The sequence below is a fragment of the Alosa sapidissima genome, chromosome 14 (assembly GCF_018492685.1).
Source record: "Alosa sapidissima isolate fAloSap1 chromosome 14, fAloSap1.pri, whole genome shotgun sequence".
NCBI lineage: Eukaryota > Metazoa > Chordata > Actinopteri > Clupeiformes > Clupeidae > Alosa > Alosa sapidissima.
The window spans coordinates 28,104,029-28,176,117 of record NC_055970.1 but is presented as its reverse complement, the minus strand read 5'-3'; the positions used below and the strand labels follow the sequence as shown (position 1 = coordinate 28,176,117).

Here is a 72,089-nt window from a genome sequence, read left to right as displayed (position 1 = left end):
CATGTTACAAAAGGTCAGTTTACAAATTCTGAAGCTAACACTATCGTGTGTCTGTCGGCTCATCAGCTCCATAACTGAATATTGTTTTTCTTGAAGAGACTGCAAGACATACAATTTACAATGAACAAGTGTTTAAATCCCTGTGCCCTGTGCAAAACACCTACTGTCTTTAATAAGTTGATGCGGTATTTGCTTTTGTCACAAGCAATAAATGGCCACTGAACATTTTAATGCTTTCGATGTCCATAATCTCTACAAACTTAGAGTGTGAGTAGCCTGGTGAAAGTAGGCTTGCCAATTATTACAAGTTAATTAATTAATTAATTACAAGTTGCAGGGAAACACAACACTAGGCCCCTGGTGTAGAAGGGAGGTACTGGTGTCGTATTAACATGGACATTAACATGTGTTTGTTGACAGCTTATGAGGAAAACTATTCACCATTCTTTCTGTCCCCAGTTATTGTGGATTAATAGCACAGTTTTGGTTTGTCACACTAAAAGTACAAGTTTGCCAGTGTCTGGCTGTTATGGTGGTGAAGGATTATATCTATGTTTTTGCTTGTAAACAGTTAAGATAACATACTGTACATGTAAAATATTTCCACAAAAGACTGACCATGTAAAATATTTCCACAAAAGACTGACCTGATAATACGAGTTCCTACATTCTCAGTACAGACAGAAACCAAATGAAATACTAGAAGTGTCAAAGATAGTCTTGTTCTATGTATTCATAGCCTACTCATATCATCATGTGCACAGAATGTGTATTAGACAGGGGTGGGGACCTGTCCATGTGAACAGATACAGTAGCATGTCCATGCCAAGGTGATTCAGTGTCCAGAAGATCTACTCTTGCTCAGTCTGAAGGTGTCTAAGTGCAGTCATGGTTTTAGACAGGAGCACACTTGATCCTTCAAGGGTCAGCTCCTCTGGCTCAGTCACACAGGGACACTGTAAAACACTTTCCCTCTCCTCTAAAACACACACCAGGGGATTCCAGCCATGGGAGCACATGCAATCTTCTAAACCTCTCTTGCAATCATCAGACCCCCTATCAGTGCTCCCATTTCTCAGCAGGAGCTCCAGCCAACGGAAGGCACCTGGAGGAGAAAAAAGAATGAACAGCAGCTTTGATGGGGACTCCCTTACATTCAAAGTATCAAACTGGAGAGGACGTCCTGAAATTCTTAATACAGTAATTGATCAAGCTGATAAGAGAAAGGTTTTATTGACAGGAAATGCCATGCCTTATGTCATTCGAATACTCTAACACCAAGATTTACGCGTAACAACCATAGCAACACTAGTCTGATGCACTGATATTGAGCTGTTTGTAACAAATCATTGAACATATTAGCAGGACCATCAGCTGCCACTGATTACTTTGTGGCACATGATATTTACTTTCAGAGGTAGTCACTGCTACTACAAAGCAATAGAGAGGATGCTAACAGGATCAGACTATATCTAGTCTTAAAGTTGCACAAACCACAAACAGCTTTTACAGCACAAAATTCATCAATTAGCAGCTAGTTAGCTAGTTTTCAGTGACAGCTATGCTGTCGTTGGTGTTTGTAAGGCAGGTCTATTGGGTTTTAGCCTAATTGGTTAGCTAGCTAGTTTTATATGCACATAAATACCTCTTAATATTCTTTCTTTTGGAATGCTGGAATGACTGAGTCATTCACTGAATTGCTAAGCTGTGATTCTATGCCTATAAATGTCTTAAGACATTACAAGGGCTTTGTTCACTATTTTCTTATCCCATGCACTATAGAGTGCCTTTCAGGTCATCTGTCACTGCAGTGTTGTTGAAACTTGCATGCCAAGAGAATTCACGGTGGGCCGTCATCTGCAGCAACTGAAGCTCTGGGAATCCTAAGCGCTGCTAGGTGTGGGCGGCTCTGTTCTCAGCTTTCCAGCTGGATGGACACCTCTGCTCTCTGATGCAAAGGGCTGTGGTCAGTGCACAAGCCCACACCTGTCCGTCTTCCTTTAACTCAAAACTGTGTAGCACTGTAGTGCTGACACCACTCTTCAGTTCAGACTAGAAATCAGCAGCAGAAAAGTAGGGTCTTCTGTCGAATAGAGAAAATGTGTCAAATTCTGCTGTGACTTGTAGTGTGATTGGCAATTTGAAAGAATCCCATGATGCATTTGAAATGTTTTCAAAGCATATAGCTACTTCTACTTTTACAATGCTGACATCAATTAAGTGGTTGCCCTGTAGCCAAATCAGTCTGATGAATTGCCGCAATCCAAATGAAACATACAGACTTGAGTTATATCAGAGATGAGTTTAACCTCATCATCTGAATGACACAGGAAAGCTAGTTTATAATAGCCTAGCAAATGCCTATTTCAGTGGTATAGAAGCTACATGGAACACGCACCATTTTGCTTATTGATTTGAATCATAAGCCTGAGGAACTAAAGCATATCAAAACCAGTTAGTACTGTAAGGTGTATTTACTGACCCAAATGATATAAGTATAAGTATAAGTATATATACTTTTTTGATTCCGTGAGGGAAATTTGGTCTCTGCATTTAACCCAATCGGGGAATTAGTGAAACACAAACAGCACACAGTGAACACACAGTGAGGTGAAGCACACACTAATCCCGGCGCAGTGAGCTGCCTGCTTCAACGGCGGCGCTCGGGGAGCAGTGAGGGGTTAGGTGCCTTGCTCAAGGGCACTTCAGCCGCAGCCCACTGGTCGGGGCTCGAACCGGCAACCCTCCAGTTACAAGTCCAGAGTGCTAACCAGTGGGCCACGGGCTGCCCCCGATATGAATCAAAGACAGCCTACTGTCTGAATGTGAGTTTTTAGAAACACTGCCTTCATCTCACCTCATTTGAATAAATTTGTAGTGGTTAGCTACCCCTACAAGATAGCATCCATCAATAATTTTTATCACATTAAAATAAATAAATGTGGTCAAAGAAACTAAAACAGGTAGGTATGACAATTTAGTGGCATTTTGTGAAATCATTAGCTTTTATATGGCATGGTTTGCTTTGAACTATGCCATGTAATGACACCTAAAAATCTGTCATTCACCTACATAATATAGAGCATTAAACATGTCAAATATCTCTTTGTATGCACGATCCAAGGAGTGAATCTTCTTTTGATCATCTGAGTGTATGTCCGGCAGATGATGGGGGATTAGGGGGTTGTGGGGCTCTGGTCATCCTGTCACTATTGTCCACCTTCATTTAGGGCAGTGACGATAAGGTGAAGGTGACGCTGGCAGCCTGGTATTACGCTCCTATTAGAGAGCAAGTGGCTCTTTCAGGAGGATGGGTTTGCGGTCGTCCTTCTCTGGTTCTCCTCTTTCTGTGCAGCCTCGTGGTCTTCCTCCATCACACCCCTCAGAAGGAGGACATTCACTAACCTCCCCTGAGCTACTAGCGTAAGGTCACTGCAGAGGTCAATGCCATTCAAAGCCAGGAGCAACGACCTCCCAGCCCCCTCTCAGTAAAAGCATGGGGCCACACTCCTGCCTTCCATCTGAATTGGGAAGGGGGTGGCGGGGGGCGCTGCATCCAGGAGATAACAGCTCCCCGTCACCCCCTCAGCAGCCTCGCTCGCTGACCCCTGCCCCTCTCCCCCAGGCTGCCGATGGCCAGCTCTGGCGAGGTGGTCAGCTGCGGCGCTCCGCCCTCCAGCCAGCCGCGCACACAGGGGGAGAGCAAAGACCTCCGCTGAACCCATTCTGCAGATAACCTTTTCCAGCTGCCAAATCGGAATGATTTTCAATCAGGCCCCTACACAAGCCGAAAATCCCATGTCCCGGATATATCGCCCCACACCCCCACCACCGATAGACAGGCACTGTTTGCCCAGCTCCCTCTTCGATAATTTCTCTTTTTTTACGTCCGCCCAGTTATTTTGACATTTGCACATCCCTAGTTATGGCCACCTTTAGCTTTGTCCATCTTGCTCTGCCTCTATCTCTGTGTTCACTGAGAGGTAGACTAGTGTCATCGGTGGCCATGTTTAAGGGTCATGTTTACCCTTTAAAGCCAGAATGTGCATAGACAAAGTAGAGCCACCAGTGCTGATAATCTACTCAAGTCAATTTACATGCATAGTGAGGGTGTCAGTCTGTTTAAATATTCTTCACTCCTTGATTTCCTTTGTGTGTGTGTGGATGTGTGTGTGTGCATAGTCTCCTCCATCAACCATCCATCATGTTATTGACTTGGTTTGGAAGACATCCTGCTGCTCTATCACATGCGTGCGCACACACACACACACACACACACACCAAAAACAATTGAACTCTGGTCCCCATTGTGTTGCAAATCATAAGAAATGTTAAAAACATCATACGTTTGAATGTGGCTTTGTCCAATAATAATGACCATTCCATAAAACCAGTGAAGACTCTCTCTCCCACTGTCTCCTGTCACTAACTTGCTGTCCTATCAAATTAAAGGTATAAAAGCCCCCCAAAATATATTTTTTCAAACAAAGCAGTGAAGACAGGTTGCATTAGGGGTATGGATGTGTGTGTGGATATAATGGTAAAGGGTTAGTGGACGCTGAGGTTCCAGGGGTCAGGAACATGGAAACGTGGCCACAGCACATGGGTTCATCCATCAAGGTCAAGGACTCTGTGTGTATTTGCCTCCTGGCCAAGGCAGGGTCAGCTGGGTGTGAGGGAGCACAATCAGCAATCATCCATCCCATTCTCACAGACAAAACCTCGAAAAGCCTCCGCCACAAGACATCTGCAAATCTGAGGAGCTAATTAGCAGAAATTGAAAGGCAGCTGATAGTTTGCCCCATGTTCAGGAGGGGATGTAAGCGAATCTATTTAGAGCATCTGACTCTTTTTGCATGTGTGTGTCAGTTTGCAGGAGGTGGTGTCAAGGAAAGGCAAATGTGTGACCAATTCCACTCATTAGCCTGAAAATCCAATAATAGCAAAAGAAAATGAAGCCAAAATTGCAGCGAGAGAAACTGTAATTTCAAACAAATTGGTCTCTAATTTCTTTTTAAAACAATTTTATGTGCAGTTTTATTTTGATATTTACATATTCATACACATACAGCATATGCTGTCTGAAATGCAGTATTCAATGATCTTGCTAATTGTACATTATGCAGAACTTGTGAATCAACAAGAGTTTATAATGATTTCATGCATAACTTGCTCACTTACCATCAGCAACCACTCGCTTATTCAACTGTTTTCCACCCCTCTGTCCTGATACACAGGTTTCACTGAGTTGTGCAAGTTGTGCTGTTCTAAAGTGTGCAGAAGACACCCCGTATCAGTATTAGATTGATGTCAGTTTTAACTGTGTTCTTGAGCACCCTAAACCATTATCTAACATATAGCACAGGGCAATCGAGTTTACTGGAACTCAATCATCGTTCCTCACAGTCATGACCGCACCCTAATCTAATGAAGGGCTCTCACTGCAGAGCCAGATTGTGCTTTTGGGGGGTTTGGGGGCTCTGATGGAGTCTCAATTCAGGTACTTGGCCTTTCAAGCACAGACAGTCAGACGAGGCAAGGCGACTGGGGTGCATTTGTGGTTGCTTTACGTGGTATCTGACTTTGGCACAGAGCTCCAATAAAGTCTCTATTTTTTGTGATAGTTTTCCTGTACATCGAAGATGTGACGTACAGCATTTCAATTAGCCAAACAGGTACGGCTCTCATAAAGTTTTTTTATAAACAAGATTGATGCGTGGGACATGAAATCGCCAGCTCACATGAGCGGAGGACCTCCCGACCTGCAGTAATTTATAGGCAGGGACAGTGTGTGGAGACTGTCAGGAAAATATATTTGCACGTTCCATTGTGTTAATGCAGGACAAAACCGCTGCAAGCTGACAGTGAGCAATTCCATTAGAGAGATTGTGAGAGAGGAGATGAACTGTGTATTGACAGTGCAACCTGCCTTAATGAATTGCTTTGCTCAGGCATCAGTCTTCCCTCGTCTACTGATGTTTTTGCTAACTTAGATTCTTTTCAGCCTCATTATAAACACCCAAGCTTTATGGGAAAAGCAACAACTGGAGACTGTATGAGCAATCACTATAAGATACTTCAAGGTTCAAGGCTTCCAAATTTTCTAACAGTCTTTGTTCAAGCAATGACAATAATATATTGTGGCACATTTAACCTATAAAGTGTTAACTTGTTGTGAGGGCATTGAGTGATTGATTGATGTCTGAGTGAGGAGACCCATGTTTGTTTACACTCACCACCCCTATACTGTATGTTATACACTACAGAAGATGGGCAGATGATCGCAGTGGAATTCTGAGTACAATGCCTGACCTTTGGAGAGGCAATGTCACAGAGCCTGTTGTGTGGGAAACCCCTGCAGTTCCAGCCAGAGCAGAGTGCTCTCTGTGGGGAGAGAACCTGGCTCTGTAGGACGCCGCCAAAAGGCCACACTGTATTGATGGAGCGGAGAGAGGTGCAGCTATTTGGCTTGCTTCGTACAGTGTGCAGAAAAAGCCATGGCACATTCAATTCAATCTTTTTTTTCTTCTCTCTATCTCACATGCCTCAACAGTGGTGTACACAAACTCAAAGTGGAGCAAGAGGTCACAGATGACCTCCTCACAACCAGAGCTTTGTCTGTGAGGGTCCTCTGAAGCTGTTGAATAAGGTGGTTTGCCCGCGCAGCTCTGGGGGAGGAGGGGGACCGGTGGCTGTGTGTCAGGTCAGAGACCCCTCTGTGATGCTCCCGCTGCAGAGGCCTCTGAAAGATGAGCACCCGGAAGCCCTCCATTGTGCCACGTCTGTTTGATCTTGCCATTTGCTCTTGTTTAAAAGTACATTGATTCGGTGCACATGGACCCTTTTGAAACGGTGGCGGTATTGACCCCGCTCCTCTCAGCTGGCCGCGGTAGCCTGGTGGCTGGCCACTCTCCCCACTGGGGCACGGCGAGGGTTCTTTTATGTCCCCCAGTGGTGGGCTCGACCTTTGCCATGACTTGCGCAAGTCCTCTGTGCACCACTCCAGCAATCTATAAGTCTGCAGAAAGACCACTACACCCTTTTGTCTGACTGTACTCCATTCACACCTCACAAAAGGCACAAAGGTTTTTTTTGTTTTGTTGTTTTTCTCCATTTTCAACCAAAACTAATTGATTTCTAGAACCCAGGTTATTTTAGCATGTCATTAGCCAGGTCTAGCAGAGCTGCATCTACTCCTCGCGTTTGTGCTCGGCCATATGGAGAATCTTATTGATGCAATCGATACACGCGAGCATTCTCCTCCACGGTCAAGGTTGCTGGTATCAGCTGTCAAGTAGCGAAGGTACTCATTAGCAGTACACCACCATACACTCCGGATGTCTCCCACTAGGAGTGACGTGGAGTGAGTCCGCTCATCGATGATCATCCAGGGTAGAGTCCTCCAATGGTTTGGCATCATTTCTATCGATTGCCATACACAGTTTATAATCTTCACGACGGAGCATCAGGGGGTGGGAAAGACCTCCTAGAGCTGCACTCGGCAACTAAGTAGAGGTCTGGCAGGGGGTTTTAATTGCTGGCCCTAAAACACTCCAGATTGTATCACCAGGACAGAGCCTCCTGGAATGGTGGTGCAGACAGCGCAGGAGTGGATTAATGGAAACGGATAAGGGCTGAAGGTGAACAATGTGCCTGTCATGGAAAAACAGCCCCAGACTGCGGCACCTCTCTGCTTCCCTCTCCTGTCTCACTCTGTCCCTGGCAGACAGGATCCCCGCTCATCTCGGCCTATCGGCCTGGGATTGTGTCGCACCAATCTTTTGATCTGCCAGGCACATATCATTGCAGTCCTTGAACTGAATTGATCTTTGTTAATTACCTTTGAGGAGAAAAGCAGCAGAATTATGAGAGGCTTGTCAGGAGAGCTGCCTCGTATTTCATGGGCAATGACCTTAGCAGCCACCATGGCAGTGCAGGGAGGACAAGTCATGTGTCATGTGTGTCATATATCAGGCTGGAGAGGTTATTCACATGCATTTGATTGTCTGTTTGGATCTGACCCCTTCTGCTTGTAGGTCCAGTTAATATCTCTTAGTTCTACTCCCGACCCTTGCTGACCATCCTGGTTAAGGCTTGAGCAAAGAGCACCAGCCATGCTTTGTCTTTTTCAGTGACAATGGAGATATTAGTGGGATTACTGTTCATGACTGTACTTAAAGCATACTGTTTATGACTATACTTAAAGCATACTGTTCATGACTGTACTTAAAGCATAGTGTTCATGGCTGTACTTAAAGCTTATCCCCATTTGTACCGCATGCTTTCAGGTGAGCAGCCTTAGTCTAAAAAGTCTAAAATCAGGGTATTTTTTAACTTGTTGTATTAATGATTACGATGTACCATGATTACTGGTCATGCAAAGGCCACCAACTACAGAATTTTTACCCGGGACACCGAACCACCGGGGCACATGAAATTTGGTGTGTATGTAGCCCCACTAGACTTTTACGGAAATATTTTGTTTCGTCCCCGGGGGCCACTCCAGCCCCCCCCCCCCATGCTGGGCCCCCCAAACCGCAAAAAAAGCAGTTTTTCCTAAATAACTACCTGAACCGTGGCACTGAGGATGAAGAATCTTTTATGGTATGTTGGTCTCAAGGGCCCACATCAATCTGGCCCATAATCACTCATTTGTGATTTGCACCCCCAAATGAAAATGCAATATTATTCTACTTTAATCGCCCCTATCTTCAGTTAAGATGTTCAGAACTGCACCAAATTGTATGTGTATGATTGACCTGGCATTCTCTGGGGGTATGCCAAGTTTCGTAGAATTTCATCCATGGGGGGGTCTAAAAAAAATTAGGTTATGTGTACATTTAGTGACTGTACACTCATTGGCCTGTAGATGGCAGTGCACACATATACACATGCACACACACACAGGCACCCACTAGGTATTAGAACGGCCGATACATATTCAGTAGGATTAAAAGAAAGCCAAAATAAATATTCATCATCATCATCATGGCTGCATTTCCAGTATTGGCGATAAGTAGTCGTTTGTCCACTAGATGGCGCGTCGTTGCAGTGAGACGTAATTTTGTTGGAAGTTAAAAGTGGGTTGGAAAAACAATGGACGCTTCATACAAGAAGTGTAGTTTACCGCAGAGAACGTCTAATAAGGATAGGATGATGTTCACATGAAATGTAATTTCCATTTCTTCTTGAAGCCGAAATAAATCTGAGGATGTTTATCGGACATGCTTGGTTTTTACTGCAGGTACGTTAATCTTATAATATCCAATTTGATTGATTGCATTTGTAGAAACTATAAATGCGGTTATACCAAGCAAATTGATAGCAGCACTGTAATTGTATCTTTCGACTGTCATTTGTTGCACGTGCTACAAAAATCATTCTGTGCAATGGAAGATTTACCAACGTTACACCGGTCTGATACAGTTTTGCCTATACATGCGTGAGACTGAGACGCCTGTTTATTTTGTTTTAAGTGCGTGCAGGATGTGAGAGGGGAATCGATGTGCTTTGATTCCAGCTTGGTAGTTGTAGTCTGTAAAATTAAAAAGCACGTGTGTGTGAAGTATCCAATGACACCTTCATTTCATTATGGCTGCTTTAGCAACACACCTTAAGCTACTGTGTAGTGGGTCCCATTTAGAAGTGGCTACTTCGTTCGCGCTTTCCTTGACTCATGGAGCTGCGTGAATTTTTATTACAACTTTTCGCCACAATATGGCAGTTTAAGTCCGCTTGATACTGTGCGTAAGCCATTGGTTTCCAAAGGAGATTTTATTTGTGTCGCCAGCATAGCCTATTGACAATTTATGTTGTAAATAGGCCTACCTTATAAGCCTACCTGTAGCTTAGGGAAGCTAACAGCTTTCTATTAGTATCTAGTTTGTTAGTTACAGTTTTGTCATAACTCCCTGATGCATTTTTGCATTTAGAATAGCCAGAGCGTGGATATCTCAATCGGAAAATTAAACAATATCGGGTGCCTATGGACTAGGCTGGGTGAACCCAGCCTGAGCTGCCCGCTATTTATTTTTTGATTTCTTAAAAGATTCAGCTTGGTCTGGTGAAAGCCAGACTAGCCATGGACCTCAGTTACACAATGCAAGGGAACATGAATCAGCCTATATTTGCACGAACAATAACGGACAACAGCTCTTCAACTTTGGCCCGTTAAAATGTGTATGAACAGTCTAGCGACGCATTTCATCAATCCAGTTGCAATGGATGAACTGTGATGAACTGCCCTACTTGTGATTGTTTAGAGATTTTCTACAATCTATTCACCTTTTCAGCACCAGTAGGCAACTTTATGTGCAGCCGCACACACACACTCAGGCATGCCAAACAAGCATACACAAAAGTTTCAAGAGTGGGGGATGGAGTAAAATATGGAGACAAATTGAAGTGTGATTTATTTTTGCGGAACGGATGTACATGTACAGGACTGAGCAGCGGTCGTATTTTGTACCGCTATGCGGTACATCTAGTTTATCATATTGACTATGCTGTATGGTAATAGTGTGAAATAGTGTGTATTTCTGTGCAAATATGCACTCTTAAAACGAATGTGTTGAAAACAACACAACTTTCGTTGTTTTAACACATCTCTGTGTCCAGATAGGGACAACACATTCATTTTAAAAGTGGTTGTATATTTTAGGAAGCCAGTGTTAATCTAGAAACAGTAATCCACTTTTGTCTTTTGAATATAACAGTAACATCTTAGAGATCTTGCAAACAGTGGACTATGAATGTAATCTCCAATTCATATTATATCTAAGGAGAATAATTCCTACTGAAAAAAAAAAACACAGGTGTAAAACAGACTTTAGGCCAGGGCGTTAATTTGCTAACCATTTGACATCAGCCACTGTGACCAGGGACCTGGGTATTTAAATGAAAGGACCTGGACATGGGTGTTTGTTCAGCAAGCATTTCAGCATCAGAGTCTGCAATTTGATAATTATTATTGATTTGCTCACTGGCTGTCAATCAGGAGGTGGCTGGAGAGACTTCTCTGATGGACAGAAAGAGGATTGGACAGTCACCATCCAACAAGGAAGCCTCATCTGGAGAATGAACTCAGATGAGATAGTGCAGGTGGATAAGGGTAATTGATGATTGTTTCAACGAAGGGATGTGAAAAGAGGAGAGGGGGAGGGGAGATGGAGGAGAAGACGAGGCAATGGGATGGGAGGGGAACAGGGGGAGGGGGAGAAGAAAGGATCACAGAAAAAATGAGGGAGGAAAATATTCCTCCAGAGGAATGTCATCCTTTGGGTCTTGCAAGGTTATATGTTTTATGTCAGGGATCAACTCCAAAGTCTAGAAAAACAAATATTCAGGACCTTTACATTAAAATGTCACTATGCCTCTTGCATTGATTTCCTTGTGAAAAGTGAGAAGACCCAGCCTTTGATAATTTAACCTGTTTATTACACAGTTCTAATACATACTCAGAAAAGAGAACTGCAATTGAGGTATTACTCTTTTAGTGTCATAAATCTACGACTATGGTTTCAATACATGACAGTTATCCTCATGAATGGAACTCATGCAATATAGAGAAACACAAGGGGTAATGATTTACCAGACATTGTGAAGTTGTAGCTACAGGAGGTTTTGAGATATGGTACCTAGAATTGATTGTCTTCAACCATATATTGACTTCCCTTAATTTAATTTAACTGACTTGACTTGACATTAAGCTCTTTTTAATTTTAATGTCCTGAGTTCACAATCATACAACATTGTCAAATAACAATCAACAACAGCAGACTACAAAAGAACATGGATGCAAAAGTCAACACTGTACAACAGCAATAGTCTATTGGTCTACTGACACAAAGTGGTCTAATTTTAATACCTCTTGTAATCTGTTCCATTTGTTGGGTGCAAAAATTTGGAAGCTAATTTCTCAAACTCAGACTTGATCTGAGGAGTTTCAAGGAATATACATATTTGTGAGTGTGACAAATATATTTAATTTTTAAAAGAAAAGTCCTATCATGGAAAGATTGACATCCCGCATTCTGGTAGAGTTTACAATGATGACTTTCAAAACCACCCCCATAATAAAACATAGAGATCATTTATCTATAATAAAACAGAGAACTGTAGTAAACTATCTAGTGATTTCAGTGTGGGAGAGGCTGCATACAGCACATACACAATATCACCATTCTCTGGGGCTGACAGTATTGTTGACATTGAACAATGGTCATTCTGTTTTCTAGAGAGAAGCAAGACCTGATCCTGTATAGTGCACCCACTTTAATTTCCACCTTCATTAGCTCAAGCATATGTGTTTTATATGATAGTTTGTCATCAGATAGTCATCTAAATATCCAGATATTTGTAATGAGTAATGTTGCCCATACACCAAAAGATTTTGAGAAGATTGGAATCTGACACCTTCTTACATCCAAAGACAAGTCACAGACACAGACTAGTCACAGACTATGATTTTGCAAAGACTAGGAATCTTCCAGGGTCATTGTTTACAAGACTGCAACAAGAGTCTGCAACAAGCAGCCTGCGCTCCCGCATCACCAGACTCACCAACAGCTTCATACATCAGGCTGTTAGGATGCTGAACTCTCTACCCCCTCTCCCCCCTCCACCCTCAGCTACATAACATCCTGGACTTTGGACCCACAATGGCTGCCTTGCACTACTCCACTTGTACACTTGCACACTTTGCACACTTTGCAACTTGTTGTTGTTGTCCTGTTGTCCTGAAAACACAACACTTCTGCTGCTCTTACATAACTTGCACCACTATGCCACTTGCTTACTTAGATCAAACAGAACTACCTCAGCCATTTATTGGCCTGACTTTGCACTATTATATTGACTGTCTATGCACAATTTCAACCCAATTATGCTGCTCTTATTTCTTCATTGTATGTGCCTTCTTATTTACTCATTTATTGTTTACTTGAATGTTAAGTTTGTCTGTGGACTTAATTGGTAAAATATGTCTTGTCTTCACCGTGGGATAGTGAGAAACGTAATTTCGATCTCTTTGTATGTCTGGGCATGTGAAGAAATGGACAATAAAGCAGACTTTGACTTTGACTTTGGCTTTGAAGAGTCCTTTAAATAATTTCCAATTGTGCTCCAGGAACTCAACAAGGATAAACAGTCCATAGCCTATTCATTTCAAAGTCATATTTCTGCCCTTCTCAACCTAGCAAATATCATACATCTTTTAGTCTTTGATTCATTTAGAACCCATTTGGATTTCTGAACACAGTTAAGCGCACATTTAAGATTTGACACTGCTAGCTCTACAGATAATACATAAGGCTAAAGAATTGTATTATCTACTGAAGCACAGATATCATTAATGAACAATGTAAACAATAATGGGCTCAAAACTGAGCCTAGTGGAACACCACTTTTTAGTCTTAATGCCTCTGAGGTTATTCTACACACTGTATTCTATCAGAGAGGTAGTTTTAAACCATTAAGAGGAAATTTAATGAAAAGCTAACAACTTTTCAAGAAGTAGTCCACGATTAACAGTGTCAAAATCCTTTGACAAATCAATAAACAAAGCTGCACAATGCTTCTAGTATCAATAGCAGTAGCTTTATCGTAGTTGTTGCTGTAATGCTACTATGGACAGTTCTAAACCCAGATTGACAAGGACCTAAAATTCATTTGAAGGCAGAAAGGAATGAAGCTGTTCATTTTCAAAGGATTCTCTGCTAAACACGGTAGCTTGGAAATAGATCTGTAGTTATTCAATTCACCCTTTCTTTTTGCAGAGGAGTCCCTTGGGCTTATATCCAGACTTTTGTTTAATTAATGTTATTATTAAAATATTTCTAAATTATGTCGATATCTGTCAAATGTAATATTTTCTACCTTTTATTGTGCTTGTTGGATAGGGTTTTGTCCGTGAAGAGCTGAGTGTAAACATACTGTAAGATGTATGTGAAAGAAAATACAGTGGCTTAAGTCATGTTGTCAAAAGTATCTTAGACAAAGATTGCAGTGCACAAGTCCATTTCGTGCTAATGGGGCTCCATTCTTCCTGGTCACAATCCAATTAAAGCAGGAGATCTGGCTCTGATAAACACTATCAATCCAAACAGCCTGGACAGTCCTCTCATTTCTCAATTTATATAGATCACTTCCCACAGGAGAGCAGGACCCTGGGTGTACTCCTGCCCGGGTGATTCAGTCTTCAGTACTGAAGACACTCATTTCCTCTATCTTTAGAAGATATTTGAAGCTTAATTCATGCTATTTGGGTTGTTTTTAACCCAACAGTTTTTAGAGTGTAGCAACCTATGCCACAAACCACATATTGTTAGATTCTGTTCACACTGGTGTAAACATATTGTGGAAGTGAATACTCCAATATGTATATTTCATTTACAATAGCAGAAAGGAATTCCATTCATAGACTAATGGTTGAATTTTAACTGGCCAAAAGCAAACAATGCAATCAATCTGTGTATGATGTCTGTGTATTACATGCATCAGCCTAAACAGATGTAGTGTGAGCTTGGCCTGGAACCAAGCCAAGCTTCCTACATTGGGCTGGAATAAGGTTGTAGACTAGCCTGGTAAACCAGACCCTGGAATCTTTCAGATTAAGGGTCTGGCCACGAGTAATGAAAATGGCCCAATTCGAGGGGCGGCACCAAGCATGCATTTGAAACTGTCACTGCACGCAGTTGGAGAACGCTACGACCAATCACAACAATTCATCAGTGTCAGTCATCAGTGTAGCTCGCCTTTGTCCCGCCTACACCGATTTGATTGGTCTCTCTCGTTAGAGAGATAGAAGAAATTTGGATCATTGCTCGTGGCCAGAGTATCTTGCGGGCACAATTCAAATTGTGCTCTCGCGAGAACTCTGGATTTCCAGGGTAGTTGTAGACTAGAAATTGAACACATCTACACTATTCAATAACATTTTAGCAGAGGCACAAAAGGGACCATGTAAGGAGTGAATTAGTTTATGTGAAGCCAGTGTTGTTTTGGAAGCTGTGATTCATAGCCAATGTCATGATTCATCACAATCATGCACAAATGAGAGGAGGATCATTGTTCTGATACTGAGATTCCAATTTGACCAAGGAATAGGCTGTTGATAGCACTTATTTTACAATCAAAATTCCTTTGATCTAACCATTTTCGCATAGTTTGTAGTGAGTTTTCAGGGCAGCTCTTGATGACAAAGCTTTCTAATGGGTCTTGTGTTTGGCTCCTATCTTGTACAAGGTTACAGTATAGTTGCTTGATAATTGGTTTGAACCCTGTTGTAATGGTATGCTTGATAATGTGAAACCTTGTAACCCAGCGACAGGCCGGAAGGCACTTTAATTAAAGTGCAAGTGTGGTTGATGAATGACACTGCACACGCAGGCAAAAATCACATCACATTATTAAATATTATGCTTTGGAAACACAGTCGGATGTCTGAGTTTTTATTTGGGAACTATAACATTTAATTCTCAGACAGAGACTCTTGGCGTTGGCTTTTGTAGGGGAATGTAAAAGGGGTCCCAATAAATGACAAGAGTGATTTCTGCTTGTGCTTGCCTGTTATCTATGTATACTGCATCTCTCAAGGCAAAATATAAATTAATAAATAAATAAATAAATAAAATGGAAAATAAGCTAATTTCCTCCTGCCGGGATGACAGGATGTGATGTATTGTTTTTCATAAAACTGTTACAGCACATCTTTGCATTTCCTCCATAGCAATACATCTCTGTACAAAGAATCACTGATCTCCAACACAGAGAAATGCATCAGAGGGGTTTGGCATGCATTAATAACTGAAGATGCCGCTGCATCAGATCGCTAGGCAGGCTGACAGTGTCTAGTGGTGGAATGGATGTGGCTTGCCAAGGGTAGTGTGGAGATAGAGGATGATTTCTGATCGGCCCTGCCTGTCGGTGCAGTGAAGGGAAGAGAAGTGTCCGTATAATACAGTATGTGTTTGGCCAGGCTCTGACTTCTCCGTCTCCCACACATTATTTACGGCCTGCTTCTGGCTGTCAGCCACACATCAGACACCTCAAGGTGTCCATGCCACCGTAAAGATTCCCCTCCCCTCTTGCGTGCGCCAGGGAGACATGTGGCCTGACTTTTCTTGGAGAGTAAAATATGGACATTTATATTTGGCCTCTGTGCTTCAAGCCTGTCGCCCGCTTTAATAGAAATCCTTGGGTGACGATAAAAAATGCCCAAGTGGTGGCAGCAGTGGGAATGTGTGTGTGTGTGTGTGTGTGTGTGTGTTATACTCCGTTATTTCCATGCTTTCAAAATACCCATAGGCTCTCTCTGACATGGTTACCATGTGAACATACATATAGCGAGTATCCTGCTGCTGTTTTTCTTTATAACTCATGAAAGACAGGATCATTTCATTTGATCCCCAGAGGAGTGGTGGGAGAGGGAAACAGAAAGAGAGAGAGATAGAAAGAGAAAGGAATGCCTGGAGCCTACTACTTGCACTCTGCCTCATAGCTCCCAGGGCCGCTAGTCAAGTGCAGAGTTCCTGAGGTTCGAACAGGGATTTGTTACAGAAAAATAGACCTGGGCAAACAAATAACGCCTACAAATTCTCGCTCCTGGCTATTTCGAGAAGAGGGGCTTTCAATGGACTGCAAGATAAGAGGTGAAGCAGGATAAAGAAAGGGGAGAAAATAAAGACAACAGCATGACACAGAGCTTCTCTGTCTGCCAGGCATCAATAATCAATTCATCATTTATGTCAGAGAGGCCTGTTGCTCTGGAACATTCTCTGCTGTACTATAGAAAAGTTTTGTGCCACCAAATTATTTTCCCTCCTCTAAATCTTCACCCTTGTTACCTATTATTAACCAATTACATTTGGTAATACTCTATTATGGTGGTGTTTCCTCGGATCATGTTTAAGCGTTCGATATGCATCGCTTCTTTACACTTAGGATCAGTGGAGAGCTCTTGAGAAATGCCTTGAATGCAGTGGCCGGCACGCTGGACTGGCTCCTCGGGAGCAGGGCAGTGTCGTGTGGCGGAGAGAGCATTGCCACAGATGATTGGAGAGGATTAGTTAGAAAATGGAGCCACTCATAGAAATCCTATCCTTTAGTGTCCAAGGCTTCAGTCTGGGCAGGGTGCTGGCCTTGAGACCAGATTAAATCAATTATCAATTTTCCAATTAAACCCTTCCCCGAATCCTCTGGGAAACAAGGGGCTGGAATAGTTTGGCCAGGCGAGACTCTTGAGTGGACTGGTTGCCAGGCTTCAGTGGTGAGGAGACCCAGATACCTGTGTTACTGCTCATTGGTCACTATACAATCTTACATTCCTAGGGGGCAAGCCATTTATATATAAATGCAAGATTTTTGTTTCTTTTTGGTGACCAAATTATTTAGTTCTAGTTTTCTACAAATTCTCTTCTTTCTATTAATGGCGGATATGTTCCTTTCAAACTAAAACATGTTCAGATGTAAATCATTTCCGTTAGCTGGCGGGTCCTTAATCATAATACATCTGTGATTATTGATTTTTGATTATGGTCTGTATCCTTTTTTGTAACAGCAGCTTCTGTGGACTCTAATCTGAAATTCGGATAGAGTCATTGTGATGTATATTGACCAGGGTGACTGTTTTTGCTCTTCGTTTTCTTTGCGCTACTGATTGGTCTTCTTTGTCTGCTGGTGAACAGACACACGAGCACACACACACACACACACACACACACACACACACACACACACACACACACACAGGTCAGGTCACAGCCTCCATCAGGCCAGTGGCAGAGATCATGAATATGGTTTCCTGGGAAAATGAAAATGGACTGACAGAACAAAAGGGGTTGATGTCAGACCTTCCAGGTATGACCTTAATATGGCATCCTCTTCTCTCCTCTTTACACTGCAACATAGTTCACAATGTAAACTTGGCTGGCCTTGACTTGAATTATTAATATGGTCTAGTACTAAGACAGATAGAGGTGATAAGACACGGTAGGATATCAGTGGCAAGTGATTATAAACCTATGCGCTTGCAATGCTAGATTTAGTTATACCATATCCACACCATCCATATTTTTTTTTATCAGGTATGTGTCTTCATGAATGCATATAATGTATCAATATCATATTGCAATGCTCCATTTGTATAAACCTCCACACTTAAACACTTTTGCACTGTAGTATTTTGCTTCAAGCATCCTGTGGCTTGCAGCTCATCTCATTAGCAGGTGAAGTAATGCTCTGACACAGGTGTGTTTGCTGCCTTTGCTCCGCTAAGCACTTTTCTTGTAATCGAGTTGTCGTGGCCCACTGAAGGCACTGGGCTCTCTAAAGAGATAACTGGGCATATAAAGAGGGATTTGGGCCCCGTGTTTTGTTGGTGTCCTCCTGTGGCCAATCCAACACGTGGGCCACATACAGTACGGCCAGGGAATGCAGAGGAAGCCGGGGAAGGGATTATCCCATTAAGCCAAACATGTCTCAAGAGGATTAACTTTAACTACCAACATGAGCACTTTACTCTGCCAGCCGGGTCTTCCGTCTCCTGGAGAGAGACAGAAAGAGAGAGGGAGATAGAGAGAGAAGATGGGGGGGGGGGTATATATTGTGGATGGTACCCCTTGCTTACAGATAGCAGGTTCACCTATTAACAAGGCAGTGGCGCCACATTAAACAAAGTGCTCTCTCATTTTCTTTCTTTCTCTCTGTCTCTGTGCTTTTGTGGAGTAATATACAGTATATATAACATGTCCATGACTGCAGTAGACTATGTTTTATATACAGCACTCATGCATGTCAGTAGGCTCAACCTCACAACCAGTGGAGCTCAATTGTCTTATTCCATGCCTGATGGCATGTTTGCGCCACAAATGTTTCACGACTCCTGCTTCGCCTGTGCCCCCCAGAGGCAGCACACCTCCCCTCCATGCAGGGTAGGAGTGCATTTAGAATACCTAAGTTAGCATTTGTACTATATATTCAGCTCAACATACCCTCTGAAGTTGTTTAAACTTTAAAGTGTGGCTCTTGTGTGAAGATCTGAGTTAGCAGATAATGAAAAACAATGAGGTTTTTTTTTTCCTTCTTCAGCATCTCCTCCTTCCCCTTTTTTTCTGTTCTCTTGTTTAATAGATGGCACATTCCGGCTATCTCAGAGGCCTCCAGTGCTGGTATTAATGAAATGGCCCGAGGCTGTACATATCAAAAGGAATCATTTTGACACCTGAAGCCTTCGTGCATTATTTGTGTGCTGCTCAAGGATTAGGCGTCTCTCTCTCCCATGCATGGCACGGAGCTGGAGAGTACATCTCTATGTTGTCCTGTCCTCCTGTGGCACCACCCCCACCAACGCTTGGCTGAATGTGCAGCGCAGGCCGAAGACTTAACATTTCAAATGGTCCTCCTCCTCCTCCTCCTCTTCATTTTCCTCCTTCTCCTCCTCCTCCTCCGGCTCTGTTGGAACTGCTGACTTTGCGGGGCCTTTGAGTCGTCTGAGGAGCAGGGGTGTAACGGGACCCAGCTAAGCGCCTGAGGCAACCAGCTCGCTCTCTAACTGACAGTCCACTCAGGCACGCTCGGGAGCCTCTCCCAACACAGCCCCTGCCACCTGGCCAAAGCCCAGTGACGTAGTCCATAACCACTCATCCCTGAATAGATTGAGCATGTCCGAAAAAAATAATAATTAATACTTCGTCAAATGTTAAGCCCCACTGTCCTTTTGTCCCAGGAAATCCTCTCTCATTCCTTACCCTTTAACACCTCTCTGTTCCTGCAGCAGCATCCAAGTGCAGTGTGATATGCTAGTTTATTCTATTATCCAGATCTTTCTGTAAGTTTTATTTTTGCTCAGTTATCCAGGCAAATCACACTTGTTATTGCTATACCTTTGCTTTCTTTGTGTCCAACAAACTACACACAACACATGTTTATACACATACAGTTGACAGTTGTAGAGAGCATATGTTTTTTTTATCCATGTGTGTTTGCTTTTATGTGTAGCACAGACATGTCTGATTATGTGTGTGTGTGTGTGTGTGTGTGTGTGTGTGTGTGTGTGTGTGTGTGTGTGTGTGTGTGTGTGTGTGTGTGTGTGTGTGTGTGTGTGCGCACGCATCTGTTTGTCTCTGTGTGTAAAAGAGCGAGAGTGAGAAAAGGCTGTTGGCGTAGTCTTAAGGTATTGATCCAGGCCTTAATGTGCAGCTCCTGCTGTGAGAGCTGGAGGAGGCTAGAGGGAGCTCCTGCTCCAGTGGAAAGGCCCCCCTCCACACACACACACACACACACACACACACACACACACACACACACACACACACACACAAACACACACACACACACATGCTGCCTCAGTCCCGGCGAGCACACAGCCTGGCCAGCACTAATCACACTGTATTCACACTTCAGCATGCAAGCTGGCCCTGCTCCCCCAGCAGCCTGCCTCCTCTCCTGCTCACAGCCAAAGCAGCCCGTTCGGCCTCAAGTTAAGTCACGTTCCTCCTTCCTATTTGTCTCCGGTGGCAGGTTCATGTTAGTGACCAGCGAACAGTAATAGCCTGTAAAATAAAGGCATAGCAGAGGTGAGTTTGACCAGTGCTCTCGTCGGTAGGCCATGTTGGCAGTGTGCTGCTGTGTTGTTTTAAGCGTGCTCAGGGAGGCATTAGACCTCTGACATGGTGGCATTGTTTTCCTCTCTCTCTCTCTCTCTCTCTCTCTCTCTCTCTCTCTCTCTCTCTCTCTCTCTCTCTCTCTCTCTCTCTCTCTCTCTCTCTCTCTTTCTCTCTCTCTCTGTCCCTCCCTTCCTCCTTTCTTCTTTGTACACAATAGGATGCATGAAGCTGCGGAGGAAAGGGAGGCAGGGTCTACAGGGGCAGGGCCTTTTCCATCCAGCACCGGTCACCACGGAGATGACGGTGGGTCCCGTGGGGCTGGACGGGAGGGGTGGGGGGGGGGGAATGGGGGCGATGGTCAGCAAAGGCCAGGAGGGGAACAATGGGCCTGACATGGCAGCAGCAGTCACCAACTGGCCAACTGACCAGTGCTCGGTGTCATCCTGTCAGTCGCGCTGACCGCCGGGGCCCACGGAGGCTGCCCCTGAGACGGATCGCAGGTGGCCCCAGTCTGCCCACATTGATCTGGGAAAACAAAAGAATGGCAGCGGCCACCAAACAGAACACGCACAAACACACAGAGAGGTTGCTGGATGTTGTTGTGTATCCATCCTTTGTTCTTGATTTTTCTGTGATTTCATATTTTCTCAAACAAACACAGCATGCATTTCCCATCAAAATCTTAGCTGGCACACATTTCATCAGAAAAAAAACTTAGTGTATGACCATTTTGAATGTCACCATGTTTTTGTGCTTGGAGTGCAGGGATATTTTATATTTCTGAAAATTTGTGAATACATCCAGAGCCTCTTGATTTTCCCTGTGCACAAAAGCAGAAAGCAGCCTGCCACTCCTTTACATGCCGAGCTTGCTTTTAACGTTTGTGTGCTGATTCGATGTGCTTTCTTTTGTGATTCACTCCGTGCCTGCATGGGTTGTGTTGGCATTGTGCTGACTGCAGGTCCAAACAACTAGCCCAGACAGGAAGAGAGGCGGGGGAAAGCCTGAGCGCTTGATGGAGGATGTGTGCTGAAAGGTAGATTTCTGAATTATGTTCTTTAAATGGTGGTGGGCTGGGGGAGAGCAGTATTGATCTCCAAACTGCCTCAGCTGGGTCTTACACCGCAGTGTGTCTGGAATGGCTGCTGTGAGGCCGCTAGCACAATGTATGTGTGTGAGTGTGCGTGTGTACGTGTGTATACGTGTGCGTGTGTGTGTGTGTGTGCTTCTGTGTGTGTGTGTGTGTGTACCGTACGTGTATGTGTTTGATGGTTTGTTTGGCAGTTTCCAACCTTACAAGTGTGCATGTAAATTGCAGATTAGGAAGTCCAAGATGGATTGTGTTGCCAATCAACATAAACCAAGCTGTGTGGGACTTAAATATGTGTGTGTCTGTACATATGCCTGCAGCATTGTGTAGATATTTGTGTTAGTGTTATGCCATCACTGACATATTGTATGTATACTATTCATGCAAATGATTATTTATTTAAGACTTAAAGACTCAACTGCAAATTAAATGTGATAAATATTCATTGCTAAAATGTGAAAATAAATTCATATTAATAGCATTATAGCAGGAGAAAATATTACAATAGAATATAGATACAAAAATGAAATCTAAACATTAGAAATTGTATTGCATGGAATACCATGCATCCTTGTAGCACTATTCTCCTCTCGGTGTTGTAGCTGCCTGCTGGTGGTGTTTGTCCACTGGCGCTGTTTCCCACTGGTGAAATTTGACTTGATTGGAAAACAGGGATTCAGATGTGCACAGTCTCGCTAATCCATGGCACAGACACATCCGTCATCGTGCGGATTCAATTTCTCCTCTTCCTCCGTCTCTCTTCCTCCGCTGCACCCACTCACCCTGGCCTGCCCTGCCCTCTCCCCGCGATATGGGAGCTCCAGAAATCAAGGCACATTTTATTGCTATTTAACTGATATAGATACCTATCATTACAAAAGTGACAAGCATTTTTCCACTCGTTTAGGAAAATGGTATCATTACTGGAATACTCTGTGCTTGATCTTCATTTTTTAGCCCCTCCAATGATGATGAATGGGGGACACTGATTTCTTTAAGGCTATTATATGGCAGGAAGCTTGCTGCCACGCTACCAGGCAACGGTGAAAATCAATACAGTGGGGTCAATTACAATATTTAGAACACGTGACTTCCAGGCCAAAATAAACGTTTGGGATCAAAAGACACATTTTTTAAAGTCTGAAAATGCACTGGCTCTCATGATGAAGAAAAGATTACCCAGGTAAATAACACATTATCTCAGTGGTTACTTTGGTTTGGTTTGTGTATGTGTATCTATATTGATATACTTTAGGCTTGAATGCCACATAAATGCTAAACAAATATTGCAAGACCACAGCCCTCTTGATTTTTTCCATTTAGATGAATTAGGCAGTATATATTTGATTTAAGAACAGTAAGAACTCGATCGTCTCAAAAAAGGCCTTTTAAAGATTACAACATGGTAATAACAAAAACTTCTTTTTTGCTGAGTAATGTCAGCTCTTCCCAAATGGATGGAGTGAATCGTCAGGGGAAAGACAAACGAGGCCATAATGAAAGAACATGAGGGATTGCATTTCCGCCTCAGAATACAGCTTTTAAACTTTTAGCTGATTCAAACTCTTTTTTTCCCCCTCCGCTCATTGTAAAAGTAAAGCAGATTTGATGGATCGTCTGAAGGATATGCAAGCTCGAGAAGAAAAGAGAGAACTTTCATAGCCTTAAGTGTCACAGCCTGTGATATACTGCAGTTGAATTTGACAGTAATCATTGGCAAACATAAGCTTGGCAGAGCCACCACTGGAAAACAAACAAGAGTCTCCTCTCCACTGTGCTTCAGAGACATGCACATCTATTTTGATGATACGAAGAATACATCATCCTTTACCTGGTTTTAATGTTAAATAACAAGGTTTTTCTTTTTAGGAATTATTGAATTGGACATTTTTATGGTCAAGTTTTGTCCCATGACCCATACATATCAGACCAAATTAGCTAAAAGCTAAAGGACCGACATCCAAATCAAATGTACATGTTATCATACTCTTTTTTTATACCTGTGATGTTGCTGCTGGTGTGATCCATGCTGACAGGTGCTTGGTATGCAGACAGGGTTCTGAGCCTTTGCAGGCGCTGAGGTGGCGGGGAGCTCCCCATGATTGGAATGCAGCTCCAGGTTGCTGGCAACTAAAGAGTGGAATTAGCTGGTTGATACCTGAAGTCAGACACTTGATTTTTCTTACCTCTTGATCTGTTTCCGGGATCAGTCACACACTCTGTAAAGGAAGTGCTCTGAGACTGTTGCGCTTTACACATCAGGAGGAGAGAATGTATCATGGAGGGAAGAGATCTACCTAACATGCAGGGTTCACATTGGGTTAAATCTTCCTCAAAATGTTACAAATAAGGACAGAATCTTAATTAGATTGCTATACCACCATAGAGCAAATTACAATGGCTTACCAAAAGATTCTACCCTGGAAATCCAGAGTTCTTGCGAGAGCACAATGGAATTGTCTCTGCGAGACACTCTAGCAAGGAGCAATGATGCATGTTACTTTTACCCCAACATTCCGGGGAACCAGCTAAACTGATGAAGACAGCGCTGCAACGTTGGAGGACCGTACACATTGGTCGTAGTGTTATCCGATTGCGTCGAAGTCCGAAATCATTCAGAGTAAACATGGTCTAGTGTTATCCAATTGCGTGCAGTGAGATTTTTAAATGCATGCTTGTTGCCGCCCATCGAGTTGGGCCATTACATTGTTCTTGGCCAGACCCTTAATCTTTTTCTAGATTATCAGGGTCTGGATTTTCCAGGCTAAAAAGATTCTGGTATTCACATCCGAATTAAGTTTCAGGCGATATGTCTATGGTCTGCTAAAAATCTTAATCTACTATCAAATAATAAGCATTGTGTGCATGTGTTTCTGCAGGTTTATGTACGACTGCTCAGTCCCTATATGACCTCATGTAAAGGCATAACCCAGCGGTGAGCGTCACATCTAGGGCTGCTGCTTTGCCCTTTTGCTCCAGCTTATCTCCTCTCCCCCTCCCTGGCCTCTGTCAGCCCGGCCGCTGTTCATCCATATTTAGCTCTTCTGATTGTTTCAAGTGAAGGGGGTTTAATGCAGTGTCATGAAAGTTTGATCAAAGCCCACACCCTGGGCTGGAGAGTGGAGGCTGCAGCACAGGCAACTTAATAGTGAGCCCCCTCCAGAGGCCTGCAGAATATTCATGCTGATCAGTCAGCCGCCGGAATATTTGCCTATGGATTTGAATGGAGGCGAGAAGGCTGTGTTTAAAGAGGAGTGGGGCACCAGTGGATTACCAGGCAGGGAAGTCCAAAAGTAAATATGACACCAATCCTAATGTGCACCATTGAATGGGGCGCCTCCTGAAAGGTTACGGGAACACTGTTGGACCCCTTGATATTAAATTATTGAAAACTCTGGGAGCCTGCTCTATTTACTTTTTTCATTTAACATGTTACTGTAGCTCGTTCAGACCAATCTGCCGTTAGACTTTGAATTAGTCATTCAATTGATTTTATTTTGTATAACACAATTTTTTCCTTTTTGCGTTTTTTTCTTATGTGAAGGCTGAATCACTGATTCTCCCCATGCAGCCATGTAGTTAGGTCTTTATTTATAGCCCTACATAATCTGATAATCTCTCATTAGCCCAAAGCTGATTATTTAATTTATCTTGGTAAATGTGACAACAAAGACTCGTTTTAATTAAGCAGATCAGCAATTAGGTGTTACTTTATTGGCCACTCTAAATGTCCTTTAACAAATCACTGCGGCGCAGGCTAGATTGGGATCAGCAGAGAGGCTGGTGCTGGCACTTTGAGTTACTGCGCTGCTCCCACTTACCCAAACAGCAGCAGGGAGAAATCTGGCCGCTGATTTTAATTGAGTATGTCTGCTGCCTGTGCGTGTGTGTGTGCGTGTGTGTGTGCGTGTGTGTGCGTGTGTGTGTGTATATGTGTGAGTGAGGAACATGAGGTCCTAAACACGCATTCACAGCCTCATCTGTTTACCGTCCAGTCATGTCCACAGCTCCCCCCCCCCCCCCCCCCCCCCCTCTGACCGATCCCTGTGCTCATATTTCCACTCACGTCCACAGCCACTGAAAAGAAACAAGATGTTTAGAGCTTTTTCGGCCTGTCAATAAGGCAGCGTCCTCCCCTGCTTGTTAAGATCCTGCACCGGTGCCTCCCCCTTCAGAAAGGCCATTGCATAATGTGCATGGCCATGTCCAAGCCAGTGGAACCAGCAGTCCAGCCCTCTGTACGGGCCAGCGGTGTTTGATCAGCCCTTCCTCTCTGGGGGGAACCTCAGAGCTCAGCACCCATGCCGGTCATCCTGGGCATACGCCACTTTGTTTGGTAATTAATTGCCTATTTTGGGGCCCCCTTTCTTTTCGCTGACCTCTGACCCCGTGCACGGGGGGAACCCCCTCTGAGCGCTGCAGCGTGCCTCTCCCAGCCGTGGACAACGAGCTGTAGGAGGGGCCTCTCAATCTCACACTTATTGGTGTGAATTAGTCACACGCTCACACACACACACACACCGCACGTAGTGTGAAAATGACTCGGAGACCATGTCCAAAAGGTTTCATGATTGCCATAAAGAGGTCTCATCTCAGTCAAGAGCCATCCAGGAGAAAGAACGAATGGAGAAAAAAAAATTCAATGATCACGAGCTCTAAGGAATGGAACACATCTCTTTAAATAGACTTTACAATTAAAAACATTGGCAGGCCTCTCAATATTGGGTGTCTAAGAGTGTTTTAATAAAAAGTGGGGAGTCAATAAATGGCGCCGTAAACAATCCCTTCTCATTGCGCGTGAAGGCCGACAGAGGCAGGGAGGCTGGCTGTGAGGCCGCTAGCCTCATTAAGATGTACCCTATCAGTTGGGCGTGATTAGGGGAAAGCGCTTTAATGATGTGGGGCCATGGCACACGAGCAGCTCACTGAAAAGCCATCCCTCACTGGGAATGAGGGAGCGCCTGGCCGTGGGCTCTCTCGCATTCTCACTCGCTCTCTGTGAAAAGTGATGCCGCCAAAGCTCAGGTTTGGTCTAACGTAAAAAAAAAAACACGTTTCTATTGACATGTATACTCAATTGTGATGCCAAAATGGGTGGTCAGGTAATTAGGACATTTAAGACTTTCTTGATAACAACCATTCCATAAAAAAGGTTCTTCAAAAATATTATTATAAAATCTAATGATGAAGTTCTGCTTGAAGTCCATTTGCTTCTGCTTGAATTGTATGGATGCAACACACAATCCATAATTGCCATTCTGTTTTATTTTCTACATCTAGCTATTTCTGAAATGATTTACTTTTAAGAGAAAAGGACAAAATGGGAAAAATGGCACAGCAGTGTCATTTCAGGTTAGGAAGATTTTACACATATTGGACAATATTTCTATTATTTGTTATGCTGTACTATGAAAAAAGAAAGAGTTTATAATTGAATGGAAAATGAAACACAGCAAAATAAGATTCATATTGTAATACTTTTGTGTTATCTATATTGCATCGTTAACATTTTGGCATCCTGCCTGAGGAAATAATGGATATGTTTAAATGATGAAATAAGATAATTCAGATGATTTTTGTTTTCCAAAATAAATGGACAAACAGACAGACAGACCGGCATTTTGTTTAAATGTTGGACCAGACTGTTGATTCGGCTGGCTTCAGTTTCCAGCCAGAGCTCTGAGTGAAACATTCTGTTTTTGAGGCTATGTGCAGTGCTGGGGCAGTCTGTTTATTTGACCTTAAGCAATATGATTTCTATCGGCATCCTCCTGTGTACAACCTTTGCATATGATGTGATTTGGTGTGTCCAAGTCTGATTAGGTTATCCTCAGAAAGCATTTTTTCCTCCTGAACTTTCACTGAACCCACAGTAGTGACAGAGGAGCTTGTCATGAATAAAAAAAAAAACTGCTTGGTTGTGGCTTTAATTACATTTATGTACACTTGTTATTTGCTAATTTCACCAAATATATATATACTCTATTATATTGCCATCCAAATATAATACGATTTTGTATGTATTATATTTGGATGGCAATATAATAGAGTATTCTGTTGAGGGGGGTTTACAACTAGATTGGCCATTGGGATAGGATTCCTAAAATGACATCATTAATGTGGATCTCTTTGGTTCAGGAAATCTGTTGACGTTTTGACAGAAAATTGAATTATGGAGGCTTTTCAATCAAAATTCCTCTTTCCTGTGTTCTGTCCTTTGTGTACCGGTCACTCTGGTTTAGGGAAATGCACCGATGCAATGTGGTCTGCTACTCTTTGCCAAACTGATTTGAAGCCATTCCCCATGAATGCACTGAATCAGTAATGTTGCTCATGTCCCTGTCCTCTCCCATTGTGTGACCATTGGGCCATCTACATCCACTGCATTAAGCCCATGTTACAGGACTGTTTGACAATGAGACAGAAGTGTCCCCTGCATTCAACAGTTAGAAAGAGAGGGAGTGGGGAGAACAGATGTGGTCATATGTCTGTGTGAAACCAGAAGTGGCCTGGTTATTGATCACGGGAATGGGCCCAGCAGACCTGAGATAATATACATAAATTTGATGAGCTAATGACATTATCAAATATTTATTAGAATATTACCACAATGATCTTTCCAAAGGTTAAAGAGGTCCATTTGGTGGTTGTCTGAAAACCTGTTGGTTCAATTAATAAAATGTGCTTAAACATACTTCAGTCTTGCCCTGGTTCTGTGGCGATATCGTCATCAAGCATACATTTATCTCATGGGCATAGTGATCTCCTCTAAAATGGGCATGGACACAGACACACACACTCGTGCACAGATGGACAAAACACACCTTCAGGAATAAGGCCCATTGATCCTGCAGCTCTTAAAGGGGTTGACCTTTCAGCGAGGGCTTTGCATTTTGTGATAAATCAGAAATATGGGGCCATCTGTACAGGGGAGATTGGCAGTCCGAGTGGCTATCATATCTGGCGACAAGCGGGTACCGGTGGGACAGGGCAGCCTCTGACCTTCTGGCAGGAGAGGGGCCACTCAGAGCTGTAACATGAGAGAGCTCAGGGGGCAGGGCAGGTCGCGTGGGTGAGCCGCTGTGGCGACTACGGGCTCCGTCTCAGCGGCTGCCAGTTACCACACCGGTCGATGGACACACGCTGGTCTGGAGTGGTGCCACTCAGGGGCTGAAACTAGATGCTGCAGGTTCATCTGGGCCCTCGTCCAGTTCCCCCTCGTTCCTCTCCCTCTGTCAGCCTCTCCCTCTCCCTCACGGCCCCTCTCTATGTCCGTATTTGAGAGCCTCAGACATCTGGGAGAGGTGGCCTGGCGGTATGGGGTCTTCTGATGTGACACTAGAGCAGTCTTGCCCCTATGAAAGTCCAGCTATTAATTTCCTCCTGGAGCTATTCATTTGGTCCATCATGTGAGCAGACGGTACACACGAAAGCTAGAGAAAGTGTCTATGAATTCTAGGCTGATGTGGAATCGTCTAGGGATGGGATGTTTGTGGAATGCAATCAAAAACGATTGTACAAACAATCATGAGTGTTGGGGAGACAAGGATCAGTAAACAAAAGGTGATCAAAATACAAGCCAGGCTTGATTTATTCCCCTGATAGAATGACCTATTGCTCATGCTTTTTTTTAATTATGCCTGCAAAGACACTGCAGAAATAATGTGCATATTTATAGATTTGTCTTGCTGCTGTTTCTCCTTGGCCTCCTCTCTCAGCATAAGACATGGGGATCACCACTGCAGTCTGTGTGGCACTTTCAAAATCTCCTCTGCCACTCAGTATTGAGAGAGTGAAGTTTATAAGGCATCCTTAGCAAGGTAATTTAATAGGACATCAATACAAGCACTTAATTGCACAATGACTATTGACAATGCCTGTGAACAGTTCCACATTTGCCAGCATCACCTAATGGAAATTGGATTGGCTGACTTGCTAGTATGAACTACCAATGCCACCAGGCCTGTTGTGACAGGGAGAACTAAACCCTGTTGATGGGCATGAAACATGACGGTATTGTATTGGATGTGATTGTCATATTTTGTTCTTTATCCTGAATGAAATATACTGTAACAACACCAAAAAGGATCCTCTAGGGTTTGCAAATGTAATTTCTCTGTCTAGTAAATGTAATTATCATGGGAAATCTATGATAAAGTAGAATGTTCCTCTGCATCGCTCAATTTAGATTGCATTGTAGATATGGCTGCTAAATGAGACCCTGTAATACAATCATTTGGCCCTGCATATATTCTAAAAGCATTATATGAAACATCCAACTACCAGTAGTCCATGAAGCACTGTTACATTTTAAAGACATTACTTTATATTATACAGTGAGTATAAAGAGTAACAGTGTCTCCCTGAGAGATACTCCTTTACAGATATATATCTAAACGTAACTACATCCTCTTAGTGTAAAGTTAAGGGTATCCATGCCTTGTTGTTCCCTCCTAAAATTCCCCCACCTCAGTGTTCTGAAGGTGTTTCAGCACTGGACAGCACCAGCTCCTCAGACAGCTGCATGAGAATTTGCTCTGTCATGCAGATGACTAAGCATAATGTTCTCTATGCAAGTATCATAGTGTGTGACAAGAGTACACTTCCTAAATCACAGTAGTCAGCTATTGACTGTCCACAATCCATATCTGCCTTGAAACACTGATCTCCGCATTCAAGTGGAGCTGAAAACCCAATGGAGGCTCTTTGCTGTTGCAAGCCCATCTTAGTAATTACAGCATGGATTTCACCAACCACAAAGGGCAAAACACATGAGATCACACTAAACCAGTCAATAGCTCATCGATTTGACTTCACATCATGGCACCTGAGCAAGATATTGTAGGATAGCATGCATATGTAGCATACAGGATCCAATGTCTATATTTTCACCATTGTGGCATCTCAAGGTTTTAGCTCAGAGACAAACATGTCTGCAACTGGAGCACAAACACCAATCAGAATTGCCATGAAGAAGAAGAGAGGAATCAGAATCAGAATCATTTATTGCCAAGTTTTCCAAAGAGGAGGAGGATGAGGAAAGATAATATGGGAGCAAAAGAGAAGGAGAGAGGGTGGGAGAGAAAGAAAGATAGAGAGCGAGAGAGAAAGAAAGATGTTCAGAGGGAGTTGTCTCATGTTACAGAGATGTCGTGGTCACTGTTTGGAACTCTGAAACTCAATGACTGCATGTTGGGCCAATCAGACACATGTTCGCTCTCAGTGTGGTGTATTTGAGGGCTGCTGAATGCAACCACTAACCCTGTCTGACTATGTGACTACAGGCTGGTGTTGGTGGAGACATGCATGTTTATACCAGGAGTGTGACAGTTGTGAATGCAGATGACCTCTCATCACATTTTCCTTTCCTGTGAATATACTGTGTGCTGGACCAGAACATGCAGGACATACAGGACCTCCACATACCGGTATATGAGATCCTGATTTGACCTGCCTACTCAGTGCACGCTAAAATGTTTATCTTTATATGTCTGTATGTATCTACCACCAATGGATCTGTGGCCACTCTCCACAGCAATCACAATTACAGAACCACAGAGGTATCTCACATTTAACGCATGAGCTTGTCCTTCTGTTTGGGATCACTCGCGCTTTTTCATTCTCCCTCTTTTTAAAGTGTCACTCAGACATATGACGCCATGAGTGGTCAGGTGCAAAAGTTGTTGTGGTCTCTGGCCGAAGCCCCTCTGGCCCGTAGTGTTGCACTAATGGTATAGAATCACAGCACTCGCCGGGTGATTCTGCAACACGAGCCGGCCTCCCTCTGGGGACGGGTCTAAAACCATTACGCTCCGTCCCACATGTGACCCGCACAGCTGTCAGAGAGCCCTGATTAATGGTCATTTTCGAGCCCTTCCCAGCATGCCCCACCTCAGGGGTGACCAGCCGATGCATTAACAGCACACACTGGGGCTGCGCCCCCACCCGAGCAACACTCCGTGCCAACTCCTCTCCTCCAGGTCGGGATCTTACAGGTAGTTCAGGAAGTCTCTCCGTCGGCACACTGGAGGAAATGTGCAACAGCAGGTAGTGTGTCCATCAGGGCAATGCTGATGTGGCGATGGAAGAAGATTATTCTTTTGGGTATTTGGCAAATATGTTTGTCAATGGGCCAAGCTCATTTGCCCTTATCTCATCGCCTGGTCTCAGAGGCAGTTACTTTAGCTCATGTCCAGCCAGGTTAAAACGTTTTAAAAAAAGAAATATTCTCAGTTTTCTCATTTGAGAACCATGAATTGGGCCAAGTCACACTGATAACAGCTACATTGATCAGAGCCTGCTGTAAATGTCAGTGTTAATAATCTTCGGACGCATTGACCATAAATTCTTCACTGACTGTCCTTACTTTACAGCCAATTATGCTCAGGGGCCTTTTTGCATTGTTGCCCTGACCTTGAACGACTTTGGTAGATTAACATCAAGCAGCACCTCTCTCTGAGCCCATTTTCCTCAGAGTGATCTACTTTCCGGACAGTTTCACAATTTTCACAGTCTGAAGAGCGCTGGCTGGAGAGCCCTGCCCCCCTGTACTGGCCAGCCTGTCTGTGGAAACCCTTGCCCAGGGCCTGTCTAGCTGTTATAATGATAGGTTGTTTTTTTGTGCATGTCTGTGTGTGTGTGTGTGTGTGTGTGTTTGTTTGTGTGTGTGTGTGTGTTAGGGAGTCACACAACCACAAGCATGAATAGGTATTTCCAGAGTCATTTTTTGTCATCATGAAACTCTGTCTATTTGCCACTTACCCATTTGGAGTGCACTGGACTATGGGCATCTATGAACTATGGAAGCAGGAAAAAGCACTGTTCCCATTTCCCAGCAGCATAAATCACTACAGTAATCAATCGGTGCTACTGGTATCATCCGTGGCATTATCAGATAGATTATTGATGTCATATTCTAATATTGCATTGACTGTGTTTGACAAATTGGCCTGGGAGAGGAAGCGGAGCTGCATGTGTCTCTTCTACCAAATGGCCTCTATCTCAGTGTGACCTCACAACTGGAGGCATGGCCTGATCAGCACGGAGGCATGCAGATGGTCTGATCTCAGGCCTGTGCAAACAGTACAGGAGAGATTTAAGCTGCGGTGTGAAACCATAGCAAGCAGTCTGGAGAGAGAAGACCAACCAGGGTATGAGGGAATAGAGAATGAAGGGATTGGCTGCAGTCATGATGTGGCAGCTTGGAGCAAAGCCTTAAATCAAATTTCCGAGCAGGGACCTTCTCCCAGCATTTGGACCAATAGAAGGGGGCGGATAAAAATCACAGACTAAGCATGCGATCTTTCACCTTTCACCTGCGTGCTGGCTAAACCAATGTGGAGATGTTAAAAAAAATCAATGTTGGTTAATCAATAAGGAAAATTTCTCTCATCTCTAACTGGGCAATATGGCCGGGAAAGGCCAAAGAGCTGCCAACACAAAAGAGCAATATATATATATATATATATATATATATATATATATAAATATATTGGGAGAGCTAAAATTAGATTTTCTCCATATATGGCTTTTTCTGCTCTTGATCATAATTTGCTCTCCACCTGTTGTTCTGGACTAAGTCTGTATGAGTGAACAAAGCCATTGTGCTGTGTTGTCAAACAACGTCCACTGTGAAGCTACATACATGGAAAGCCTGTGGGAAAGTGCAAGACATAATCCATACAGAGAATGAGTATGAAAGATCAGAAAATATGTCAGTCTTCCTCATCTACCTCCCCAGGTTGCCAACCAAAGAAGTAAACATGAATTCCCTGTGGTTCAGAGGTATGCAGAAAGTAAAATTCATTATTTTTAAATCACTGACTTGCTTGTCTGCATAGCACGTGCTGTACGTAATGTTGATCATATTCAGACATGACTTTCATCATGTTCATGACAGACACACACTACATCAGTGCAAATAAATGGGGAAAGTGCAGTAATCACGGTAAACAAATTACTGCAGGCTTACAAAGGTCACCTGTTTTTATCTGTAAGGTTATGTATCAATGCATCCATGTTAATAGTGATTGATAGTAACTTTAACCTTTACCAAATCGAAGACTTACTCCAGAGCTGTCTGGCCATGAGGAATATAAGAGACGGCCCCATGAGGGAATCCTCAGAGACACAGCCTCTCTCTCAAACCACTCACTTTTTTACAACCAAGTGAAGGAAACAAATGTGTGTTGAAATTCAATTGAAAAGTGCGTCTATTTCCTGCACTAATGTCATGCATCTTAATTAGGGGAACCTGCAGGTCGGGTGCTGTTGGTGTGCTGCTGATCCTATCGCACCCTGGCTGTTTTAATGAAAGTCCTCCTGGGGCTCCTTCCTCGAGCCTGGCTCAGATATGCATCTGGCTGCGAGGCATGGAAGGCACTACTCAAAATATTGAATTTCAGTTTCCTCTGGATTTATTCCGAAAGCCACATTAATTCGGGCCCGGAAAATGAAATAAGCTGTAATCCAATTCCCACTCATGCATTCCCATGCTTTTACTCTCCAAGCCCAGCTGAAAGGTCAGGTGAGTTTTACTGCGTTAATTAATGAAGGGGGAAAGGAAGAAGAACTTTACTCTCTGAAATAAAAACAGCAAATAGATATAAATCCATCATTTTAATTTCACCATGTTACCACAATTACAAATCACATTGAAGACCATTTAATGCATTTTCTTTCACAGAAAAGCATATGTTTTTCTAAATGGCAGGATTAAGAATTAGTTAAATAATAAAATTAAAACAAAAACAATCCTATAAATCTGTCAATCACTCATCTTGCAAAACATACATACACCCAGCAGCCATAGCCCAAGTTTGAAGTACAAGCTTCACTTTCAGAGCTCTGTCTCTCCTGTTGTCAGAAGTGCTTTGAGAATCTCTGACACATGCCTAGGCCTAATTTAGAAGTTCTTTTCTGTGAGCGCGGGTCCAGCTGCTGCATAGAAAAACCCGCTCTGTCCGGATCGATTCTTTGGCAGTGCAAGGCATTTAGACAGTTTTGATTCAGGCTCCACAGCATCACGCAGCCCCCTGCTTCAATGGGCTGGGCACAGCAGGCACAGACAAGCGGCGGCTGGGCTCAGAGCGTGGGGGCACTGGAGCTACAAAGCCCTGGTGAGCCAAACGGGGGGGGGGGGGGGATGGGAGGTGGGGGGGGGGGGGGGGGCGAGGGGAAGCGGGCAGAGCAAAAATCGGGGAGGTTTGCAGCCAAGGCCTCTGTTGGGCCACCCAGCCCCTGCACTTCATCATAAACTAGGGTTAGAACGTCACCAGGCCGCTGGCCTTCAGACTCATCTCAAGGTGATGGTCACCCCTGGCCTCTCCTCTGACTGCCGGCCTTCTGTCCATCCATCTTAGGGCTGCCTGACACGGGCTTCTCTCCCCATTTTACAGCCAACCAACATTTCCCATTGATTTATTGATTGCTGTCTGCCTGTGGAAGGGGCCGGGTGCAGAGTCTATGTGCTCTCCCTGCCTCCCTGCATAGATTTTTTTCCCTCCGTCTCCTTTTTTTCCCCTTCCAATCCCAGCTGCGTTAGCAGTCTGAGCTGAAAACAGGAATTAGACTGTGCGGGAGCCCAATTTGCCAGGAGAGATCAGCTTCTCCCTTTTCCCCCTCTTTCTGACTCTCTTTCTCTCTTTTTCTCCCTCTCTCCCTCCTCTCTCTCATTCTGTTTCTTCCCCATCCTCTTGTTTTTGTCTGTTTTACAGCACCAGGATCCCCTTATTCTCACACTGTCATGTCATGCATGTTTTGTCAATTTCTTTAACCACCCACATTGTTATTGAAGTATATCTATGATCAGCTTCCTGCACTGAGAGAGACATTATTCAGTGGTGGATTTTTTAATACTAACACCTGACTCACTTGACTTAAAGGGTCAGTGGCTGAAGTGTAAGTACAGGGCTTTTGCAGGCTTACAGACGGTAGCAGGATGAAGTCAGTCAGGGAGAGCCAGGCTCTATGTAAATGACATTATTCAATTGACCCGGAGGTTGAGTGTGTTATGGTTGGGTTTTAGAGGGGCTCTTTAATGAAGCCACCTCCCTCACAGTGTTCCACACATCACAGCTGGGGAAAAGTGCATTGCCTACCTGTGTCTGGGGAAATCTATTTTAGGGTCGCTTTTAAGGGAATATTCCCTTCCACTGGGCGGAACTCAATACTGTGTTTGGTAGCATCTAGGCTCCTGTCTCCGACACAGAATCCGGAAATGCGGCACAAAAGGGACTCCACAGTTGTGGCTAATAACATTTACCGCTTAGACAGGCAGGCTGCAGGCTAGAGCTGTGCTCCGCACCACCCCCCCTCTGACGCCACCAGCCTCTCGAGGAAGGTGTCTGCAGGGTCTGAAAATTGGATCACAAGGACAGCTCTGCGCCGGCCCCAACCATGCTGACGGCACAGACTGATGGATCAATAGCTGGCGTGACACGCACGGGATTCATTGGAAATGATGCCCTTTTTCGAATGACACCCTCGTATTACCGAGCTCACCACAGCTGGGGAGGCTCGTAATGTGGCTCATATCCCCACACATCATAGCAGATGATTTAGCGGCGGGGCAGCGTGCTCTCTGATTGGGCGTCAACAGTGCTGTCTATCCAGCTGCCTCTCACTCCTGAATGTCTGGAGTTGGCCGGGAAGAGAGAATCTGCTTTATTGAGACTTTTTTTCATGGGACATCTAAATGGGATTGAATAATACAGTAGTCAATGTTTTGGCTGTTTAATGTCAACTTAGATTAAATTCAGAACATAAAGAAAATGTAAACAGAAAAAAAGGAAGACTGTATTTACAGAGCTCAGTTCTGTTTTGGTGAGCACACCATTCAGGACTACAATGGTAACATTCTAGAGTATTAGAAATGATAATGATCATTTTCTGAACTGTGCTTGTCTTCTGATTTTCCACACAGCTCAATCTCTCCAGGACAAGTATGCCAGGCTGGGTCCTTTCTGGCTGTGTAGCCCATGTCACAGCTGGGGCTTCCCAACACGCCACCCACCCTGTGCACCCACACCACGCTATGCTGACCACAACTGGCCATGCCACCTCTCAGGCCTCACCGCTGCTCAAAGTTCTTCTTCTTAGTGACCAGATGTTTCCCCGTCATCGGAGATTGGTCGATTCTCTGCCTCTCTGAGTAAGGTGTTGGAGTTTCTGTGTTGAATTTCTCCTTGATGTCTTTTTTATCAAGTGCTCCAGCTTTTTCAGGGGGTATCACAGATTACCTCATGTGCACTAATGTGCTCAACCAGGTCTAATTCATTTTAGTCTGGATGTCTTTTCTCCCAGAAGACCCTCACCTAATGGTCCCAACATGCTAAATCTAATATTCCCACACACACTTAAACTTTTACAAAGTCTAATCGCAATCTTCCCAAAAGTATGTGTTTTATGTTCTTTTGAACTTGGTTAGATGAGAGCAAAAAATAATGATTCCACAGGAAAATGTATATATTACCTTTGATTTTGTCTGCTTTCTCGCAATATGGGATGGGTTTAGTGGGATAAAAATTGATTTTTAAGCTTTTTTGTGCATTAGCTTTTAAATTTGAGATTTTATTTGCTGGGGCCATTTTTGATCAATGAGCGAAACCCAGATTTATAGCCCTGATGCAATAACAGCAACATGCTACCTCTCCCCTGAGCGATAGCAGCCCGTCTCAACTGAACACTCTGCCCTCTCAGATCCTCTGTTTTAATCTCTCAATGGCATTTCACTGTGCAATTGTGTCTCTCTTATTTACTTTTCTTCACAGCCTTTTACCATATTGTTTTGTAATGTAAAGATATTGGGTATAAAGCTTTTGATGCACAGTGTCTGAAATAGCAATGGTTGCATTTTTCTGTTAATTTTGAACAAGAGCACAAATTCCATAGGTAAGCTTTTGGATAAAACTAATTTTTACCTCTCGCTCTCTCTGTGTTGCTTCCCTAATATGGCAATATTGGTTTTATTTTATTATTCTGTCACTGTGTTTGCAATTGAAATAATAATAAAAAAAAAACATGTGTGGCAGCCGTGGCCCACTGGTTAGCACTTCGGACCTGTAACCGGAGGGTTGCCGGTTCGAACCCTGACCAGTAGGCACGGCTGAAGTGCCCTTGAGCAAGGCACCTAACCCCGAGCGCCGCTGTTGATGCAGGCAGCTCACTGCGCCGGGATTAGTGTGTGCTTCACCTCACTGTGTGTACGCTGTGTCTGTTTCACTAATTCATGGATTGGGATAAATGCAGAGACCAAATTTCCCTCACGGGATCAAAAGAGTATATATACTACTACTACTACTTCATAATAAAGTGACTGGTTAATCACAAAAATGACTTGTTTTTTTATATTAAACTGATGTAAGGCATGTTGTTGATGACTATCATAGACACAACATATTTCATATGATCATAGCACTGGTTAGTGTGCTAAGCATATAACATGGGGTGGAGTGAGAAATCCTATACTTGATAATCATGGTAAATCTTTGTAGTCACTTCAGCGCAGCTGGCCAGGGCACTGGCGTCCCGAGAGTGGAGGCTGGCCATTTACAGCAGAGACAGCAGGGGCTCGACCAAGACTGAGTGAACACGTTTCCTCAAACAGCTTAACAAAATCCGTCAGTTGGACGCCATTCAAGAGCAGGGCTGGAGCCGCAATGCAGCCACCGTGTGTTTCTGGTTGTCCCGAGGGAGGGAACTGGCTGCCTCTTCCCAAGGAAGGTGAGACAGGCAGAGAGACCTTGACCTTCACCTCCCTCCTCCGTGACACCTGCATTCACACAGATGCCTCCGGAGTGTAGGCTGGAATCACTGGTCCGGCTTGGCTCTGAACACACAGTACATCCCATCTCAGAAACCTGCTGCTGTGGCCTCAGCTCACTCCATCATGGAGCACAATGGCCCACTCAGTCTGACAGCACTGGGCTCTACACACAGACAGCAATGCACAGCTGACTGTTTTTTTCCACTCACCATGCATGTACCTTTCCTATTGGGCATTACTATTATTCCCTTCTTTAAATGCACCTTTTTAATAATGGATAGCAAACAATATTACTCAAATGTTATAAAGAAACTGAGCTGACAAAACATTTTTTGCTACTTTCTTTCTATTCAAACACAAAGAGGGAAGTAATAGGCAAGTGAAGCTTAGGTAAAATATGTCAGCAACCTCTTGTAAGTTATCTTGGCTCTTAGTGCTCTTGTGCCAAGAAGGAGCCAGGCAGATGAAAGGCTGAAAGATCCATTTTCCACTCATCCTTAGTCCTCATATTGGCTTGTATTGTGTAAGGGGCTCCTTAATGTTGGAAACGCACAGTGTGCATTCTTTAAAGAACAGAGAAGAGGCTTTAAGATAGAAGGCGTGGATGTGAATGGAACACACACAAACACTTACATGCACACTTACACACACACATACACACAAACACACTTTCTCTCTGTACTTCCTTGCGGCTAGACTTTTGAGGCCTTGGAGGATTCTGAAGCAGTGTCTTAAAAGCCTTGGGGGGGGGGCGCGACTTCCAAGAGGGCGCCCAGAGATGCAAGGTGAGCTAATGGCCCTTTGGAGGTTGCCAAAGATCGTTTACCCATCTCCACCTCCTCCATCCCTCAGAAGCACAACCCCACCACCACCCACATGCGTCCCTCATCCTGCTCTACTCCGTCAATTATCAGTGGCAGAGAAGAAAGCAGCGTCCTGGGAAGACCATGTTCAAGAGCACCGTAATGAATGCAATGGCGAAGCTGCAAATTCATAGATGCTCACTGGTGAACAAACACTAAATATCATATACAACCCCAAAACAGAAAAAGTTGGGACGTTGTGTAAAATGCAAATAAAAATAGAATGTGATAATATACAAGTCTCGTAAACCCATATTCAGCAGCAAAAAGGACATAGACAACATATCAAATGTTGAAAATGAAAATTTGGACTATTTCATGGAAATATATGTTAATTTTGAATTTAATGCCAGCAACATGTTTCAAAAAAAGTTGGGACGCATGTTTACCACTGTGCTGCTTCACCTCTTCATTTAACAAAATTCTGTAAATGTTTATGAACTGAGGAGACCATTTGCTACAGTTTTGAGAATGACATTTTGTCCCATTAATCCCCAATAGGATTTCAGTTGCTCAACAGTATGGGGTATTCTTAGTCATGTTTTTCATTCCATTATGCACCTAATTTGACAAATCTGGACTGAAGACAGGCCATCTTAGCACCTGGACTCTTCCTCTATTAAGAAATACTATTTAAATATGTGCAGAATTCATTTTGGCATTGTTTTCCTGAAATATTCAAGGTCGTCCCTGGAAAAGACATTGCCTGGATGGCAGTATATGTTGCTCAAAACCTGTATACATTATTCAGAACTGATTGTGCTTTGCCAAATGTGCAAGATGCCCATGCTGTAGGCACTAATGCTCCTCCACACCGTCATAGATGTTGGGTTTCGAACTGAGCACTAAAACAAGTTGGATAGATTGGATACTTGGATAGGCCCTTTCCTCTTTAGCCCAGATGAGTCCATGATTTCCAAAAAGAATGGCAAACTTTGATTGGTCTAACCACAGGACCTTTTTCCACGTTACCTCAGTCCATTTTAAACAAGCTCAGGCCCAGATAAGAGGGTGGTATTTTCTGTATTATGTCTCAATACAATTTTAGCTGTTACAATGTTGGCTGCAGTTTTTGAATTGATATTAAACTGTGCACATATATAATGGTTATCAGAGGTCTTCCTGAGCCCATACAATGACAGGTCTGTTAACAGGTCTGGTATGGATGCAGTGCCATCTGAGGTCCAAAAGACCACAGCCATCCAATGCGTTTTTCAGCTCTTTCTCTTGTTTGCAAAGATTTCTCTGGATTCTCTGAATGTTTTAATAATATTATGTCCTGTAGATGATTAACTCCCCAAATACTTCACAATTTCATGTTAAGAAGTTGCCACTTACCCTAATTAGTTGTGAAACATTCTTCCTTTTGTTTTCTTTATCGTTACACAACTTTTCCAGCATTTTATTACCCCATACCCAACATGTTGCTGGTATCAAATTCAAATTTAGCATATATTTTCCACAAAATAGTCAAATTTGTCATTTTCAACATTTGATATGTGGTCTGTGTCCTTTTTGCAACTAAATATGAGTTTAAGAGATTTGCAGATTATTACATTCTGTTTTTATTCACGTTTTACACAATGTCCCAACTTTTTCTGTTTTGGGGTTGTACATCAGTCTCAACTAGTAACATTCTTTATTTATTTCCCTTTATTTTCTCCCATGGCTTAACAATAATTTTGTTCCATCATTGAGACATTCTGACCAAATTCAAGGCTCCACATCACAAAATGAACAAGGACTCAAGTTTATCAGACACCACCTACAGGTCGGCAGCTTGAAAGGGACAAGAGTGCAATGTGCAGACACTAAGTGCTGTGCATAAGGTTCTATTGATCTGAATTCCAAGTACAGGAAAGTTACTTTTGGCCAAGGAGCTGCACAGACCTTTCTAAATGTATCTTGTGTCTGTCAGAAAGTGCACTGCAAAAAAACACAACAAAAACAACCTTTTAAAAATAAGGATTATTTGAAATGTTTTTTTTTTTTCCTGTGTTGATGCTTCATATCATAAGCATAGCCAGAGACGTTTCCACAGAAGCAGAGAAATGGAGGCCGTGGTGCATTGCAGAAACATGAGAGAGGACCTGACAAAGAAAGGAGGAGCCAGAGGAGGGAGAGTGTTTGGTTTGGGCAAAAGCCTATTAGGATGATGGGGATGGCCAGAGCAGGGGGCAGCTGGACACCCAGGGTTCCTGCTGATCCTGACTGATTGGATGACCTGTCCGGAGAGAGCCCATGGGACAGGCCTGGTGTTGCAAATCAGGGCCCTTCTGGCCTGGAGGTCAGCCAGTCGCCCCTCCCCCTGCCCAGCCATCTTCACCACTGCACTCTCTCCCTCTCCCACATTTGCATGTTTAGATTGGATGTTATTTTATCTTTTGAAATAAATAAAAACCCAGACAATGATACAATGTGAAAAAATGTGAAAGAAGATGTATTAACTAAATATCCTTCTAATTAATATGCTTTCACAGCAGCAATAAATTACTGCTATAAAATATATGTATGTAATAATATATGTGACTGCTTGGTATTTTCCTTTGAATTCAGTGTCTTTTAAATGTATGTAAGAAAAGGTTGAGAAGTATTTTTAACATTGGTCATCCATGGCCTCTCCTCCGCATTTCCCCTGGACAGCCCACTGTCCTGCAGGCACTGTGTCCTCTCCTGCCTCCCGCCAGCGGTGGTGCCAGCTCTACTGCTGCTGGACAGAAAATGTCCGCTTAGCTTCTTCCCCTCTCTCGGCCGGTCGGGAGGGGAGAGGAGGCTGGTGCATCCACACTTGACTACTCTAATAAAATGGCCATTGATTGGGGCAGATTAATGTGAGAGGAGCAGCAGCTGTGCAGTGGATGACACCTCGGGAGCCGGTGCTGTAGCCCAGCGCAGGGCCACACAGAGCAGGGGCAGGGCCGCCCAACACAACACAGCCAATGACACTGCACGGTGGTCACAGCAGGAAACACACACACACACATGCACACATACACACACATACACACACACACACACACACACACACACACACACACACACACACACACACACACACACACACACATGCACTTACACACACACACACACACACATATACACACACACACACACACACACACACACACACACACACACATGCACACACACACACACACACACACACACACACACACACACACACACACACACACACATGCACACATGCACTTACACACACACACACACATGCACACATATACACACACACACACACACACACACACACACACACACACACACACACACATGCACACATGCACATACACACACACACACATACACACACACACACACACACACACACACACACACACACATGCACATACACACACACACACACACACACACACATGCACATACACACACAAAACACACACTCACACAAACACACACACACACACACACACACACACACACACACACACACACACATGCACACACACACACTGTATGCTTCCTCTATTGTTCATTTGGTTTCTCTGGGAGACACCAGTATGCTCACAAGTCATTTGGTTCACAGAGATTAATTGAAGTCAGTGTTACAGTAAGTGAGAGAGCACCTCTGCACAGATGGGTGCTGCTCAGCCAGGCAGCTATAGCTATTCTAACCCGAGGGCTGTGTGTGTGTGTGTGTGTGTTTATTTTCTGCAAACAGACATATGGTCTTAATAAATTCATTTTGACAACATTCAAAGTAGAACTATTTACTGTAAGTAAATCCTTTTGGAATAATTTCTGTAACGTGTAAATTTAAAGTATACAAGATGGTGAGATTTACTCTGTTGCTAGCAGACAGTCTTGCTTCCAAATCCAGAGGCTGGGTACCTGTGTGTGAGACCCTTGGGCAGATGCCATTGTTCAGACAAGCAGTGCAGCAAAAGATGGATCATTCTGTCAGACAAAGCGTCAGCAACAACATGGCTGCCATCACACCCGAAACATGTCCCACTGCCACTCGCCCTCAGTGAAACCCTAGCTCACGTTTCTGCAAAGCACTGTGGTCTCTCTCTCTCTCTCCTTCTTTCTCATTCCCTCTCTTTCTAAAGCGTACATACACAAGCCCACACACACAGTGCCTCGCATTCACATTTGCTCCCTCTCGCTTTTTTATTTATTGTGTTTTTCTGTCTACCTGTTTCCTGTTCTCACACATGGCCTTGGTCTGACTGGCCAGCGGCGCACTGGGCTGTATGGTGTGCCATTGATTTTTCTCCCCCCTCTTTCTTCGCACTGGGATTTTGAAGAATCATAGCACCATGGAAACAAAGAAGAGCGTTCTGTGACAGCCAAGGAAAATAGGCTTTCATTTAGACTGTGGCAAATGATGGCTCTCTGCTGACAATGGGATGGTTAATCACAATCTAATGCTCCCATGCTCAGTCAGGTGAGGTGAAGGCATAACAAACCAGCCCAAAAAGTTAAAAGCAAATCCTTTCATGATAGTTTTCCTGTGGCTTTTCTATAGGCCGCTGAAAATCACAAGGAATCGTTAAGAGACGGCATGCAAGGAACGAAAGGAAATGAAAGACATGCTGAAAATGAAGACCAAGAAGGAACTGGACACGTGCAGATCATTAATGGACCTATGCACATAAAATCAAAAGTTGCAATTGAAACGCTACATTACTTGTCTACCCACAGTATTATTTAAATAGTGTTTGAGCCAGAAATTACTAAACAACCTTTATACCTATTTTCTCTGCTCCTTAATTTGACTTAACCTTGAGTTGGTATTTCTGCTGGAATTCAAACAAAAGAAATCTCCTTCGCCCTGGGATATCCTGGGAGAATGTAATGCATTAAATGGGGAAATAAGCACATAAATCCAAATTACCCTGTGGGTTAATGGTGCAGTTCATCCAGCTTTTAACTTTCCTGGGTTTGATTTTCAAGAGCAAATGAAAACAAATAAAAGCTTTCCCTCTTCGCTTCCACTGATTGTCTATTTGAGTAGATAGAAAAAAACACATCTTAGCCTCTCTTCAAAGCAAGACCTTAGTGATATTATGCCGTTTAGCTTGACTTGACGCTTTCGGGTGCAAATAATGATTACCTTTCTCTGCAGCAGAGTCTTTAACGTCTCCTCACTTGACAGACCCCTTGGGTGTCTTTGTTTTGGATGGGCTAGGAGTGAACGGAATTTCACGGCGAAATAATCAGGCGATCTCAATCAATAATGCCAGAGGACTGCACTGATTGCAGTAACACCATTCTTAAGATGTTAACCCCGGGTGTGTGAAAAGAGCAGTCGCTGTTCACGGCCATTCTTCCTGAGACACTAGAGACTTTGTCTTAATGTAAGAGGCTGCAGTAGTTACCGTCCTGTGGCCACATGTCTATTCACGGTAATAGCTAGCTGGTAAATGGTGTGACATCAGCTTGAGAACAATCAGGTGCATCTGCACATTTATGTTACCTTTGGAAGCACACAAAGTGTCCATAGTAGAATGAGCACAGTGTTGGCTTTTCATGGACTGCTTTTTTACCCAATTTTAGCTAATAGTACGCTGATATTAACTGCTATTGTTCTATTGTTGAAGCCTGTGACCGACTGATGGGAGAGGCTTTGTGTGCATGTGTTCATTGCGGCCTCTTTACCTCAAAGATATACTATAGCATTGATTCAATTTAGTGTAACATCTTTTTTATCAATATTTAAATCAAGTATGTATCAAAATCGATTGAGTCTCTCCAAAGCACAGAGCATTTCAGATTGCCAGACCTCTCAGTGTAATTCATATCCATGTCAGTATCCTGAGTTAATTCTTATTGAATTGTTGCTGTAATCTGAATACTTTCAGTTGGGGGCTTGGTGTACACCAATTCAATAAGAGAGTGCCTCGTACAAGTTATGAGCTGTGATTGACAGCTTAACTCAGAGCTGAAAGAAGAGGAATATTGGAGATGATCTTTGGGATGCGGAATCTTTTGACTGGATTAATGTTACAAGGCCCGAGTGTTAATATTCTCTACATGCAAAACAATGTAAGAAAAGATTTTGGGAAGCCTGCATTGATGATGCAACGATAACAATATTCAGTGGGTGCAGTACTAAATGTGAGGTTCCTGTTTTTTGCACGGAATGGCTCAAAACCCAAATTTGCACTTGGACACACTCACAGCCAAATGTCCCATCTGGTAACATTTCCACATCTCTTGGAAAGAAATCAATAGCAATAATTTTCTTGGTTCTCTCTCACACACACACACACACACACACACACACACACACACACACACAAACGAACTCACAGCCATTCTGTCCATCCTGCTGTTTTCTTTGTCCGTGATGCTTTTTTTGGTGATGGCTACGTGGCTTCTAGTCATTATCACCAACATGCGAGAGACATGTTTGGACAGTTTAACCAGATAAAAAGATACATTTATTCACCAAGCATTCACTCTCATGTTCTGCCTCCAATAGCAGTCTGATATGCACACCTCCATGCAGAGGCAACAGAGCAGGAACAATGTAGACTTGTTTGTCAGCCTGCTTCTGCCTACTGTTTTTCTGCATCCATTGTTATTTACAGTGATGAGAAGCTGCTTGGGAATCCATTTTTACCGCTGAAGTGGAGCCTCCATTTTAGATCCCAGCTAAGGACTGTGGCACTCGTTTGAGCCGTTGTTGACATTCATTGATGGTGGAGTTAAATTATTGGTTTATTAATTCATTTTGTACTCAGGTTTTTTAACTGTTATTATAAAGCATTTTTTTTTTCTATTATGTGTTTATTGCATTTGTGTGTCCGTTTTTTTTTTAATTATTTGTTTAATTATTATAGATTTTTTTGTTTATTTTTTCTATCAAATTCTGCTCTGCTGTCCATAGATTTTTTTATTTTCAATTTATACACATTGTGTAAGCAATGAGAAGCATCTATTGATTTTTCAGTGTGAATGACACTTTTTTCAAGTAAGTTCATCAATCAGTCAGTCCCCTATCACTTTAATCCATCTGCTTAGTTAAAAACGTTTGTGTTTCCCTGAGCATATGCAAATCTTTGAGTACCACTGTGTGTGCAGGCATGTGTCAGTATCTGTGTGTGTGTGTGTGTGTGTGTGTGTGTGTGTGTGTGTGTGTGTGTGTGTGTGTGTGTGTGTGTGTATGTGTGTGTGTGTGTGTGTGTGTGTGTGTGTGTGTGTGTGTGTGTGTGTGTGTGTGTGTGTGTGAGAGAGAGAGAAAGAGAATAAGAGAAAGATAGAAAAAAAACAGGGGACTCTCTCTCTCTCTCTCTCTCTCTGCGTATGTCTATGTGCATCGCTTTCTGATAAGCTTTTTTTCTGACCAAACAGAGAATGGAGTGGTAATGGCACTAATGGGAGGATTTTTGAAGACCTCCACGGAATGCTGCACATTATCATTGCTTGGTGAAACTCTATCTGTGTATGAAGCACTAGAAGCTGTTGTCTAGGTCAAAAAGTTGTTTTAATGTTCAACTTGCATGGTTAAATGAAGGCAAACACCGCAGAACAACAATACAACAGCAACAATCACATACGCACACACACCCAGACAGAGAGAGAGAGAGAGAGAGAGAGAGAGAGAGGGAGAGACATCATGATCCGGTTAATTCAATATTATTGTGACACAAATAAGTTAGGCTAAATTGTTTTCGTTTGAACCTAAACACTGAATATCTGAACACTATTGCATAACATAAGTAACATTAATAGGCTTGATCTGAGACAAGAAGCATGTGTGGCGTGGTGTGTGTGTGTGTGTGTGTTTGTGTGTGTGTGAATGGGGGGGGTGAAGGTGTGTGTGCATAGGCATCTGTGTGCATGTGCACAGTATCTGTGTACTGTGTATAGCATTCGTGCCTGCTTGTCTGTTATGCTTATTACCACTATGCATTTTATTGGTGTGTCAGCAAATGTGCGTTGATCTAACTGTAGTTAAACTGGGCACTTTGCCACCACCTCCTATCCCCGTTGCATCAAAAGGCTATTCTGAGAGCCATCAGCACTGCCAAAACTGCCTTGCACTCTGAATTAAACATCCCTTCCGCTTCCACTTACACAAATGAAGCAAGCCAGGCCCCTTTACAATATCATAAGCCAGCAAAACGTTCAAATGACCAAACTTCCTCTTGCCTTAACAACTTGGAGCTGCCGTTGCAGAGCTGTTAAGGTCTCAGTTTCATGAAAGCTAAACATAGAGCTAGCAATGAGCCCTTGGTGGCATTTCCTGAAAACCTTCTTAATACTATTGCCATCCATTAGTTCTTAAGAACTACCTTAATGAGGCTATTAATGTTTGGAAGTGTTTTTCAAAACATTCTTAGCTAAGTATGGCTTCTGTAAGTGATTTGTAAGGTTGGTCTGGACCACTCTTAAGTAACATAAAACACAGTAATTAATATACATTTAAAATATAATATAAATAAAAATGTTGTTTTAGTGTCTCAACATATGCACTTATTGTCATGTTTTGTGCTTCATTAAATAAAAGAAAAAATACTGATCAGTAAAATTAATTAGTCATTAATTGTTATCCCTACATATGTCATATTTGGGAAGTTATTCAGTTCTGAAATTTATTATAAATGTTCTGATTAAAAATATGATGCTTCTTATAAATGTGTAATGAGCGATCATGCACATCACAAATCTCAAGCATGCTCAAACTTCGGTGAATGACAACAATCACAGTTCGGGAAACACCTAAAAAAGTGAGCAACTTTAGCATGGCACACCTTTAGAGTCTTTGTGAAACGTGAAGAGACAATATGGGAAACCACAGCTTTGGTTGCCCTCTGCCTCTCAACAACTGACTTATTTAGCTGCGTATCATTCTGCATTAAAGCAACTGATAATGCTTTTTTTATTTGTTTGTGTCATGAAGTAGTGATATAGAACTGCATAACATAGCTAAGAACAAGACAGTATACATTCTATTGATGAATAGAAGGTTTATGACAGAAAAAACAAATATACAAAAAATATGATAAGACAGTAATGTGATGTCTGACAAAGACAAAATAGTCTCGATATACACATAAAATGAATTTTGGCCATAGTCAAGTTTGGACATGATAGTCAGTGTGTGTGTGTGTTTGAATTGTCCCTGACCAGCATGTGCTGTGGTGGATGCTGACCTTTGACATTGAGCACAAAGATCACACAGCAGCAGGATGACCAGCTGTCCATTTCCATTTCAAAGATGCAATCAAAAGGTCAGTTGATGCCTAAGCCTGCAATAGGTGTTGTTTATGTATCGTTCCTATATTTTTGTTTTGTTTTTCTCCAGGTTATACATTTATCCCAGAAAACGCCATCAATTCATTTTCCCGGGCGCAACCACTGGTCTAATGGAAAACTCTTGGCTGAGTGTGGAAATGTGAGACATGATTGAGTAATGAGCAGCCATTTGGTGTCTGGCTATCAGTGGCCAGCCTTCTCCCCGATAAATCACCGCAAGGACTCTCCCCTTAGCACTGAGACAACGGGGGGTGGATGGGAGTGTGGGGTGGTGCATGCAACTCTCTTACTGCAAATTATTTCTTATCACATGTGGAATGGCAGTGCTTGGCTCCAATAAATACTTCAGATTACTGTATACCCACGTGCTGTGGCCATGGCATGATGAGCCATTCTATGATTTAATTCTTGCTCTATGGCTCAGGCTGCCAACTCCATTTATTTCATTTCATCTCTCTCTCTCTCTCTCTCTCTCTCTCTCTCTCTCTCTGTCTCTCTCTCTCTCTCTCTCTCTCTCTCTCTCTGTCTCTCTCTCTCTCTCTCTCTCTCTCTCTCTCTCTCTCTCTCTCTCTCTCTGTCTCTCTGGTAGATTTGATTACTTGTGTTTTTCCTGCTGTATGACGGGAGACTCAGCTCATGTATTAGTATGGGTGGGATGGCAGTAGCAGTGTTCTCTGGTGGTCCATCTTCTAATAATCCCCTGCCCTGCACACAATCACATTCTTGAGCATTGTCAGGGATGCAACTTTCACAGGGACTGTAAAGGGATTGTACATGGTGTACGTAAATATTAACATGCTCTGTGTCTGTTTTTTTATGTTAACAAACGTAATACCACTATTAAACTACAAGACAAGCGAATTTAGTAACTGAGCTGAATACAATATGTAAAAAAAAAGTGTCTTTAGAGAGTTTTATGAGGCATGATGCTGTGCTATGTCCCCTGACTTTCCTCCTCAGACTGCTTGCTCCAGATGGCTCACCTGTCCACACAGGCCTCCACGCGGAGACAACAGAGCTCAGATTAAAAGGCAAGAGAGCAGATGATCAAGTGACATTTCATTGATAAGTCATGTCTTTGAAAATGCCATTGAAGATGCCGTTTCCACTTTTTGCGTCTGACTTTTAGTTGTGATACTGACGAACTGAGTAGAGGAGGGAGCCATTCAGATGTGATCACACTCACATCACTGCACAAAGAGTAAGACAAATATCAGTGCTGGTCAGATTTTCTGACTGTCATTCATCTAAAAAATGATCGTTTTAAAAGATGTATCTTTCACTTTAAACTTACTGGAGACTCTGCTTCAACCTAGCCTGGGTGTTCCCATGCTGCCTTATGCACGTGATTTTATTCACGCTGCTAGGCAGCCTGGATTCCATGGAGCAAATTTTCGCTTCAGTTAGGGGACCAATCACAGAACGGAGGGAGGGCAGCAAGACGATGACGACACACCGAAGCTGTTATGAGCTACGTACAGACGCATTTGATAGACATTTGTAGCGCCCAATAAACGGCTCTGGGCATTCGTAAAGCAGCCGTGGCCTACTGGTTAGCGCTTCGGACTTGTAACTGGAGGGTTGCCGGTTCGAACCCCAACCAGTAGGCACGGCTGAAGTGCCCTTGAGCAAGGCACCTAACCCCTCACTGCTCCCCGAGCGCCGCTGTTGTTGCAGGCAGCTCACTGCGCTGGGATTAGGGTGTGCTTCACCTCACTGTGTGTTCAATGTGTGCTGAGTGTGTTTTACTAATTCACGGATTGGGATAAATGCATAGACCAAATTTCCCTTACGGGATCAAAAGAGTATATATACTTACTACTTAAACCACGTTTCAAATACGAGAAAATGAATGTCTACTTCCCAGACCCCATCTCTTAATGAGATGAGGTCTGACGTTAACCAGGCTAGCTTCAACCTCAAACTGATCTTGAATCAGTTTAGACCTCTCTTTGCCTCTCCTCTCTCATATAAGATGTTACTCTCACTCTACGCGTTTGGTGAAGAGCATGAGGGCCTGTTTCGTTGACTTGAATGAGCCCCGACTCATGTTGGAATGTCCAGGGGTGGTGTCAGCACTGCATGGCTCTTGGGCTATCCATTCCATCTGCCCCTGGCTATTAGCAGAACACTTTTAGTGTGAGGGCCACTGCCAACAAGACAGAGCACCTCAGGGAGGCTCTGCAGAGGCCTTGTGGGGCCAGGAAATAGATGGGCCACATTCCACCACGGCCCCTCTGTTAGTGTGGTACTTTATCGACTACATCATGATAAATAATAATCACTTTTTCCGGCCGCTCATATGTTCCACTTTGGGGAGTTGGAGATGCTGCACTGTAGCAGTGCTAGGCGTAGCCCCAGGTGGGCTAGCAGAAAGAGAAGAGACAGGGTTGGGTGGCTACCATGACTGAAGTGGTGTGGTCAGCTCTGATGAGGGTAACCCAATATGTCTGTTGCACTTACATCCAGAAAAAAAAAAAGATCCTCAGCAAATGACATTTCTATGATCTCAGACACTGGATGATTGCTGATTCACTACATGGTATGGTCACCTGCCATGTTGCACCGCTGCTCTGGGCAGCCACCTTGGTGTCTGAGCCATGCTTGCTTGGCTAACTACAGCAGCACTGCCAATACGGCCAACAAGGATGGGCTGGGAGCTTCCACATAGTCGAGTCATAGCTCCATGTTATAACCTCATTCATTGGTCCCAACCCCATCACTCATATGAACCAACACTGAATATCAGACCTCTTCTTTTCTCTTCTTTGGTCGGCTATGTCAAAGTCCTTTTAGGCAAGTCCCTCCACTCGGCGGCCATATGGCAACGCTTTTTGGGCACTCGTTGGGCATTCATTTCGGCAGAAATGCGCGTGCGCAAGGCTTCACGACACCAATCTTGCTCCAGCTGCGAGACCACAACACATGATTGGCACGATGTCTTCACAACACACCATATGATTGGCTCAATGTATTCATATCACACCACATGATTGGCTCAATATATTCACATGTCGACGTTTTGCCGAGGAAGGGGTGCGATATGTGTAGTAACGGCCATATTGGCGTTACAAACTGGCCCCATGCATTTCTATGGAGTATTTTTTGAGTGCTGTGTCTCCTCATTATAAAGTCTCTGGCTATGTTCAACGAGATCAAAACCCGAGAACTATAAAAGTGTCATCCAAACCATTCTGACCATAAACCATCTTGATCTTGAAGTGGTATGCATTTGACAGTAGTAACCTGGTCCAGTATATTTATTGAAATAAGACAGTTGTTATAAACAGTATAACTATTCGGAAATGTTGCACTTAAAGTTGCTATAAGCGATGCAGGGTAGCATCACTTCTGTTGACATTCAAACAAAACAGAGAGCTAGCTTGCTACTCCCTCCCCCTCCCTCCGATGCAATTGAAACTCTCCCAAACACGCATCTCGTCAGTGATTTGCTGGAACAGTTTGTACAGTATGTTTGTTTACAGTTCGTTTTTATGGGCAAGGTTGGCCCAAGTTGTTTTGTGGCCGTTTTTGGAGCCTAGGCTGTCCACGGAGACTGTATGTTAGCCGTATGTGACAAAAAATGTTTTAGCTTAGACACCACGTTACATCGCTTATAGCACCTTTAATGTATATGTCAAAAGAGTTATGTTTTGTGAGTAATACAAATGTATATGTAGGAGGTTTCTGAATTCAGAGTCTGCTGCCATCTTCATTGTCTAGGCAGAGTATATTTTCCATCCTTCACCTAGTAACTTAAATATACAGATATCCAAAGCCCCTGTACACTACTCCCTCAACACCACTGCAGCATCTGCCAACCCTTCAGGCAGACATTGCTCCAAACAATCTCACATTCCAATTCCTAGCAAACTCAGAGGAACAGAGACAGGAATAATGTTTCTATGCATAGAGTTATGCACTTTCTGTAAATAACTCATAGGGTCAATGAGAAAGCTGCCGTTTTTATTTGAAGCTTTTGTCTTGCGATTTTACATGCAGTGAAAAAAATATCTCCTTTGTCTCCTGTATGCACTGATAGGTCAGTAACGTTTTATAACCCACTACATTATGTGGGTCTCACTAAACCAACAAGACATTACACATTTAACTTTCACAGAGGAATTCTGTGGTAGTAATTACTTGCCACTTGGAACCCATTCTTTAGTAATGCTTTACCAACAGAGATTAGTGAGACAAAAGAACACAGTGGGCCCTGATAGTGGCCTTTTATTTACCCTGAGCCACCCGTGAACAATGCAAGCTCGCACATAAATTAGAGAATGCGTGCCCAAGAACACTAATACATTACTTTCTCGTTTTCAGAGCAATAAAGTTAATGCACACTAGCACACAGCCGGAAGATAATTTATCACGAGGGTTCTGTGGTTAATTGTTGAAGCCTTTTTCCCATAGACTCGGCGCTCTGTAAACACGCTTGCAATTTGAAGCAGAGTGATCAGTCTTGTCAGGGAGCTCTGGTGAGAGCTCAGTCCGCCCTCCCTTTCTCAGGATGGAATACAAATCCCAGCCTCACATCTCCAGGCCTTGCAGTCATTTATTGCGGTCATATCCTCCCATCAGCAGCTATTTAACAGCATTTTAAAAACAGAGTAGTGACAGACTGTGGATCTCAGAAAGATGTTCATAGCTTATTACTTTTACATAGGTTTACATAGGTTCTGTATGCATGGTGTTGGACAAAGAACTAGTTTATCTGGTGCTGAGTGTGTGTGAGCGTGTGTGAACGTGCATGCATTCGTGCGTGCCTGTGTGTGTGTATGTGTTGCACATGTCTATCTGGATAGATGGTTATGTATATTGCCTAATTGCATGAACACAGTTATGAAATGATCTGTGCACCAGTACTTTCTCTATTTGGGATGTATGGACTGGGTCCATCCGCATGTCTACATTATGGCTCCATATGGGAAACAATGCTATAGGAACAGATGGAAGAGTATACCGAAAATCAGTGACAAACTAAAAGTCATGTGAAACATAGTTTCAGCAGAAATCAGGAGGTATAGAACCACCCATAATGTCACTAATCACAGCCACAGTGGTTGTCCTCCTGAAAAGATGCCCTGGACAGTTACTTTAGTTCACTACAATCTAGCTTTCGAAAACAGACGAGCAAACACATCAGACTTGGCACAGGGGTCATCAGTGGAGATCAGAGTTTTTGTGACAGCTCAGACGGTGTGGAGGATGTTGCCAAACGACAACCTCAACAGTGTCCAAGAGAAAACTCTTATTTGCTCTCTGGCACAAAACTGCAAGATTAAACTTTACTAAAGAACATGAAAAAGAAGTCTGATGAATACAGATTTGGTCAGATGAGACTTCAGAAAAATGTGTTAGACTAATATGGGGTCCAGCATGTTTGGTGTGAACCTGGCTAGGACTGCCATAGTAAATGCAATCCCAACACTGAAGCACGGAGATGGGGCTGTGGTGATCAACATATGATATGATATGCATGAGCGCAAAAGGTGTTGGAGAGATGACATTTATGGAGGGCACGATGACTGCCTGTGGATATATCAAAAGAGTAGAGGAATATTCCAGAATGATTATGATCCTTCCTTTCTGAAAAAGGAAGATGTGAAAAGTTACGACCTGGCCAAGTGTAGGTTTTCTGGCTGAAGTACAATAGAAAGCCTTTAAGGTATTTTAAAGAGAAAGGTGAAATGCCCCCTCCAGCAGGCTGAAGTGCAGCTGAAAAGCAGGTGAAGAAATATATCTGAAGAATGGCAGAACATCAGGTATGCAACACTTATGCTGAGGTGGATTAGTCTAAGTGACATGGATGTGCTCATTTCCATTACATACTGTAGGTGCACTAAATAAAATCGCATGCAACGTCATTCCCCTGTTATCAGTAGACACCTTTAATTTCTTTAATCTCTATCAGAGCCCTATTTAGACCTCTGTGCTGTGTCCCGTTATTCCAAAGGACATCAAATGTACATTTGAGGTATAAAATGGCATCCTGAGTGATCTGAACAGGCAAGGCTCTTTAAGACACAAGCATAGGTTTGAGTCCACTTGCACTTCCTGGGGCAAGTTAAACATACTTAATGGTTGCCAATTCATGACAATCTAGTCTATATCAGGGAAGGAAGACACTTCAACATAAAGCCCTTTCTGCTTCTCATAGAGTGCATGCATGAGACAGTCAGGCTGCTGTTTCGATGTGCAAATCAAAACCAAGCTCTCAAAGACACACTGAGCTATCTGGAGCTTGATTAAATATTTATGCTACGAGATTAGCATGGTGAAAGCTCTATTCATCAGCAATCTCTGGTCTGTAAGAAAACCACAACATATTCTCCATTGCCAGTCCTGAATTAGGCCTCACTGAAACAATTGTAAATAATTTAGGTGGCCTCCACTATCACACTAATATCTGCACACTGAACAGCACTGCAGTCTACAAGGCATTGCTTGACACCTCTTAACACAACAACAGGGCTCATTTTGTCTAAATTATTAATCCATATACTGCCACTGTTTTCAAGGGGGCGATGAATTCGTCTGTTGGTCTGTGCTCCATGTTCCAAATGTGGTATCTGAAATAAAGTGTGTCCAGCCTTTACCATTTGAACTTCTCTTTCCTCCTGCATTGTCCGAAGGTCACTGACCTTTGCTCCTTCGTCAGCTGCACATAACCCTTTACTGGACAGCAGATGGTCGTCCTAACGCGAGATGAAAATCAGGGGAAACGATGTGTTCGTGTCCTCTTCCCCTGGGCATTTATAGCTAAGCTTACGTATAGGATGCACTGCACCTGATTTGTTGGTGGTGTTATTTGATACCCCTAAGTACTCTTATTTGATTATCTTTCTTCATTTCTGATGCAATTGTCTCTCACAGTCTATATCACACCATAATTAAAGTTTCTGAGAAGAAGATGTTTAAAGAATATCCCAACCCTATGTCCTCATTTGGTAGCTATGATAAAACTGGAGGGATTTGGGAGATTTGTTCGAAATGTTAGCCTTTATCAAAATAGTACACTGCATTAGACACATTTAAGTGACATGCAAAGAGATTTAAGTGACTATGGTAGCCCTATGGTAAAGCCTAGATTTACACAGTCAAACTCCAATAATTACCGTTACCTATAATCACTTCAAATATTTTCTCTGCAACATAGGCAGACTATGTATTTAAATAAGCATCTGCGTTCAAACTCTGACCCTTAATAATGTGACATTCAAATGTTAGTTGTAATTAACACTTCCAGACAATGTGCAAACCGATAAAACGTGTTAAATCAGGAGTTTAATTTGATGTAATAAATAAAATAATGAATCCTGTGAAGCTACCTATTTAAGGCAATATTGTAGCCTTAGAGTAGGCAACGGCAATACTGGGCATCATTTGGGCAAATGCATCCAATGTATAATTTCTATAAAATATAATACTAACACTCACAAACCTAGAAAATGTGTTATGATTGTTGTTGGAAAATTAACGATTTGAATATGTTTCTTGAAAGGCCATGCAAAAGAGCGAATGCAACCTAAAGCTGCGGGAACTGACATCAGCTTCCCTGAGACAGCTATTACAGATCGAACGTTTCGATTGTAACCGAAACAATTTGCATACTGATTCCCTTTCAGCGCCCAGCAGATCCATAACAACAAGCAGCAATTCAAATGCAAGCAGCATCCCTAAATGCACGGATAGAAGAGCCGAGGAGGGATGCCACAAACCAACAGGAGCTGAGAAAACGGAATTTTTCTTATGGATGTTGCCCATTTGGTTTTGGAAATGGAGGAAAGCGATTATGTTTTGTACAGGACAACGGGAGGTGCGTCGCGTGTGTGGGAGAGCCTTTGACCTGGCGAAGCTGAGCAAGCTATGAGCACATCCGATTCCATGGTTCGACTTGCGCATGAAAAAAGTGGCATTGCTATTTTTGTTGTTTCTGGTGTTTTCGTGGCTATTCACCCTAAAGACATTCGGAGTGTGTTTCCGCAGTAAGCAAGTAGTAATACCTTTCGAGAAGACGCAGAAAGCATCGTAAGAATTGCGCGCAATACATCGGTCTGGTTCGACTCATAACTAACTGGCAACGATTTGATAGATATAGGAGTTGAAATGAAGAGAGAGAGCTAGACCTTCGCACACTTGATAAGTTCTTTAAATGTAAGCTATGCTTTGACTTGTAGCAGCCCTGCTGAGCTTGGACTTGTGGCAGGGTTTGCCGCTGCAGAGGTCAGCAACATCATCATAAGCCTTTATTCAGTTACATTCTCATTCACTGTAGTCTACAATAATTCCACCACTGTAAACGCAGCGATGCGCCGCTGTTTGAGCGGGTGTGTCAAGAGTCCAATGTCGTTGTAGTTTTACAGCTAGCGTTAAGATTTTAGAGCAGACGAGTGGGCTAGGTTGTAGTGTAGGGATTAGGCTACTTTTTTGCTTGCAGCCGAGTTTTTCGCGAATTTTGAGGTAGTATTTCACCCCGAGGGCATAATTTCTCAGTTGGGATAGCACTGTGTTCACCAGGTTAATTTTGGAATTTTGTGATTTTATCAGTTGCTGATATGTTACCCTTGTATATGAAGTCAATCAGTTCTTACACATATTTTCTCAGCCTGAATGTTATGCTCTGTAGGTTCCCAGATCCAGCCATAGCACATGGTTATCATTTACAGGCGAGGATTAATAATGTCATTCACAGATAAGCCACTCTGTGTAGTCGGATAATCGATTAATTATGACCTCTGTTTTTCCTTTCAACGTTGTTCTTAAGTGGTGTAATTCCCCCTGCTGAATAACTAAGCTGATGTTTCTTAAAGTGTGGAAATAGCACCTGTCCTGTGTCTTACATAATCGTACCATTCCCTTCCACAGACTGATTTTGCAGAAGCAAATATCACATGTAAAATAAATCCCTGGCCCTTCCTTCAACCTTGATATGTTGTGCTTTTGGCCCTTCCCGAAAATAACTCCTTAGTCGTGAAGCTCTAAAGTAAACTCGAACTAAATGATACGCATATTAGGCCACTCGCATTCGCTCTTATAGGTAGGCTATACACTTGCATTATGTCCACTGTTACACTAACAGTGATAGTTATTTTTTAGCACAGCAATAATATGATTTTCCTAATGGTACGTTGAAGATTACTTTCTCTTCGTGGTGATTAAATGCATCATTTGTTAAATTCTAAAGTCAGTGTTCCAGCCTCAAATCATTGGACGCAACTTGTTGCTTTAGGCATTGAGGCTACTCCTCACTTAACAGACTGCCATAAAGCAAACAGGTTTTGAGCCGACTGACAACATTGAGCTTGTTATGAATGATTTTCAGAACATAATATCAAATTAAACAAACCATCAAACTGTGTTAGTCTTATGCCAAATTCCCATAGAGAGCAATAGGGATAGTCACGACGATCGACTTTGTCAAAAATCAGCTTGTCGTTTAACATTGCATTTTATTGTAACCTTGACTCTACACAAGTCTAAAAATCATTTGATGTGTATTATGACTGAATTATAATTTAGGCCTACTACCTCAAAAATATTGCATTCACAGATAGGTAGGCTACTACTAGGCCTATGCTTAAATTATTTACTTTTCAACCGTTCGGGATAATGTTTGGCCTATGTAAGTTAGATGGAAGTTTTTTTTTAACAGTTATAACGTTCCGAGTGATTGTATAACTTGGACTTACCACTGAATACCATGTCATGTTATTTGCACCCTTCGCAAAATCTAATTAACAAATGTCTCCTGACACTGTTCTTCAGCACGTTGCCTCCTCACTTGTGGCCTTTGTTAGGTCTCTCCTTACTTGTGGCTCTAACTAGGTCTCTCTCTCTCTCTTTCTCTCTCTCTCTCTCTCTCTCAGTGTGTGTGTGTGTGTGAGCGCGTGTGTGTTTGTGTGCATAAGCACGTGCGGGTTTGTATAGAGACTGATAGAGAGGTGAAGTGCTTGGGTGTCTGTCTGTACGCGTGCATCCGCGTGCCCGATTTGGTTTTCATTACTGTATAGTATCTACTTAATTATCATTAGCCTATGTCTTATTTTCACAAGAGGCTTTTGTGAAAGGAAATCTCCAACATGTCATTGTGCTACAATTTTATCTACACGATCCCTGTGGCTTAGTCGACTTTACATGCACTTAAACAAAGCGGCAACTCAAAATTAAAACTACTGGTTATACCGAATTCAAAATTTAAAAAAAGCATAGGCCCAAATGACAGTAAAATAACAGTTAATGCTTTAGCCTACTCGGCAATGACATGGACAGACATTAAACCACTGATTGTATGGATTGATGGATAACTTTCCATGAACAGTTCTTGAAAAGTTTGCTTAATTGCACATGCGAGTATGTCGAACTAATTAAGGCCTGATTCTTCTGATTAATTAAAACTTTAATCTGTGGTCAATGAAAAATCTCAACTGCCTTTGCAAAGACCACATAGTATCTTGATTTAAAGTTATAAATAAAATAAAATAGTTTAAAGTGGTGCCATGTTAGATGCATATTTTTCTCTATCCTATACACTTTACCTCTGTAATTTAAATCGGAATTATCTTCAGCTTGCAGTAAAAAAGTAGCCCTATATTGACTATCGAAAATATATTGATTGAATGCAGTCGCATCTCCAAGATCTCCTTGTTGAGAATACATTAACTTTGGTACGACCTGGAATGGATTATTTAGATCCAGGATCAAGAATACAACATTAACAGAATACGATATCAAATATTATTAAACTATTTGAGAAAAAATGTGCCCAATATTTCATTCTATAACATTTTCAAATGGGAATTTTAATATTTAAAATTAGCTACACTAGTGATAACATTCGTTAGGACATTTCTACGATTTTAATCGATTTTAGAATTGGCTTGTATTGGGTGGTTGATGTATTTTTAGTATCATATTGTCAGGATAATGGACTCTATTTATCTTGTTGTTGTTGTTGTTGTTGCTGCTGCGGTTTACAAACACCTCTGATTTTCTTTTTCATTAATATGTAGGATGAATCACTTTGGGTGTTGACTGCCAAGAAAGCTGCAACAAAATTCTTCTTGAGTGAGAACATCCTAGCTAGAAATAAATAATATGCAAGCTTGCTTTGAAATAGTGGGGTATGACAGTAGACACTAGTACCCTGTGTGTGTGTGTGTGTGTGTGTGTTGACATTTCTGTATTGTATTGAACACAGACTAACTTTTTCATATGACACAAATACAGGCGCTCGTCTGTTTAAAGTATGTATAAAGTAGCCATTTATGTATAAAGTAGCAATTTAAAGTATATAAAGTAGCCATGCTAATAAGGTAATGCAGTGTTCAAATTTGTTTGTCTTTTGTGTACCGCTACCTTAAATACTTGCGAGGATGACCAATATCGCCTAAGGTTCAAACAACAGAAACTGCGGTTCTAACACAAATCAGAGACGCCTGAATAGCCCTTAACAAAAAGACACCCCCGCCCCTTTGCAAGTCATGGAGACACGAGTGCGAATGAAAAATATCGACCACTATGAGAATGCGCGCAGATGCGGTTAGCTGCTGATTTTTCTTTTTCTCTTTTTTCTTCTCTCATGTGTTTTTGCTCAAATAATGATCATTAGTCACAATGGGACTATCTCGGCATGTAATTCCATGTTGCATGATTAAAATGGCAGAATTGTGCTTTTTTTTAATGTTAACACAACATTTTAAACCTTTAGGCCGCTCTGTATCTGAATATGGATGATGCTTGTTTCTTACATCCAGTTTATTCATGTTGATAGTATGAATAATTACAATCAATGATTCAGAGTTAAGCATAGACATATACATGTTATGTAATTCAATTGCATGTTGATATATCAAAGGGTTGTCTTCATCATGCTACTGTGGTGTTCCTGTAAGGTGCATGTAACGCCTGTTAAACAATCACACATGACTTGCAATCAACTGCAACTTTTTGTCAGTTTTAACTCGTTTAATTGAATGTTATTGTTCTTGACCTTGACAGATGTATGGGTTTTGTCATGGGGTGGGCCCTCAAGAAGCAGGGAAAAGTCTTGAAAAGTTAATCTGCTCCCCCCGCAGCTGTTAGCTTTAGGAGTCTTGAAGCGTCACCTTTGACATGGAGGGAGGGGGCTTCACTGACTATCGCAAGCTGTCACTGAAGCCGTGTTATAAGGACGCTTTCGCCAGGCAGCAAATTGTCCCTGAACCTCATTTGATGTTAGTCAGTCAGTTTGCTTGATTGAACAAAAGAGTGACTTCTTGTCGAATCTTCAAATGACTGCATTATGTGTGTAGCCTCCTGTTTGCCAGGCTGTGTGCGTTTGTTTGTGTGTTGAGGACGGGGGTTGGGAAGTGGAAGTGTGCTTTAAGTTCGCTAATAGTTATGTGATAAATAAAATGTTTAATGAATATATTGTAATGTACATTGCTGATATTATGAACAATGACTGTGAAATAAATTATCATTTATACTGGTATAATTGTGTACTGCTGTATCAAATACAGAAAAGTCAGGCAGGGTAATAAAAGTATGCCATTAGCTTTATTTGTGCACAGATGATTTGGACATGTTTAAAAGTCACTTAGGCCCCTGAATGATGCAGTGAATATATTTTGGTGAAGACTGTCCAACCCTCAACATTTTTCACCAGAGTGCTGTTGAATCATATTAATGTCATATGCTGTGTCATTATACCGTGCTGCCTGCAGCTCCTGTGACGGTGAGGGTACACACCTCGGTTGGCCTGATTCGTTACTCTTAATGGCTGAACAATGGACACATCTGCTTATCTATTTTGTTTGGGGAGAAGGGACAGCTCTATTTATGCGTTGGCCTGTGTAAGTCCTGAGTATAGGCTAAATCTTCCATTTGAAAACGGCAAATTTAAGGAGAATGTTAAAATATATTTGGGTCTAGTAGTGCACATGTTTCTATAGCGTATACTGACATCATTCCAAAGCCTATGTATAATTAAAACTGAACACAAGAAAATACAGCCAATATATGAGGAATCACTAATTCGGTCCTTGGGAATAGCCCACGTTTTGTGAATTCCCTTGTCTTCAGCAGACGCATGTTGGCTACAGGTATTATATGACTCTTATCGGGCTAGAGTGGGTAAAGTCAAGTTTTCCCTCTTAGGATGTTTTCATTTGGCCTCATGATTTAACCCGGAAGTAAAATGGCGCATATGCTATAGGTGAAGAGGGAGGGGTCATAAATATTAATCATATTCACACAATTAATCGATTCTGTGAAAATGTTATCCCATATTTATCTTATATCTCGTTAAATTTGTATATATATTTTATGGATCTGATGTCATTATTACAGTAGGTGTTAGTTGCAGTCTAGTGGGCAGCATTATCTTTAAAAAAAAAAAATAAAGACTGAGAAATATATAAACTGTGGGCTGCTATGGATAATTCCTACTCTGCAACTTCCTTAATATGTGACGTCAGGATCAAGGAACGGTGTGTCTCATTTTGTGTATGTGGGAGAGGTGGGAGGAGACGCACAAGGCGAGTGCGCATGAACCTTCAGTTGAAGCTGCAGTGGCGGAGCAATGGACTGAAGAAATCGAAACGGCACCAGGCATGGCTAGAGATGGCGAGGGATATGACTAGATCGCGTCCACAGCTGCTGATGTTCGGGTAGATGAATAGGGGCCTTAAATATATAACCAAAGCGTTCGGAAAATACATTTTCAAAACAGAAAAAAATATACAATTTTACAAAAAAAAAAACGTGAAAAAAACATACCAACGACAACAAAACAGATTGGAAAAACAGCGACCAGGAATTAAGCGGAGCGCAGAACTTTTCGAATGTGAGGACTTCTTTGGACACTATTCCATCAGATCAGATAGATGATTTGTCCACAAGCTTGCACGTATAATGAATGCCCAGCTGTCGATGGAGAACATTGGCGATCTGCACGGAGTGGGCCATGAACCAGTGCACAGCACGGCGGAGCTGATGAGCAGCGACAGCCCTCATCACAGAAGCACGATACCCCATCGCAGCAACCTGTCAGCCCACGCACGTTCAATGGGCATGGCAACAATCCTGGACAGCGGCGACTATCATCACCACCGGCCCCCGGAGCACGGACTCGCCAGCCACTTGCACCCAGCCATGACCATGGCGTGCGAGGCTCCCCCTGGCATGAGCATGAGCAGCACTTACACCACGCTGACTCCCCTGCAGCCGCTACCTCCCATCTCGACCGTCTCGGACAAGTTCCCACACCACCATCATCACCATCACCACCACCATCCCCATCACCACCAAAGGATTCCAGGCAATGTGAGCGGCAGCTTCACCTTGATGCGGGACGACAGGGGTCTGGCCTCAATGAACAACCTTTACACTCCGTATCATAAGGATGTTACCAGCATGGGACAGAGTTTGTCCCCCCTGTCAGGATCCGGACTGGGTGGTATCCACAACTCACAACAAGGACTGCCGCCGTATGCACACCCGGGTGCCGCCATGCCCACAGAGAAAATGCTTACACCTAACGGATTCGAGGCACATCACCCTGCCATGCTAGCCCGGCACGGCGAGCAGCACATGTCTGCCTCTTCGGCGGGAATGGTGCAGCTCAACGGGATCCACCATCATCCCCATGCCCATCTCAACGCTCAGAGCCACGGACAAGTGCTGGGTTCCGCCCGTGAACAAAACCATTCCTCTGTGCCTGGTTCACAGGTCAACAATGGAGGCAATTCAGGGCAAATGGAAGAAGTCAATACCAAAGAAGTAGCCCAGCGGATCACCACTGAGCTCAAACGGTACAGTATCCCCCAGGCTATATTTGCCCAGAGAGTGCTATGCCGATCGCAGGGGACCCTATCTGACCTGTTAAGGAACCCCAAACCCTGGAGCAAGCTGAAGTCTGGCCGGGAGACTTTCCGAAGAATGTGGAAGTGGTTGCAGGAGCCTGAGTTCCAAAGAATGTCTGCGCTCAGGCTCGCAGGTGAGGGATCCATAGGTAAACACACTTTCTTTCTCTCCCTTCATTGCTGAAATGTTTGAATTGCCTAGTGCCTTTGTTTTGACTGCTGCAACGTGTCTCAATTTATCCAAATCTGTGAGCAGTTACAAATGAACTAACTCCGTTATTTGGTGTTGTTGTTTTGAGGAAAAAGCTGCCTTGGATGCTTGGGGCTTCGAGGTTGTTTTCTTATATCGATCGTGGGATTCTTTGTAAAGTGAGCTAGTAGTCATAAATCGTTAATAATGCTTGTTATTTGACCAACGGCGATGCCTGGTTGCACATGGTTATCAGTATTTTGTGTGCATCTTGACCACTCAGTTGTTATTGTAAATCAGTTGATTTTCTGAATGTAGGCTACCCCACGAACACCGACTATGTTGACGCTTTGAGGGCAGCTTGCGTCCTTCGCTGCGGTCAGTGCCATTGTCTCTCTGATCATATTCGGAGGGAGTCTGGAAAAGCGGTCGGAGGATCCTGCTTTCTGCTAAATGCTTTCCGTTTGTGAAATCCACTTATGTAGCTCATTTGGCAATAATGTGCTAAATTCCCCAAAGATATCACTGTATGTTCATTAGGCTGGGGATTATAATGGCGATTGTGCTACTTTAGGGACCCTGACACTGCGGCAGGACGTTGAAGCCGATATAGCCTATGGTTGTCTGTGGACTTGACACAGGTGACTGTTGGAGCTGCACAGTCCTTGTCCTCGTGTGTTTTCATTTGCATGAAAGGTGTTTAGACCCACTATGGCTTTCAGTGAGGTTTTTGGTAATCAACCAATGGGTCTCCATTAATGTGTCTCAGGAGAATTAGAGTCTATCTGAGTGCAGGTCTGGGGCACTGGTGTATATGAGTCTAGGCAACCTTGCACTTCTAGCACGAAGGCATTTTTTATAGGCCTATAGTTCTACCTACATGATTGACCCCGGCCATAAAGCGTTATTTTTTCTTATGACACTGGAAAAATAAAGATACCGTAGGCTATTCACTTTCTAATCCTGAACAACATAGCGCAGAAACAAACCTCACTCGATTATTTGAAAGGTGTGTGTGTGTGTGTGTGTGTGTATGTGTGTCAGCGCAAGTGTTTGGTGAATGAATGTTAATATGGAATATTTGCCTTGAAGTGGTAGAACTTTATACCATACCAACTAATACCATAACAAAATAATCCAACTAATGAATCGATCGATTGTGTTGTTTTCCATCATACGATTATTTTAAATAATTAGCTCACTGAGAGTGTACATTAATTTGCATTAATCAATAGGTCTACTATAAAGAGCTCCTTAGGTATGGTGGAGAACCCTGGTAGGCGAGCGAATGGCCTGTTCAGTTCAGCCACCCCAGAAGGCTAAGAATATTTCACTATTTTGTATTGTAGGCCATATATAGGCTAGTCATATAAGTCATATTTTCATAGCTGTTTTGTCAGATGCGGCTTCCTACAGTTCTATATGGTGTAATGACATTTAGCAGTGTGGCTGCATGACAATTTATTGATTTTTCACTTCAAATGTTGTACGTTTCCCTCTCTGAATGAAATATATCACCAGCAAAGAGGTTTAATAACACAGCATAGTTTGAACTCAATTATATTCTTAATTAAGAGTAGCCTATGGCTTCAGGTTCAGTTAAATCCCAAACGAGTGATAACGAAATTAGACGTTGGTAAAATAGACGTAGGCTAGGCCTATGTTATTGATCAATCATGTTGGAGAGGCGACGTGAAAGGCCTTATAAAATATTTAATATACATATATAGCCTATATGAATTGTTATTGATTTTTTGAAAATATGCATATTATTTTCGATTGCAACAAGGGTCACTACTTGTTCGTTTTTTTTTACCTGGAAGGCATAGGGTAGGCTAGGCTACTTACCGTGGAGTTAAGTCGCAGCCGGTTTTCATTGCCCTGATATAAATGACTGGACTGATTAGCCGACTTGACCTGCATTTCGGCTCACAAGAAAGAAGGAATTAATCGAAACACATCTATGCATCCCCATACCATACTTTCGAAAGGTGTAAAAAGCTAATTAAGCGCGTCTTCCATTAGTGACACACTCTCCCTTGGTCCCTTTGTTTCAGTTAGTTTGTCGATTTTTGTTAGGGCGCTGAAGAGATGGTCAGTTGATGTCCAAAAATGTATGAACACTAAACTTCAAACCAAAGCGCAAAAGAAAATAGAAAAGGACAACTGTGTAAAATATGTAGGCTACAACAGGCGCACTCAATGCTAATGACAATATAGTCTACATTGACCAAAGCATTGACAACAAGAGCAGTAGCCTATATCATTCAGTGACCAGGCCTTCTAATATTTTCGTAAACATAATGACAGTAGGTTAGCCTATACACAATGTTACGACATAAGTAGAAACAGACCATTCTTATTTTCAGTTGACAGATTATAGACATCCTTTTATTGTCATTAGCCTAGTTAGCCTATTAAATATAGCCTATTTGCACAAACGGAGGGAAACAAAACAGAGGGAAATGGTCTGCAAGTGACGACGCCAATGGATCACACAAAGAATTAATGTTATACAATATGTATTGAGTGACATGGTAGCCATGCAATTTCCTATTGGACTGGAAAGGGGGATACAAGACATTTTCGTTTGATTCATCTAATAGGCTACGTAGGCCTACATTATTTTTGAAATTCAGATGGTCTGGCTTCAGTCTTGTTGTTTGGATTATGGCCTATAGCCACTAATAATAGACTCGTGTTGTAGTTTATAATAATTATATAATTATCTCTCTCTCTCTCTCTCTCTCTCTCTCTCGCTGTGTGTGTGTGTGTGTGTGTGTGTGTGGCTAGGTATTATTATGTAGTCTGTAATACACACACACACACACACACACACACACACACACATACACTCACACTCACAGAGAGCATAGAACAGCGCATTTGAGACACTGAGTCTTTGTATATTTTCTGAAATTGTGAAATTTACTCTAGTGGTGTGCCAAGTTATCTTGCCTTTGTATAATGATTTGCAGGCAAACAGTGACCATCTGATCATTTGTGTTCACGTTAGACCGATAAAGAGGTGCTCTGTTATTTCACCTGATCGCTGGGAAAATACCCTACCTGAGTTCCTGAAGCTTCTGTTGTCAGTGTGGCCTTGTAGGGCTTTTGATTTATAGCAACTGATACAGAACCTCATTTGGTTTTGTTAATGTTTATCCAAAGTGGAGACATTCGTGCTTGGCATTTTCTGACTTCCTCAACATAATTTCGAGTTACAAAATCGAACGCTTTTAAACAGTGTATTTCTGATTTCCGATTGTGAGATTTTAATTAAGTTGGCCAAGTATGCTAATTTAGCAGACATTTAAGTGGTCGCAATGAGGCCGTATTATGTAAGCAAATAATTAGACTAGGAGATAAGTGGATCAAGAATGTCTGTAAGCTTAAACGATTGTGGATTCATGTGCCTATCAGCAGCTTAGTCTTGGGCCTCAACTATTGAATTGCTTCGCTTCAATTAAATACACATTTTATTAGGTCCATTAAAAACACACAGATTTAGCCTACGACATAAAATAGAAACCTTTTCTTTTTAAGGCGTCAAGCAGGTCGCTCTGGACCTTCCTCGTTTCATGGTACTTAGTCGACCCCTAGCGGTAGAAAGCTTCCGGTGTCAGCGCAATATATATTGAATAACGGATGAACAACGGTCATTAAGAGTTTGCTGTTTGAAAATACATGTTTGATGTTGTCCATCGATTTGTTTTCTCTGCATCACGATGGAAATGCAGTTGGACGTTGTAGCCTATCTATTGCCTATTTTTGAATCTCGAGTTCCATTTTCAGAACCACGGATAGCTCCTTCCAATTGCGTTTAGGCCTAGATAACTGAAGTGAACATAAGCCTGTGTCTACTAATTTATCGGTTAATCTATGATAATTTAACTCTTAAATACAAAGGCCTTCAGATGTCTAGATGTCTTTAGAGACTGGCATCCTCCTTGCCAATGTCTTTAGAGACTGGCATCCTCCTCCTTGCCACGCCAATGTCTTTTTGCTGTATTTAATATTATGTAGACTATCCGGCCACATTTAAAGTAGCATCTTACTGATGGTTAAGGAAGAGGGTTCATTAGATAAATTAATTCCTCAGTGAAGTTTAACCCTCATTCATTGAACTGTTATAGTGATACACATAGGAACAATGTAACTAATTTTTAATCAATGGAAATGCATGGCATTGTGTATAGCTAGGCTGATGTTTTGATTGGTGAGGTGTAATATCTATATATCTGTCCTCTTTCAGCATGCAAGAGGAAGGAGCAAGAACACGGAAAAGGAGAGCGGGGCAGTGCGGCCAAAAAGCCTCGGCTGGTCTTCACTGATGTTCAGCGTCGGACTTTACATGCAATATTCAAGGAGAACAAGCGCCCGTCCAAAGAGTTACAAATCACCATATCACAGCAGCTGGGGCTTGAGCTGGCTACTGTCAGCAACTTCTTCATGAATGCACGCAGACGGAGCCTTGACAAATGGCTGGACGATGGCTCCAACTCCGCCAACTCCAATTCCAGCACTTGTACCAAAGCATGAAGGAGGAGTAGTGGCCACAGTGACTAAACCTATCGGTGGAAAAGCTTTAACTAGAATAAACCAAGTAAAACAACAAAAGAAACCCTCTAGACAGCAATTTTGCCCTTAAAACTTGTACAATACTGATATTTATAATACCCAAAGAAACAAAAACCAAAGACTCTGTTCTGCAACACCTTCATGTCTGATATACTGCAAACAAAAGAAAGTGTTCCTCTCAAATCACAGTGGTACCATGAACCCCACACCTCTCACCGTCACCGTCTTTCAATGTGATTGGTTCAAAGTGGACTTTTTGTTTTTCCTCAGCTGTCTCTTGTCCCAGCTTGGACTCTAGTTCTGCCTCTGAGCGTTTGTTGTTTTGATTCTGTTGCTGTCAGACGGGAGGTGTGTGGGACGTCACAAGGAGAGAAACACTGTGGTGTGGAGCAGCAGGTAGGGCTCCGGAAAGGCTCATCGGTGCGTTGAGGCTGAGGCACAACACCGGAGCTGTCTGTAGCCGGTTATCTGTGCCCTTTTGTAAGCCCTATCCTTCAAGAACTCTGACAGCATTTCCTAGAGGCTTGGAGGATTCTGACAGGATGGGGTATAATCATTGCAGAGGATGTTTTGAATGTCACCCTCAACATAGTGCTTTCTTCCTACTTGTAGGCACATACTTCCACCCACTGTTGCTAAATCACACCAATCATTTGTGATAATATAACCAAAGAGACAAATATGTATTTTCAGGAAATATTCCAAAAAATATTTTTACAGCTAGACACCCTAAAACATCTCCGGGTCTCCAATGTGACTGTTGATAACTATGTGATGTACTTGCAAAATGTGTAGTCAACCAAATCCCAATCACAAAGCAAAACCAAATATTATTATTAATTCCTATGGGATCATGTATTTCCAAAGTAATATTATAGAATGACAAGCTCACCCTAATAATCAACCAAACCACACACTTTCTGTGAATGTAAAAGTGAATATACATATACAAGTCATAAAACATTCAACCGTTACAGGTACTCCCCCTTAATAATCTACTTATTTTGTAAAAAAGTGTTGACAAGGCTCTGCTTGTAGTGCATTTGGTATGTTCATGTTATTCATGTTCATGTTACATGTTCAGGGAGAATCTTCTTAGCTTTAAAACATATGTTCTATGTGTTGCTTAAACAAACATGCCAGCGGCTAACAACCAAAGATTTAATCTAACCAGTATTGATCATCTCTTTTCTAATGTATAATATGATCACTTTAGCCAATGCAAGCATCTGCAAAGAATTATGCCTACATGGCACATTAAGAATAATTCCATACACAGTGTATCTTATAATACAAACAATTTCAAAATCAGCCATTAAAAATAATCTCATTAGAGCAGCTTGGATTCATAAAAATGACCCTGAATGTTTGAAACCTTACAAGGAGTCAGCATAATGTCACAAAAAGGCACAGCATCTCTGCTCTGCTACTTGCTGTGGCCCAACAGTCTAATTAGCCCATGTTTGCATTTTGACTACTGATGTGCCTTCTTAAACAAAGATCCCAAATCTCAGTAACTGACACTCAGTCACTGTCAGAGGCTCCAGTACCCTTTTATAGTGAGCATAGGTCAAAATAGTGAATATAAGTCATGCCGTGTTTATGCCCTTTTGCCAGTTTAAGAAAAAGAAATCAATCCCCATATTGGCACTTGGATTGTACTTTCCTGAGTGTATGTTCAGTTCAGTATATTCAGTATCATGCTCAGAAACACACAAGCATAAGCTCTGCCATGAGTTTGATCGCTCTCTAAATCTTCTGTCAACCATGGTCATCTAGTTTATGGATGTATTCCAATCATGTCACAACTAGGAAGAAAGCACTACAACAAGTCTGTTCAGAGTGGATGTTAAGCATTCCCTTTCTGAAAGACTTGTTTGAAGGATGACACTGATAAATGCTAAACCAGTTTCCTGGCCTTGTTGTCTCTGGTTGTGTGGTTGATATCCTACCAAAAAGAAAATGTAATTGGGTAACTGTTTGTGTGAGTTGCAGAAATGTACTTGTATGATGAAAATGAAGTGAAGGTAACGACCTCCTGAGAGAAACACACAAAAAATGACAAAATGTTGGGAAAAGGCGAAACTTGCTAAGACCTACTGAAATTTCTAGGTGTGAACCAAAGATGCTACCTCACTCAGTTTCCATGTCGTGATTTCTATCACTTTAATGATACCAAAGATTACCAAAGATTTTTTCTCTTTGCACGGCCTACATGAATGATGTGGTGGATAGATGGCGTGTCCCTCTCCCCGCCCCGCCCATGCCCTCCCATGTCCCAGCCCCTCTGTCCAGCCCCTCTGTCCTGCCCCTCTGTCCCCGCGCTCTGCCCCCTTTTGCTCCGTGTGGTCTCTGCTTATCAACATGCGCAAATGAATAAAGCTACAGGCAGACATGTTGCAAAACTTTATAAAACTCACAGGACGAGTGCCTTGCTTGAACCAAAGTGTTAAACCGCTGTTGACCTCTTTGATCTCACCTTCTACTCTTTGAATACCTCAGCCTATCGACGGGCCACTAACAAGCAAAGGAGAAAGGAATAGTTCTGTCACCGTGGTGCTTTTGCCAGTGCAACCATGCAATGAGAAACATACCAAAGGATTTTTTTTTTAATCTTTTTATTTTACCACTTCTTTGCTGACAAGCCAAAGCTCCTTTCTCCTCCTGGCCCACCCTTTCCCTATGTCTACACCCCTAAATCTGACCCCATCACCTCACCCCCTGCCCCTTCTATCACCTGTAGGTATGTCCACCATTATGGCCGTGCATGTCTTTTACCAATGTTTGAATACCTCATAGTAATAAATCCGTAGGGTTCTGTTGTATAGAGAGTCTATGTGATTTAAGGCAAAACTGAACTAGTTTGGTAATTGTTAACGTTACTTCAAAAAAGCTTTATGATAATTTATTTTGACGTTTTTGGCTGAATTGCTCTGTTCTTGGTCATGATGGACAAGTTTCAAATGATATTGGATTGAAGCTTGGGAGGGAAAGATAAATTATTTTTTATCAAAACATTGTGTTATTCTGATATTATGATAATGGTAGACCATTCTTTTTTACAGGGTAAAAAACCAACTGCTGTGATAATGGGTTTATATTTCCTCTTTTCTCTACTTCAGTGTTTGTGATTTAATTTAATTTAATGGCATTTTGTATTGCTTTCCCCTGCTTTAATTTATGCATTTGTAGAAAATATAGATTTGTACATAGTAGGTTTTCGAAACACATACACACACAGACACACACATACACACACATTCTTACAAAACAGACAACTTTTACGTTACAGCCTTATGTTTCAGCATAAATGTGTGGAGGGAGTGGGATTTGACTCCCTCTTATTTGTTTCTGGCACTTCAACATGTGTTCTAAATACTGCCAGACCCTGAGACATTTGATTTGCTAACAGAAACAAAGTTATACATGGGTTACTTTGTTACTCAGCAGGCAGATAGCAGTGTACATGTTTTTTTTTCTTTTGACCTTTTTTTAAGATTGTTACTTTATGGGTACTGCACATCCAAAGATTTATAAAACAAACCAAAAATAGAAAAAAGACAAAAAAAGATGTATAATGTTGAAAAGCACTGGCATTTGTGAGGTAGACTTATTGAATTTTAATTTGCCATTCGCACGGGTATAGAAACTAGAAGGCGTAGGACTATGTAGACAAGCTAATTCCAACAGTTGGGGAATCTCCTGTTAAGTGTACAATCTGACATTTTTGTTCTTAATTCTCTGAGATGAGGGCTGCAAGTCCTGCTTACTTTGCTGTCTCATGCACAGAGTGGGGTGGAGCCTAGACTGGGCAGCAGGTCTGCCGGGGAGCCGTGTCACGTTGCTGGGTACATTTTTATTCACGTGGCACTGCTGTCTAGTTCCATATCTGTTATTTTGGT

General features: G+C 42.5%; 1 protein-coding gene and 2 long non-coding RNA genes across 4 annotated transcripts; 2 read left to right on the top strand and 1 right to left on the bottom strand.

The window, feature by feature from the left end:
• Nucleotides 1–52,124: 52,124 nt before the first annotated feature.
• Nucleotides 52,125–64,731, bottom strand: LOC121682327. The gene is made up of 4 exons (XR_006022519.1): nt 64,720–64,731; nt 59,769–59,771; nt 52,673–52,678; nt 52,125–52,190 (listed from the first exon to the last, which is right to left on the bottom strand). It is a non-coding gene; the product is annotated as an uncharacterized LOC121682327 (long non-coding RNA).
• LOC121682328 lies at nt 52,128–71,870 on the top strand. Its single transcript, XR_006022520.1, has 3 exons — nt 52,128–52,197; nt 54,527–54,536; nt 71,860–71,870. It is a non-coding gene; the product is annotated as an uncharacterized LOC121682328 (long non-coding RNA).
• onecut1 (one cut homeobox 1) lies at nt 62,149–71,870 on the top strand. Of its 2 annotated transcripts, none has more exons than XM_042062427.1 (2): nt 62,149–63,550; nt 67,862–71,870. In XM_042062427.1, exons 1-2 carry the CDS (start codon nt 62,467–62,469, stop codon nt 68,146–68,148), a joined length of 1,371 nt encoding a protein of 456 aa, XP_041918361.1. In that variant the 5' UTR covers nt 62,149–62,466; the 3' UTR covers nt 68,149–71,870. The 2 variants fall into 2 exon arrangements, with proteins under 2 accessions (XP_041918361.1, XP_041918360.1); XM_042062426.1 differs by having other exon boundaries at nt 62,149–63,565.
• Nucleotides 71,871–72,089: the final 219 nt, after the last annotated feature.

Excerpts from the sequence above, each read along its gene's own strand:
- onecut1 (XM_042062426.1), top strand. The coding sequence starts at position 62,467 with ATGAATGCCCAGCTGTCGATGGAGAACATTGGCGATCTGCACGGAGTG. Across the intron at positions 63,566-67,861 it reads CGCAGGTGAGGGATCCATAG|CATGCAAGAGGAAGGAGCAA; the intron begins GTAAACACACTT and ends GTCCTCTTTCAG.